Source organism: Sarcophilus harrisii, chromosome 1 (assembly GCF_902635505.1).
Source record: "Sarcophilus harrisii chromosome 1, mSarHar1.11, whole genome shotgun sequence".
In the NCBI taxonomy this organism is placed as follows: domain Eukaryota; kingdom Metazoa; phylum Chordata; class Mammalia; order Dasyuromorphia; family Dasyuridae; genus Sarcophilus; species Sarcophilus harrisii.
Window position 1 is genome coordinate 638,510,607 of NC_045426.1, and position 72,089 is coordinate 638,582,695.

General features: G+C 39.4%; 2 protein-coding genes across 3 annotated transcripts; both read right to left on the reverse strand.

The window, feature by feature from the left end:
• Positions 1 to 14,745: 14,745 nt before the first annotated feature.
• On the reverse strand, positions 14,746 to 21,726 carry LOC100914882 (ly-6/neurotoxin-like protein 1). 2 transcript variants are annotated; one of them, XR_004231118.1, is made up of 5 exons: positions 21,600 to 21,726; positions 18,761 to 18,875; positions 18,584 to 18,661; positions 18,218 to 18,319; positions 14,746 to 17,604 (listed from the first exon to the last, which is right to left on the reverse strand). XR_004231118.1 is itself a non-coding variant. In XM_031947296.1 (4 exons), exons 2-4 carry the CDS (start codon positions 18,810 to 18,812, stop codon positions 17,393 to 17,395), a joined length of 366 nt encoding a protein of 121 aa, XP_031803156.1. In that variant the 5' UTR covers positions 18,813 to 18,875; positions 21,600 to 21,712; the 3' UTR covers positions 14,746 to 17,392. The 2 variants fall into 2 exon arrangements, 1 of the variants encoding a protein (XP_031803156.1); XM_031947296.1 differs by lacking the exon at positions 18,584 to 18,661 and having other exon boundaries at positions 21,600 to 21,712.
• Positions 21,727 to 35,260: 13,534 nt separating this feature from the next.
• On the reverse strand, positions 35,261 to 46,829 carry LOC105749390 (lymphocyte antigen 6E-like). Its single transcript, XM_012541859.2, has 3 exons — positions 46,519 to 46,829; positions 42,564 to 42,662; positions 35,261 to 35,553 (listed from the first exon to the last, which is right to left on the reverse strand). The coding sequence occupies exons 1-3, from the start codon at positions 46,571 to 46,573 to the stop codon at positions 35,321 to 35,323; spliced, it is 387 nt and encodes a 128-aa protein (XP_012397313.1). The 5' UTR covers positions 46,574 to 46,829; the 3' UTR covers positions 35,261 to 35,320.
• Positions 46,830 to 72,089: the final 25,260 nt, after the last annotated feature.

A 72,089-nucleotide genomic window follows, 5' to 3' on the forward strand; every position in this document is an offset into this window, starting at 1 on the left:
TGACTCATAGTGAGAGCCTAATAATTGCTTTTTAAAATTAATTAATTCATATATATACTGTTGGACTAACTCAAGGGACTACCAGTCAAGCTGCATGTCATAGTGTAAACAGTTGGCAATCTTTGGTTGCTTAGTTTCTTCAGTAGGATTGTCAGAGTGATTTCTTTCAAGTGGGTACAGAACTGTTTGAATAGCTCTTTTAGTATTCTGGAGCTTGATGTAGTCTCCAGTGTCACTTAAAAGCAGAAATATTTGGAAGACCTTTCCACATAGAGAGAACCTATCCTCCAACTAGAAACTGAGCAGGATGTTCTCTAAAGAGCATGTTAAGTGAGAATATGCAGAGGTATGCGTCTTCCAGTTTTATACCACAATCAATATAATGATAATTAGGCTGAGTAAATATATTTATCCTTCACTGCAGATAGATAGATGTATCATCAAACATTAGGAAGTGAATTCATACTTAGGTTTTCCTTGGGATCCCATCTGGTTCAATGAATAACTCAGAGCCCAAGGGTTCAAGTAAACAATACATTTAATAAAAATATATATTCAAATAATCTTGGGGGAAAAACCTATTCCTTTAAGTAAACAAAATCAGTCCAAAGGATGAAAAAGAATAAAAGAATAAAAGACTTCTGGTAAGGGAATTAAAAGCATTTGGTAAGATGGTTTCCCGGGGTCTTAGGAACTCCCCATCAAAATCCCCATAAAAATCTATTTTTGTGCTCTTCTTGCCCAAAGGACCAGTTATTGTACTGCAGATTAACCTCCCCAGGGCAAAGTTAACCCACCTCATTCAGGTGTGTAGCAAAACTTTCTTGCACAAAACAGTTCCAGTCAGTGTGTGTAGCCAGGTGAGGGAGGAGGGAGAGATTAATTTGTTTTCCCACTTCCAATAGTGTCCTGGTCCACAACACATTGTGTCTGGAAGATCTAGATGTGAAATAACAATCATATTCAAACTCTCACTCACACAAAGGCTTGCAAACAGATGGTCCTAACAGCTACATAATACAGTGAATAGAGGGCCTGCAGTTAGGAATATCTGAATTAAAATCCAGCTTCAAATACTTATTATGTGACTCTGGTTAAGTCACTTAAACTCAGTTTTCTCATATTTAAAATGAGTATGATAACAGCACCTCCCTCACAAGGATGTTGCAAAGATCAAATGAGATAATAAATGTAAAAAGTCACTGAATCTATTCCTTTCCCTGCTTGGAATCAACATAGTGATTGCTTAAAGAATGCTTCTTTCATTCTGTCACTTGCAGATAGCTATTATGTTCATTCCTTCTGAATGATGGAGGCAGTGTATAGTGACCCAGTAATACATATAGCATGTATTGTAGAGAGGGTGAAATGAGGCAGCATGTAAGCAAGACTTTGCAGGCCTTGAAGCACTAAATAAATATCACAATTTTAATTTTGTTTTCTTTCCTAAACATTCATTTCAAGTGAAAACCTAATTTCCAGTCCTCTCACTATCTTGGACTCCTGCCTCTGGGCACCTTTGTCAATGTCATTCCTAAAATTGGATCTACGGGCTGGTATGTAAAACTGCTAGGAGAATGTGTTTTGATTTCCATGTACACAACTGATTCCTGACTGTATCAGGAAGAGAAACATCCTCAAGGCCTAAGACAAGGTCCTGACTTTCCATGTCTCCTGGCAGGGATAGTCTTTCAGAGAATATGAAAAAGTGCCATGGCCAAGAACTTGTCTCTAAAACTGCTGGGATCCAGCGTGGGTCTGCTAGCATGCTTTTGTGCTTTTAGCATCTCCTAGTTGAATAGCCAGACTATTCAAGTATGTTCTAGTGGGAGTAATTAATAAATGAACCTCATGTTGGTTTTTCCACTGCATGGACTCTTAAATAACCATTCATCATAACTGACAAACACAGGAAAAATATTTGGAAATCATTCAGTCACTTCCTGATCTATTCAGCGAATTGTTGAAGAGTTCACACACACAAACATAAATGTGAATATGTGAACTTACAGGGGCATGTACTCACACACACTCAGAAAATAATGAAAAAATAATAACTCCCTGTTTTAGAATATTTTAAGATATATCAACAATCTGGTCAGGAAGGCAATGCAAAGATTACTATTTTTTTGAATGGAATGGGGAAAATCAGGAAAATGGATGGATTAGAAAAATGAGAATCAGAGACAGGATATTTCTAACCTAGAAATCACACAGCTTGTAAGTGGAAGACTTTGAATGTGAGTCAAGGTCTTCTGACACCAAATCTAGTCTTCATTTTGCCATAAAAGTTGATGACCTGTAAAATGAGTTGTTGTTTGTCCTTCATTATCGAAGAGGACCATGACATCAGGGAGGCAATGCCATGATATGACCTTAAAAACACTTAGAATAACTTACTCATTTTGCAGATGAGTGAAGTGAGGTCCAGAATGGGAAAGGGACTTATGAAGTATCAGAATTATAGACTCTGAGAATTGGGTGGTGCTCTCAAAGGGCACCACTCCTTGATTTTTTTCCCCTGAATCACTATCCATCTTCCCTATCAACCCCAAAGTTCTGTCTTGGACTCTCTGTATTGGCTATATACTCATTTTTTGATGATTTCATACACCTCAAATATTTAATTATTATTTTTCTGCCAGTGCTTCTCAAACTTACATATCTAGCTCTAATTCCTCTCCTTAATGCTAGTTCCACATTGGCAGGACCATTCCACCTAGATGTCCTACTATCATATGAAACTCAACATGTCCAAAGTAGAACTTGTATTTCCCCTTTAGTCATGCTTCATTCAAACTTGCCTCTCCCACCCTGTTGATGATTCAGTCATCCAGGCTTACCATTGAGTCTCAACCTACATTCTTCTTTCTCTCCCATTTTCTATCCAAGGGAATATATTTTATCTAAATCGTATGTCATCACCAACAGTATATAGAACACAGTGCTAGTTTCTAGCACTTACTGTGTCAGTTACCCAATCTCATCATCCCTGCAACATCTTGTTTTTAATATTTTTTTGTTTAAAGCAATTTTTAGTGATACTTGTATGTTTTTTTTTACCTTTTTTCATATGAGTCTTGTTGGGAAAGAAAAATCATAACAAAAGGGAAAACCATGAAAAAGAAAAAAAAAGTGGAAATACTATGTATTGATCCACATTTAGTCTCCATAGGTCTTTCTCTGGATGCAGATGGCTTTTCTATCCAAAGTTTATTTGGATAGCCTTGGATCACTGAATTGCTAAGAAGAACCAAGTCTTTCATAGTTGATCATCACATAGTCTTATGGTACAATGTTTTCCTGGTTCTGCTTGCTTCACTCAGCATCTGTTCATGTAAATCTTTTCAGGATTTTCTGAAATCAGCCTCTTATAACCTTTTTTGTAGAACAATAATATTCCATTACTTTCATATACCATAACTTATTCATCCATTCCCTAATTGATCGGCATCTATTCATTTTCCAGTTGTTTGCCACCACAAAAAGAGCTCCTGCAACATCTCTTACATCTATGCCATCCTTTCCACTTGACTGGCTACAACCATAATTTGATTCTTCATTACTATTCTTCTATTCAATTACAGATTGAAATAGTCTGTAAGGTTTTTTAAAAAATCTAATTTGCATTGACTTCTTTGCTTTTATACAATATTTATTAGCACACTGCCTGCTTTATGCTGGGGGATACAAAGACAAATTGAAGGAGTTTTTTCCCTTTAGTAGCTTACTTTTATAGGGGAACCAATATGTTTCCTCTTTGCCTTTTTGGGCAACCCATTCCATGGTTATATGATTCTGTTGGGAAATTCTTCTTTATATCTAATGGAAATCTATTTGACTTTTATCTAGGCTACCTCTACCTTCCAAGGCACTGCCAATGCCAGCATCTTTTCCTGTTTGATTTCAAGCCCAGGAATGCCTGTGTTCTTTATTTCAGCCTGTTTTGGCAAAAGTCAAAAGTTGGCAGAAAAATTAATTTTAGGAAAAATAATTCTGACAACTCATTTTTCCCCTTATGGCACAGCACTCTCACATGTGATAACTCATTTGATCCTCACTCAAAATAACCCCAAGAAGTAGGGGAAGGGAAAATAAGCATTTGTAGAGTGCCAGGTATTACAAGAGTGTCTACTACATGCCAGGAATTGTACTAAGAGTTTTACAAATATTACCTCATTTGATCCTCACATCAACTCCGCAAAGTAGGTATTATTATTATCCCCATTTTACAATTAAGAAAACTGAGTCCCCATTTTACAATTAAGAAAACTGAGTCAATCAAAGTTCAGGTGACTTGCCCAGGGTCACACAGCTAGTATCTGAGAATGGATATAAACTCAAATCTTCTTGACTTTAAGTCCAGCTTTCTATCTATTATGTCACCTACTTGACAGGTTGTACAAATCTCCATTTTGTAAATAAGTAAATAAAAGTAGTTTTGAATCTTGGATTAATGTTCAAAAAATTTAGATGAGAATTCCATGCCCAACATTTATCATTATCCCATTATTTTGGGCAAGACATCTGACTTAATTTCCCAACCTGTAAAATGACTTGTTTGTCTTTCATTCTCCAAAAGGACCCTGATTTGAGCGAGGGAACACTGTGCAAGATCACCTGCCTAATTTTCTCCTCTAGAGCCATCTGGTCTAGTGGTAAAATACATATCAGGATGACTGTAAATCTACTTCACAGGGTTGTTTCAAAGAACAAGTAAGGCATGTTAAGCACATAACCAGTAATAGAAACTGGTCTCTTGATTTTCTTGACTGAGGCAATCTAGAGGGTTTTTTTTTCTTTTACTATAGCAGTAGGGTATCTTGTAGCATAAGAATCTGCTTAAAAAGCTCACTTGCTTTGAGAACTACAGTGAAGAATCCTGGCTTTTTGCCTTGAGCAAACTGATGATATATATGTCTCTTGTAAAGTTCTTGAGTAGGTCCTCAAAAGCTTCTGGCCAAAATTCTGTTCTGAATGGACTACAAAGCTACCTTTGAGTTCTATGAACTGGGGAATATTTTTAAAAAATAAAAAAAATATATATAAAAATTAAAATTTTTCTTAAACATCTATTTTCTTTCTTCCCCTCTCTCTAATGCCCCCTCCCAACTTGAAAAAAAAACCCAAAAACCTTATGACAAATATGCATAGAAAAACAGAATACATTATTTTTGTTGACCCTCTAGGAGAATATAATTTACCTGAATAGTGTATCCTCTCCAGGACCTAATACTGTGTTCTGTACAGTATTTATGTTCAATATATTTTTGTTAAATTCAGTCAGTATTTTCATCTGATTTCCTTATGAGACTGGGTCATGCTTTGTTTACCATAGTATGATTATTACTTTGGACAAGAAATGATTTTGATATGATTTCATTTTCTGACAGCAGTGGCATGAGTGTGTGTTCCCAATGGTATTAGAATGATTCAGAATATCTGACCTTGACCAGATGAAATTAGATTGAACTGGTTTCCCCACTTTAATTACTTCTCTGTCAGCTGAGTGTAGGATTTAATACCAAACATGTTTCATTGCTTTCTTTGTTGTATTTCCAAATTTGCGTTTTTTTAAAAATGATTATTACTCTAAAAAATGTGCAAAAGTTGTAGTTTTTAAGAACTTGTGTCATTGAATATTAGAGATCTTGCAGACACTATTAGTATGGAGAAGTCATGTATTTCATTCAACCCCACAGTGAAATGAAATCATTTGCACCAATGTGCAAATGTGTGGTTGAAAATAAACAAACCAAAAACCCAGATCTGACAAAAGACAGTCTAATTTATCTATAACAAACATAGACCATTAGAGGAATATGGTAGTGGAAGGGTTTTTATTGATTCTTCAGTGTGACACAGGCTTCAGAAAGTCAAAAGTACAATGAGAAGACTAGCACAAAAAAAAAAAAAGCAACCAACCGAGCTGCTAAACATGAAGAAAAAAATTTATTGCCATGGTCAAAATAATGCAAAGGTTGTAGTACTGGGGACTGAAAAATAAATTTTACTGATAAAATTTACTTTTTCATTAGGTTACACCAAAATTCTTGTTCAGAAAAATCCAGGTGACACTGTTGGATCTGGGTATTCTTATTAGGTTGTAAAATATGCACTCAACAATCTTTTGGGATTTTTTTTTGCTTCAGATAGTCCTGAAAGTCTAGTCCCCATTAAAGGAATGATAAACTTTGATAAATATATTGATATAACAAGAAACATTTGAGAATTATAGAAAATCTCACATGGAGATGAACTACTGCAGCATGATCTCACAGCATGCTACATGACATGGAAGATTAAGAAATTTATCTGAAAGATAGAAACAAACTTGCTTTAATGGCCTGTGGGAACTTACTGAATTCATGTCATGAGTTATCACTGAAGTTAGACTTGAAGAAAATGAATTATTTTTTAAAAGTATGCTGAGTAGCCAAAGTGATAAAAGTATGGTTTCAGGGTGAAGAATTAAGGAATATACATATACATACATATATATTTTTTTCATATATATATATATATATATATACATATATATTTTTTATAAACTCAAGGACAAGTCATGTAAAAGAAGTGATAGCAAAATAAAGACATATTGTATAGTAAATATTTTATTCAAAAAGTTGTAAGGTTTATGTTATGTTAGTGTCATTATTTTACTTTTTCTTGAGTATTTTGCAAACTATTTTAGGTAGGACATTTGGGTACCCACAAACATGTACAGTGGGTTCCCCAGACAAGGCAACTCAAACTGAAATTATTTTGTAGGTACACATCCACTCAAAACCATGACTTTTACAGTTACTACTCAGATAGACATATGATACAATTCAAAGCAGTGGTCTTTAGTGAAATAACATTGCTAAAAATCATTTTCCCCATAAAGGTGGGATACATTCTTTATTCTCCCATAAATATACACACTCTCAGGGGCATATATACAGGAAACCGTGTTTAGCCATGTTTAACTAAGTGAAAGAGCAATTCATGCCTGTACTACTACAGAGTAATGTGTCTTTCCAAGCACAATTTCACAAAGTGGGAGATTGGGGATCTTCTTTTGACTCTCAAGCATGAGATTTCCTCTACAATCCTTAGAAGAGATGCTACCTTTTCCTCATATAAGAAAGAATGGTTTTACCCATTTTTTTATTTTAAAGCTCAGAAGTTTGTTTTTTCTTCAGTTCTTTTAGGAAAATTCAAAGTCCCACCACACCAAGTCATTACACTAGAGAAAACACCATCATTCTGTTGCTTTATCTCATAAAGTGATCTGTTTCTTCGAATCTTGGTTAAAATGGGTATTTCCTCTCTAGCAGGAGATTTCCTGCCCTAGTTATCAAACTTTTTAGACACAGAAAGCTACTGAGTGTCTTCAGGCTTGAATATGTTGTATTTAGTTTTAAATCTATCTCCTGGGCACTGGGCAATATTTTTCCTGATGATTGTTTGGAAGCTTCTGAAAATTCCTCTAAGTCCCTGTTAAACTGTTTCCAGTCAATATCTATTTTAAGGCTGCCATTCAAGAAACCTGGGAAGGACTTTTTCTATTTGCCTCTCTGACTTCTTTCTATTCCCATTCTCCATCCCCAATCCCAGTTTCTCCTCCTTTAAATTCTTGCTTTCCCATGCAAACAAATGCAGGAAAAAATTTTGGTTTTCTGGCTGAACAACCCAAATATTTAATTTTTCATATGCATATGCAATAGATAATAACGTTGCTTTACTTCTAAACTTTGTGTAATCTATATGGTTGAATAAATGAATAAATGAGTGATAAAACTTTTATTAAGTGATTACTATGTGCTAGGCACTGTGCCAAGTTCTGGGGGTACAAATAACAACATCATACTTGCCTTAAGCAGCTTAAATTGGAGTGGGGGAAGACATAAAGGGGAGCTAAAAGGGGGGAACTAGAAAAAAGGGAGGGGTAAGCACATGGCAACATGGTTTAGAAATGATTGAGAAGAAGTGATGTGGAGGGTCTCATTCAAGCAAAATAAAGCAAAAAAACTAATTTTACCCTGGCGTCCAACAACATAGTCCAAGGTTCCAATAGGAGGGATGTAAGGAGAATGAGGAAGATGACTGAGGGAACTCTATGACTCAGTGAATAGTGTGCTGAATCTGGAGTCAAGAAGACCTGATTTTAAATGTGATCTCAGATACTCACCACCTGTGATGTTGGACAATTCATTTAACCACTCTTTGTATATAGAATTACAAAGAAAATCAGAGGTTAGCAAAAAGGAAGATTAATTTTTTTCCCTATCCAAGTTTACGGATCCTCTGAAATCTATTTACAGATGCCAAGACCCCAGATTGAGAAGCCCTGCCCTGGAATGAGAGGAGAAATCCAAATGTTGGCTGATGCATGCTGCTGTGATGTGATAAGAACAAAGATTGGCAGATACAGAGAAGCAGTGATGGCTCCTAGAGAGCCCCTGGGGACCTGGATTGGAGGTGATGTTTGAGCTAAAAATAGAGGACCCATCTGCTGCAGCGTCTGAATGCTAGAGGGCTCAGAGTAATCACTCTGGGCATATGGACAGTGCTGAGAACCTTCATGCTGAATTCTTAACTACTAAAGTAGAAGAGGGGGAAAGGTTTCTGGATAAATAGAGGAGGTAGCCATGGTATTTCAGGTGAGTGATTGTGCAGTGATTTCAAAGTGCATAAATCAAGCCATGGTTTGGTGCTCAGGTGACCTTTGTTGATGAACTATTATATTAGAATGCTGTCTGGAAACCAGGGGAGTCTTCCAGTTCCTGGCTACTCAGAAAACTAATTAAGAAGGAAGAAGAAAAATGAGTTACTAATGAGAATGGTGCAGTGAAAAGAAGACTAGAATTGGATTGAGAATCTGAGGATCTGAATTCAAATACTACATTTTACTAGCTGTGTTCAACTCTTTAAGCCTCAGTTTCCTGATTTGTAAAATCAGAAGGTTGGACTAGGTGACCTTTAAGGACCCTATAAGTCACTTCAGCTATTTGGGTCTCTGTTTCCCTATCTGTAAAATAATGTGATTAGACTAGATGACTTCTAAATCTATGTACTTAGAGACTTGGAGAAATACTAATTAACCAGGTAGGTCAAGGTTATGTGGTTGCACCCTTTTTTCTTGGGTTCAATTCTCTTTTCTTTATACCCTCTCTCATTGACCTCATCAATTCCCATGCGGTCAGTTAGTAGCATTTTATGGGTGACCCCACATCTGTCCCTTATCTTTTTCCTGTCCTACATCACCAGCCACCTGTTGGTTATCTCTACCTATGCATCAAATAGGTATTTTTAATTTAATAGTTTCAAAATGGGCTGTTTTATCTTTCTCTTTAAACCTATTACTTCTCCTAACTTTGTAATTTCTGTTGAAGTTATTACTGTTCTTCTAATTGCATAAATTATAACCTAGAAATTATTCTTGGCTTTCACTCTTCCTTATTCATCATATAAATTATAAATCTTATAAATTCCATCTTTACTGAAGGCCCATGAACTCTAATTCAGGCTCTCACCACCTTTTGTTTGGACTATTTCAATGGCTTTTTAATGGATCTCTTGGTTTACCATATCTTCTCTTTCCAGTCATTCCTTTTTATAGCTGCCAAACTGATATTCCTAAAGAAGAAAATGTAGCTTCCAAGGGTAAAACACAAATTTCTCCATTATTTAAAATCCTTCACCATCTGGTTCTACTCTATTTATCCAGACACGTTTCACATTTTCCCAGCCAGACTGGCCTATTTACTTTTGCCAGCACACAATATTCCAGGCTTGTTATTGTTGTTATTTGTCCTTTGTTCTTGAAAAGGACCATAACATCATGTAGATAATATATTCAAAGGAATTGGATTTAAGTGAGGCAGAGCTGTACAAAGTCACCAGCCTCACTTTATCTTCCAGGGCTAAGATCAGGTTAACTGGAGAAGGCTCTAGATACACAGTAAGTTGGATTATGACACAGAGGACTCAGAAGAAAAACTCGGGACCCTGAGGGAGGCAATGGGAAGAGAGCCGATTTGATAATCAGATAGTCTGGGCAACTAGGTTGTTCAGTTAGGAGGGAACTAGGTATCTTAATAGATAGAGCACATGACCCTTAAAGGTCAAGAAGACGAGTTCAAATTGAGAGAAATAATCATTTCTCTTTCATATTAGTAGTCAATTATTAAAATTTGGAGGGGGGAATCACAGTTTTTTTTTTCCTTGAACCATTTCCTTGTCTAATCTCTCAAGAGCAGGATTAATGAAACATAGAATTAACATTTTTCTCATGGTGGGTGTTGCTACTCAATCTAACTAGATCAGACTTGTAATATAAAGTGAAACTCCCTTCTACTCAGGCTTGGGTGAGGAACTCTTTATTTAGATTGCCCAAGTCTGGGGGTAACAGAAGTAAATGACTTAATCAAAGTTAATTAAAATAGCTCTAATTTCACTGTAATACTCATTCTCTTCTTACTTATTAACCAATCAGAGTTGATTACCACCCTCCGGAACACTCACCTTTCTAAGAGAATATAAATTGTGAGCTAACCACAGTGATATTTTTTGGCATTTCAAGAATGTCACTGACTTTCACTAAAAATGCTGGCATTATTAATAAAATGATTAATCATCCTGAAATTATGTCTCTCAAACTTTTTAAATGTCACAAAATCCAGCCTCAGATATTGTATGATCCACAAGTTGCTTAACTACAATATATAAATGCCTCTGTTCTTGAGAGCCCCTCAGTAGTCTCCCCTATAGATATGTCATTGAGAAGAATCAAAAGCAGAAAGTCAGATAGAAGGTTCAGAAATGATAACCTAGAAAAGACAACTTCATCTGATCCATGGAGGCTGTGGGAATAACAATCTTATCAAGCCTTCAGAATCCCACAATGTATTTTTGATGGCTTTTGCTGCTTCATGGAAGGCTTTTTTGCTACACTGGTATTGACACTGGGTTCACAGCATAATAATGGTAAAAGCTTCATAAAAATTTGTTGATTGGCTGACAGATAGACTGAATCACTTATTCTTTGTGTGAGTTTGGGCAAATCACTTAATTCTTCCAGGGCTTCACTTTAGGCATTCATAAAATAAGAGGTTTGGTCAGGAGTCCACTTTTATATGTTTGTATGCTATGGATTCTTATGGTAGTCTGAGGACCCTATGTATGGACTTCTCAGAATACGATTTTTAAATGCATGAAATAAATCACAAATGGTTACAAATGGAACTGACTGAAATATAATTATTAAAATAGTTTAAAAAAATACATACTTTATGAAACCTATTTATGAATTCCTTAAGGCTCCAGGAGCTCCCAGTTAAGAGCATTGGAGTATATCATCGCTGAAATCTCTTTTAGTTCTGAATCAATGTTCTTAAAATGGAGGACTGGGCAGTGGTATCCCTACCCCTGAAGCAAGCCCAGTGTGCTCTATCTGCTTTCAAACCTCACAAGGAGGCTTGGTGATCCTGCTCTTGAATAATTGTAACAGAAAGCTCCTCTGCTCTTTCCTGACTTCAGAGCATAAGCAGATTTTCCAATAACTTACTCTGTCCTTTTTCATAGTCTTCTGGGCCCAAAAAGACTCCAAAGGGGAGAATAAGCTCCATTTCCTTCTCTGGCCATGATCAAGGGAAGGCATGTTATAAACTAGGTGGATAAAGAGGCCTGAAATCTTTTAAAGTTCCTGCCTAGACTAGTATCAGTCCCCCCCTTTTTTTTGCTTCTTTAAAGTTGAGATTTCCTGCTTATTAGTAAAGGAGCATAAAACTAGGCTTCAGCCTTGGGGGTTTAGAAATGTTGGGAGCCACTGGATGTCCAGACCTAGAATCCATCCCTGATTTTGCAGACAACTGAGCCCACATAGAGTAAGGTCCCAAGTTCTACACTACACTGAGTCGCAGTGAATATAGCCAAAAGAGACAACAATACCTCATCTATTGGCTCCTTTGCATTCAGAAGTTAACTTGTGGTGGGTGCTGGTTGAGATAATTTTTACTTTCACGGCCTGAAGTACTCTAGGGGTCATTTGTCCCCCACCGGAATATTCAGATTTCTCTTCTTGCTGTATTTCCTCAGTAAATATCATCCCCTTGGAAAATCTAAATTATGTCAATGGCTAAGTAAAATTGAGGTGTTAGCCCCTAAATGGTATTAATGAGAAAAGACACTAATTATAAAGTGGGGAGATCTCACTGGAATAAGGGCTCTAGGGCTGATGACATTAGAATTTTCTTAATACCTCAGGGTACTCCTAGAATTTTAAAATTCAGCTGGGATCTCTCCAGGAACGGATTCTTCAGTGAGAGTGGGAGTTGGGATAAGGATTCCAAGTTTCTAAAACTATGATCTTATTACTTCATCCCTTTTCTGATTATTTACCTTTTAATTCTACTTAATTAAGTATCTTTTGCTTTAAGATTCTTGTACTTTTTGTAAAGCTGAGGTTTGGACTGAGATTCTAGTCACTGTTGACCTAAAACAGAACCCAGGAAGTATCAAAAGGTTCCAGAATTATGTGGGGTCTATGGGAGCCCTACATACATATGGGTAGACACACATATATGGATATATAGACATATGTATATATCTATCCATGTATATGGACATGTGCCTATATGCATTCATACAGAGATTTTTGGTTTGAGTAAGGCTTTTCTGAATATTGGGTCAGATTAGTTACTCATCCTAGCACAGACACACTTCTTGAGAACTGATCTCTCAGTCTGCAGACCTTCCATTTGTAGTCTCCCCACCATTCTTCTTCTTCTATTGGAGGTACCTCCCTTTTTCTTGGTTGAAATTTAACAGCCAAGTTATAATGTAACTCTTATAATGAGAGACAAATTGAGGCAAATAACCACGCGACAAGTTTTTTTTTTTCCGGAGTTATTGTTTATTGTGTGTTGTTGTAGTGACATTGTAGAACCGGGTTGTGTAGACTGTAGAGTTGTGGATGTGAGTTAAGTTTTAAATTGTCATCATACATTACACACCTGAAGAACAGAGCTGAATAGTCAGTCACCGGGGCTATTCAGGTGTTCAAAATCCGACACATAACAACAGGACTGGACATTTCGAGGACTATTGTTTTTGTTTTTTGTTATTTTTTTTTGTTTTTTTTTGTTATTTTTTTGGGGGGGTATTTATTTGGATGATTGTGATTGTATTGCAAAGACTTTACAGCCTGTCTAGGGCACTTGGAGGGGTTGTTGAGTCCTGGCTAAGGTATATTGGAATGGAGAAGGGATAACTGTTATCTATTACATGAACTTCCTGAAACTGGGAAATTCCAATATCACTAAAAAGACAAGTGTTACTGGGGTTACTTTGGAACTAGTTATTACCTCCCCCCCTCCCCTCCAGGAAATACTAAATAAGGATAAAGCCAACATGGTGAGAGGGTAAGCTGAGAATCACAGAGAAACTCTCCAGAAGAGGGAAACGCCATCCTCAGCAGCCCCCAACCTAGTGGCAATAATTCTGGGGAATGCAGGTTGTCCACCTGCCATTACTGTTATATCAGGGGACCAACTTTCCACCGGGTTTTATAGACTGTAGAGTTGTGAATGTGAGTTGTTGTTGTTGCTGTTGTTGTTGTTGTTGTTGCTGTTGTTGTTTTTAACTACACTCCCCCAAAATGCAGAGTTCCAAGGTTATGGTTTGTGGTGCTTGCAGAGTGTGGATAATTTGGAGGTGCAGAGAATTCACAGGAACTCGATGTCCAGTCCCTCAATTCCCTCCATTGGGAGGGAAATGCAGCCTCTAACTTTGTGCTCTATTTGTGCTCCATAAGCGGATGATTGGAAGAGCACTACCTGTTGAGCACATAAACAACTTCAGACTGACCCAAGTGCCTGAGGGGAAACTTTTTTGTTGCACCCCTATTGTTGCACCTATCAGGGCAGTCTTTCAATAACTTGGAGCTGATATGCCTGTGAGAAATAAAGAGAGAGAGAGTGTGTGTGGGAGAAAGAGGTAAGGGGAAGGAGAGAGGGAAAAGACATAAAGGGAGGAAGATAGAGGGAAAGGGGAAGGAAATAGGAAGGGAGCATAGAGATGGGAAGAGAGTGAGGAAAAGAGAGGAAAAGGCAGAAAAAGTGAGAGGAAAGAGGAAGGGGAAGAGAGGAGGAAGGAGAAAGAAAATGGGAAAGATAGGGAGGGAAGGAGGGAGGTGAAAGAGGAGGGAGAGAGAGAGAGAGAGAGAAAGAGAGAGAGAGAGAGAGAGAGAGAGAGAGAGAGAGAGAAAGAAGAAAAAGGAGAAGAAGAAGAAAAAGAAGGAGAAGAAGAAGAAGAAGAAGAAGAAGAAGAAGAAGAAGAAGAAGAAGAAGAAGAAGAAGAAGAAGAAGAAGAAGAAGAAGAAGAAGAAGAAGAAGAAGAAGAGAAAGAAACAGACAGATCAGAAATTACCCAAACTGGTGTCACTTGGCCTCAGGGACGGGAAACTGAGGCAGAAAGGAGGCTGCTACTGTACAAGCAGACCTCAAAGTGAGTCCAGATGGGCCTAAACAAACAAGCAGGACGGCATCCTCCTGGAAGGTCAGGAGACCGGAGGTTTAGGCAGCCTGCTGTAGAAACACCTTCGAGAACAGCCAAAGAGCCGGTGGGGCTGTCTCTTCACTTTGACTGTGGACCAAAACAAACATATCTGTGCTGGATTCGCCCGAGAGCAAAATCCAGACTTTGAGCAGAAGCTGAATTCCAGTGCACCAGTACCAAGCAACAAAAATATCTTTGAGGTTTTTTTTTTTTTTTTAGACCCCAAAGATCCTAACCTCAGCCCTCCAAGCCTTTCCTGGGCCCTGTCCCCTTAAACATCAGAAAGAGAAAGTGTGGAAGGTGGTGGATCGGTAACACTTCTCTCGTAGATGTAAGAGGTTCAGGACCACAGGTCAAGGCAAGCCATCCTGGCAACAGCCCAGAAGGAAGGCCTCTGAAGAGGCCCTCCCCCCCACCCCTTCACTTCTGGGCTGTATTCCTCCATCTCCCTTTCCATCGGCCAACATTGACTCATGCTTACTGGGTGCACGGAAGGAAGGAATTCAGCACAGGTTTATCAGGAAACTATGGGCCGCCAGACTGATGTCCGACGGGAACCACAGCAGCAGAAGTGGGCTTGCACCCACAGGAGTTAGGCCAGCCCATTACAGAGGCAAATGCGGCAGAGAGCGGTGAACAGGAGCTTCCAGGTGGGAGCAGCTATGTGGGAGAGGGGCAGCAGCATGGCAAGCCAGAGAGCTGTCAGGTGGGCTGGCCACAGGACTGTGAAGATCACAGCTACAGAAACAGGCAGATGCAGGCCAGGGGAACAAGAGCGTTCCTGCACAGAGGCACACAAGAAGCACCAGAAGAAGCTGTGGGTTGGCATTGGGACTCTGCTAAGGCAACACACTAAAACCGCCTGCTGCCCACAGGGGAGACTGTTGAACTCCCTGGCAACCAGGAGGACAGAAATTTTGGAGAATCGGGGAAGTAGGATCCCCTTTCTCCAACCGTTGTAGATGGGCAGTTGGTTGCAAAATCTGGATGAAGAGGAACTGTGTCAGGTAGACTTAAAATAGGAAGGGAAAGCAGCCACATGGAGGGAGCTGGCAGTGCAGACTTGGAAGGGCAGAACAGATGTGGAGGGGCGGAGGTTAGGGAGTAGGGGCACAGACTTGGAAAAGGGAGGTAGCTACTATATGATGAGAGATCAGAAGGTACTGAAGCATAGCAGTTCAGGAGCTACAGAAATGAGCAGATGGGAAAAGCAAACAGTGGGGCTGTGAGAGCTGTGGGGAACACAGGCGGCTACATAGCCTGGCCGGACCACTGTGGGACGGACGATTCCAGAGTTGTGGTGGGAGACCAGCTTTCGTTCAGCCCTTAGACATTCATTCTACTTATCTCGCCCCACTGAGGACTGGAAGGAAAGAAACCCAAGAGGCGGATGACTTCAAACCCAAAGGTTCACTGGGGTTCCTTGGGTTTGAAGTGAAAGTGGGTTAGCTGGGGGGAGGAGGAAAGGGGGGTTAAAAGCACAGAATATGGCAATCTTTTTGTGCATGAGTACAGACAACATTTCTACCCTGTTATTTACCTTCCTATTCTGCTGTAATGAAGTGTGTGTGTGTGTGTTTGTATATTTGAATGGTCATGTATATTTTCTTTGGTGTGGCATAGAAATGTAATGGCGGGGGCTCAAGCTTGAGGTTTGGGGATAAGTGACTCAAAATAGCACAGGGGACCACAGATGTAACAAGAGGATCCAGAGTTGTGTGGGAACCCATGGGGACCCAGTGTTACACACAACCTTACTTTGTGACCATTAGCAAGTCACCTCTCCTCCCTGTGCCTCAACTTCCTTATCTGTAAAATGAGAGGATTGGACTAGATGGTCTCTAAGGGATCTTCCAGCTCTCACGTTCGGCAAATCTGTCTGTGAGGACCTTCCTGGGGCAGCTCAGGAAAAGCTACCCTCCATCTCAACCTTCCGTGGTATGCGTCAGTCTTTGGGAGGGCCTTACCTTCATGTGGACCCAACCTCTTCCCATTCCTCTGGAAGAGCCAACTGAAATAAGGGGTTAACTATGACAATCCATCTCAGACCAGGGGCTTCCTGGGGATGGGGGCATTCTCCCCCTTTGACAGGTTCTCCATATCTCCCACTCCCTCCCCAGCAGCAGCACTCTATTACTTCCACCCCCCACCCCCAAACCCCCATCAGAACTCAACAGGTAACAAAAAACCGTACTTGTCCAACCCCTGTGTTTGTGCCTCCCCCCCCTCCATACCCCACCCTAGATTGGTCTTCCCCCAACACTCATCCCTGCAGAAGGAGTCCGGTGTGGATGGCAGATCCATAAACATTTCAGGTGTCAGGTCCCACATTAGTCAATCAAGTTCAAAGTCAGACATTTTGAAAAGTGGATGGGGTCAAGGAGCAGAAGTATGAAGAGTTCCAAGATGGTCAGCGTAAAAATAAAACTAGTCCATGAAGAAGGGTACAGGGAAATCCAAGAATCCAGGAGCCTCTTCTCCTTCTGCCTCCCAACTTTGGGCTCCAACAGATTCCCCCGACTCCAAAGACAGGCAGAGAAGAAGCCTATGGATTAGCTAGAAAGAAGGACCACTCCCATCCCCTGGAGGGATGGGAAGGATTGACTCCCAGGCCCTTTACAGAAGTGGGAAGATCTGGATTTGAAAGCACCTGGGGAGGTTCTGACATCCCATGAGTGCTGGGGGTTAGGGACAGAAGAGATGGTCCTGGGAAGAGGTCATGGAAGGGGCTCGATGTGTGGGGCAGGGGCCAGGGACAGTTATGAAGTCGCCATGTTCTCCTCATCTCTCACAGAGCCAAGTTGATCTGGGGCTTCTGGGAAAAGGGAAGGGGTCCAGTTAGCCTGGGTCAGAGGCTGGGGGGCAGCAGCCCCCAGAGCGTGCTGAGGATTGTGGTGAGGGCCAGAGCTGAGGAGGCCTGGGCCCCAAGGCTAGCCCCATTGCAGTAGTCATACTGGCAGCAGGACGTGGTGGCAGCATTCTTGGTGTAGCCATCGTACAGGGTCTCAAAGCAGGTGGGGACACAGGACTTGCTGACTGTTACCCTGGTTGGAGTGATATCTGAACACCACAGGGAAGGGAGGGAAGAGAAAAAAAAAAGAAACAGGCTCAGGATTCCAGGAGTGGGCAGCCTTTGCTCTGAGCACTTCCCAGGTATACCCCCAAAGTGGGAGCCCCAGTCTTCCCTAAGACTACTTCTATGAGAACAGGGCTGATTTTCCTATTCTGTTGTCTCCTCCAGACTGTGATTGGCAGGACCCCCACATATTATGAAGCTGCAGGGCAGACACAGCCTGACAAACCCTTCTTCCCTTTATTCAACCCATAAAAGATGGGCTTCAAGAATTTGATGAGGGAATAAAAGGTAGGAGTCACATCTCCATCATCATCTGAAGGTGGAAAAATTACAATTACTAGATGGTAGAAAGAAACTAAATGGAGTTCTTGAAGGCTAGTCTTGTTTTGTTTCTTAACCCCTGCCTTTGCCACCATTTCTCAAGGTATGATAACATCCTTCCACTCCTTTTGTCAGGATTGTAGTTTCTTATCTGTAAAATGAGGGTGTTTAATGAGATAATCACTAAGATCTCTCTCAGGTCTGACTTGAACCCTGCTGTTGCAACCTTTTGAAATTGTGGTCCTAATTTTGAAAGGAACTGAAGAGATTACTTACAGGTCCGGGTGGTCATACAGTAGTTGACATAATCGGGGCACCTCATGGTCTTGAAGCAGTTGTACCCTTTGTGTTCACAAACATAGCATTCCAGGGCATGGGCTGTGTATAGAGGAAATTCAAAGGTTCATTCAATAGGTTCATTCAAAGGTTAACAGGGCCTCCCCCCCCCCAACCCACACTCTCTATCTCTAGCTAAGGGCCAGACTTTGGAAATGAGGGAGATGCCTTCTGGGTGGGTGCATTCCCAAGGGACTGGACTCAAGGGCTCAGGCCACAAGCTGTTGATCCCACCAGGACACATTTACCTCTATCTCTTTTGCTAATATCTCACGTGGTTGACATCACAAATCTCACACAACCTACCCCTTCCTCCCCACCTCTGGCATATCAGACCCTTCGTTTCTGCTATGGTCCCAGATATTCCTTCCTAGAATAGGATTGCTGGAATGAGGTGAGGAGAAGCATTAGAATTCCAACCTTTCTGGGCACCTCCCCCATCCCACCTCAACCCCTAGAGGTCAAACTGTTTGTCTTCCTTACTCAGTGGCTGGGCCATGATAGTCATGAGAAGCAGGACTGGAAAGAACTTCATGGTTGAAAGCTGGGGGAAGGGCTGCTAAATTGAAGCAGGAAGCTGCAGGCAGGATTCTTCAGCCTGGGGAGAAAGTTAAAGGGAAAGGAGGGGGAGAGAGAAACACAGGGAGGAAGGAGTGAAGGAAAGGCTCCAAGTCTCATATCCTTGCTCCTGTTCAATTCTGCTCAAAGTATTCCCTGTCTCACCTGCTACCTTTCTCTCTTCTGTCTACCCATCCCCCTCAATTCAATTCATTTGATTCAATTGGAAAGGACACTGTATTTGGAGTCATAAAACAGCCATTCAAATGCTAGCTTTATTGGTTCCTAGCTTAGTGAATTTGGGCAAGTCATAATTTCTTTTTGGCTACTGTTTCGTCATCTGTAAAAAAAAAAGGTTATTATTTATACATCACCTTATAGTTTGCAAAGTGCTTTAAAGATATTACCTCATTGGATCCTCACAATAGCGATGTGAGCTAGATGCTATTTTATCCTAATTTTACAGATAAGGAAACTGAGGCTCAGTGATATTAAATGACAGTCTCCTTTAGGACTGATCTTGTCTTTAGCCAGAATCTATCCTTGCAGTATCCACCTAGTGGCCTTCGTCCGCAAGAAGCAAGACACTTCAATTACTTGAAGGAGGAGCATCCTCCCTCCCTCTCTCCCTCCCTTGTCAGGTCTTTTCTTCTGAAGGTTAAACATGCGCATCTTTCAAAAGGTGCGCATGGCTTCCAGTTCTCTCTTCATTAAGAGTCTGGGCCACACCCATGTGACGTAACCAACCAGGATCCTGGTTGGCCAGTGCTTTCCGCAACCTAGGCTGGGAGCTCCCAGATGGCCCCTCCTTTCAGCTCCCTCTGCCGCAGTCCCCCTCCCACCTGAGCTCTGCGTAACTGCTCAGAGGGGGGGGGGAGGGAGGAGGGAGATGTCACTTAACGGCAGACGGAGGGGGCTGTGACTCAGCTTATTGTCTCTGCTTGGGATTGACATCCTCCTCCCGCCCCTCCCCCTTCCTGGATGCTCACACCTGATTACATCATATTGTCTAACCCCCAGTCCGCAGCCCGTCTCGCCCATTCTTATAGCGCAGCGGGCTGGTAAGGGTTAAGAGGCTGGGCGGAGATATTGGTCCCTAACTGTTCTCTAGTCTTCCTGTCAGTCGCCATCCCTGAGCCATCGCTGCGGTCCCTGCGGGACCAGATTCCCGCCCCCACCTCGCCACACCCTCTTCTCTAACTAATGAGCTCTCTGATACTGACTAGCTTTGTGAACGCCATCAGCGAGCCCTGCACCCCAACCCCACGTGGGGCATCGAAGAATCCTGGGTGGTCTTTGGGAAAGTAAGAAAGTGACCGCAACCTTGAGGAAGGAAGGTCATTAGCCTGCCCCTGGAGCGGGGATGTCTGTGGCTCGCTAGGGTTCAGTAACTGTTCATAGGATTTTCCTTTTTGTTCACATAACCGCAACACCACCGCAACACCACTGCGCCACCGCAGCGCCACCGCAGCCCCACCGCAGCGCCACCACTGCGCCACCGCAGCGCCACCCCTGCGCCAAAACTGCGTCAACACTGCACCAACATTGCGTCAACACTGCGGTCCCGGTGATTCAGCATTCTGCGGCACCAGAACCCCGCCCCGCCCCGCCCCGCCCCTTTTCCGCAGTAACCTGTTAGCACTGCGACAATTCAATGACCATCCTCAACCGCAAGACAATGAATCTTTGTGACCTTTTTCCCATCCGCAAAATGAAAACAACACTTGCATTAACCATTTCAGAGCAGTATTTTGAGAACGATCTTTGTAAACATAAAAGTACCATAGAAATGCGACGCACTGATAATATCGTTAATTTTCATGTAACGATCATTTTGCGCACATGACTTTGTGACACCTTGTTTCTATCCCTGCCCGAGCGAAAGCATCCTTCTCTAAGACACAGCTAACGCTAACCCCGTTTTTGGCAACGAGAATCGAAGGGAAAGAATCTGATCACCAATATGCCTTCCGAGGGCTCATTAACTCTTAATCGGGTCTCTCTTTTTGTCCCCATCAGCCGCGCCACCACTGCGCCAACATTACATCAACACTGCGGTCCCTGTGATTCAGCATTCTGCGGCACCAGAACCCCGCCCCGCCCCGCCCCGCCCTCTGCCGCATTCCCCCGCCCCCAAATGAAAAGGGGGCTCTAAAAAAGCGCTAGGAGTGGGGGGGAGAGCGAGGCATGTATTTCCTCAGCTGTAAAACGAGGATTATATTAACTCCCTCCCGAGGCTGCTATGAGGTCCAAGTGAGCAAATCTATGAAAAGCGTTTTGCAAGACCTCAAAGCGTTTTATAAATTGTCAGCAACTGTGTGAATGATAACTAGCATAATAGGAATGATTATCACACAGCACAGAGTGAGGACAAAGTGGAGTCCCGGGCATAGAATAGGAGACGGGGAACAATTTGGGGAGTGGGACGAGCCCCGTAAGGATGCAGAGATTGAGGGGGAAAGATTGGAGAGGAAAGGAAGATGCTGGAGAGGAGAAAAGGGGAGAAAATTTGGTAGAGGAGCATGAAATCCTGGGAGAGTGGGAGATCGGGGAAGGACTGAATAAGAAAGACAAGATCGCGTGGGAACGTTAGGAGTTTCTGTAGAAACCTCCAGTCTATCCCAGCAGGTAAAAGAGCCCAGGACTCCCTTTCTTTGCCTTCGCTCCCTTTCCCTGAAGAGCCCCTTAAAAATCCGTCTATACTAACTGGGAGGGTACACGAGAGACTCTTTCGAGCCTCTCGGCTTTCCCATAAAGCACTCACGTCCAGGTCCATCCGGCTCCATCCGGGTCCTTCCGAGTCTGTCCAGGTCCGTCGGGGTCCATCGAGGTCCAAGTCCGCAGCTGCAGCCGCAGCGGCGGCTGCGGCGCAAGTGATCCGAGAGGGGTGCACCGCTGCCTTTTAGACCCGCTTAGGCTCCGCCCCCTCTCCAGACCCCCTCTGGCTCCTCCCCTCGCTCCCTTACTGCAGAGCCCCCTCCTTTGCTCCAACCCCACCTCCACTGCAGAATTTTGTCTCCTGGCCTAGAATCCTACCCCAAATTCGAGTCCTTAACTCAGAATATTGCCAGGACCTCTCTCCCCCTACCCACTCACCCAGCCCCATCATCGCCCCTTCCCCAAATTTAACTTTTAATCCATGGGAGACCCAGATGTCAGACTGTCACCCCAGGCTGGACCCCGGCCTCTGCAGTCCTTTCTGGGCTCCGCCCCAGACCTCCTTCTCCCTCCCTCAGATGCAGACTGCAGTCATTCCCTCCCCCCATTTCCCCCATCCATGTCCGCAGTCTCCCCACCTTCTTCAAAACCTCTGCAAAATCTGCCTCACCACCTCCCTGCAGAGTTCTCCTCACCCCTCCCAACCTGTTTCCCTATTCTTACATAATCTCTGCGGCAAATTCTTCACTGCGCCATCACCATCCCTACTTTTGTTCAAGAACTTTTACATCCTGACCCCAGCCAAGAACCTGTCCCCTGTCCCCAATCCCAAACCGGTCCAAGCCCCCCACCACACTCCCAGCTCTGTGCCACCCCTCCAGTTTACCCTCCTCAATATACCCCCCAGCCTTCGGCCCTCCAGAACTGATCCTAGAATGCCACACCTTTGTCTCTGATCAGTTTGTCCCTAAGACTGTGGCTGAGAGTGAGAGACTGTGAGACAGTTACAGAAACATAGAAGAAAACATCCATGGATGTACTGACAATCCCAGAGACAGAATTATCTTCAGTCACACAGATCCACACATCCAGAAATCCCTGTAGGGAAAAGAGATTGTTTTTTTACCTCCAAGGTACAGAAGAAAAAGGGAAGGATTGTTGTGAGAAAAGCTCTGTAAACCTGTATGATCTATTAAAATGTGAGTTTTTATTTACAATTATCTGTTATGTCAACCCCTCCTCTCTATTCAAATGTCAGTCCTTTATTGCTTATTATCTCTTATATGGATTATTGTGATGATTTCCTAAATGTCCTCCTTTCTAGTCTTTCCCTTATCAAATCCCTGCTTCCAGATTCATTTCACCAGACTATTCTCATTTCAATATAAATATATAAATTTGTTTACTGGACATATTTCTTTTCCTGAACTAAGGCTCTTCCCAATCTGGAATCTGTCCCCTCTCTTCTCACCTTTACAATTTAGTCTTCCTTTAGTTTAGTCTTCAGCTACACACTATGTATATGAATCTCTGATTCTTACATTTTCTTTTACATCTGAAATCGATTCACTCCTGTTCCCCACTCCACCCAATTAATCCTTTGAAATCTTGTCCACATCTTCCCTTCCTTGATTGTTCTCTTTGGATTTCTTTCTAATATGAACTCCTAAAACCCTGAACCTGATCTATTTCAACGATCTTTTTCACATCCTACATTTAATTGTCATCATCCAGATTTTCACAAAGGAAAAGAGGGAAGAGTCCTTAAAGTATAGACTGCAGAGGTAGCTCTGATTTCCTAATAATCTCCTAAAAATATCTTATTAAAAGGAGGGTTTGTGGACATTCAGAAAGGGAAGTACAGATTAATATAGTGATTTAATCAAGACTAGACTCTGCTACCCTAACCTCATTTCCTTTGTCCATAGGATCGAATGAAATGTGAATTAAGGGAATGCCATAAATGTGGATCTCTGCAAAGGATTTGACAAAGTCTCTTGTGCTTTTGTGATGAGTGAGATGAAGATAAAGGGATTAGATACATTTGGGAAGATTCAGAACTAGTTAGATGCCTGGACCCAGACACTAGATGAGTGACTCCATTGGGTAAGTCTCTTGTATCTGCTTGATTCAATTTCTTCATCTGTGAAACAGGAATAACAATAGCATCTACCATCCAGGATTTTTGTGAGGATCAAACGACATAAAATTTGTAAAGTGCTTAGCATAGTGCCTGGCATGTAGTAAATAAATACTATATAAATCTTAACCATGATGATGGTGATTAATCAACTGAAATCACCTTAGAGGGAGGTATCTAGCCGAGTATCTCAGGGATCTGTCCTTGGTCCTATGCTGGGTTTTTGTTTGTTTCTTTGTTTCTTTCTTTATTTTTAAATTAAAGACTTGGATGAAAACCTAAAGGGTATGCTTATCAAACTTGAGGACAATTCCAGAGCTCACTTGGATTGGATGATGGAACAGGAATCTAAAAAAAAATCTCCATAGGCTAGTGCAAGGGACCAAATCTTATATGATGAACTTTATTAATAGAGTACAATATAACTTCAGGACCAGGGAGGTATGGCTAAACCTCATTTTCATTTTTTGACTGGATTGTTGCCTTCTAGCTCAGGAGGAGATTTTTGGTCCTTGGCTGCTGGATCAGATCACTAAGGAAAAGCATCTTCAAGATGGTTTCTGGATGTCATAGACAAAGGGACTGATCATGAAAGTCAATGGTCATGCCGTTTATTACCATTTATATGCTATAAGATTGTACCAGTGCAAAGTATACTGGTTTGCCCTTTACTTATAGCTCCCAATTTGACTGAACAGCAATAGAAGGTCAAACAATAGCTTGCCAGAAATCTTCTTCAGTAAATTCATTGCCTGCCAGAAAAGAGTATTAGAAAAGCACAAATTGGTAGGTGATTTAAGGAAGAACAACCTGATAGAAAATTTCTAGAGAGGAAACTCATGGTGGTTTAGATTATTTCAGTGATATGGAGATATTCTGTAAGATATAGTCATGGAAATTCTATAGATATGATTTACTAGATTTTTGTAAATCATTTTACAGACTTCCATGGTGAAAAGGAGACAAAAGTAATACAGTTATATGCATTTGAAAATAGCTGAATGGTTACCCCCCAAATGTTGCCATTTTAATGAATTGAGGTCTTTGAAGGAGGGTTCTAGTGGAGTACTTTTAAGTAACTGTGCCTAGGCTTGTTCCTCCAGACATTTTTTATCACTGATTAGACAAAGCAAGATATAGTCTATTCATCAATTTTATAAATAACATAAAACTGACATTCAGGATTCAAAAAGAAAATCAAAACAGTCTAAAATCTTCTGGAATATTCAAAATTCAAAGAAGATCTCAAGAGGTTAGAATGTTACAGAATGTATTTTGGATAAAGAATCTCAGATTTGGGTTCTATGTTAAAGCTAGCCATAACATGATTGCTCCAATTCATTCCATTTCTGATTTGTAGCTTCTATGATCTCTTTCTTCATGTTTATGTAAAAGGGTTTGTCATTTAAGAGATACATGTATTATTGGTAATTGGAAGTGCTAGGCTGCTTTTGTGGCTATCTGTGAATTGACTGGGCTGTCTTCAAAGAAGTCACATGCAAAATCCCAAGGGCAAACTATAAACTACTTGATTAAAGGAACCATTATTTTCTTGATGAACAGCAGATCTTGAGATTATTCATTTCTCAGTGGCCACATAATTTTGGTATAAATTAGATTACTTAAGTCATTACAGATTGTTTATTTTCTTGTATATCTATTCAATTTTTTGATTCTGGGTATTTTTGCTTTAAATCCCTAAAGCTGAGCTTTCAATGCCTTTAAAGCCTAAGAAGGCTTTAAGTTGCAGAAAGATTGCTGTTTTGTTCTATCGGAGAAAATGTCTTCCTCCTAATATGATAAAATTTCAGGTCCAGACTACCTCCATCTCTCCCCAAATATTACTACTAAAAATATCTTTTCTTGTTTTAAAAAATTCAGACTTCATAGCTAAAGTGCAAGTCTTTTGTAGCATCCTAGTTCTTGGAATTGTAAATAACAGATTTCAACATCCTCTAATTAGGAAGCCTTGAGCAAAGGAAGGACAAATGACTGTTCTAATCCTGCCCTTGCCATCCCATTTAATCAATCTCTGTCTCAGAATTTCTGGGAATCAGCAAATTGAGAGAACATTGTGTGATTGATGGGGATGAAAAGGAAGAGCAGAGGAGCTTCTTTGATACTGCCATTACCAAAAACCATTTTGGGATTTATATTGTATAGCTGTCCAGACGCCATTTGAAAAATAGACTAGAAAAACCACAGCACTCCCTTCCAGTTCCCTTAAGACTTTCCACTGGCTGTAAAAAGAAGATACTTCAGTAAATATCATTAAGTTGTATATATTTTGTGTCTTGCTGTCTTCTAGCGACTGGCTCATAACAAATTCACTATTTTGAGAGTATTCACTGCTAAGTGTTTGGGAAATTCTGATTTCTTCTCCCACCCTGAAAAATCCCATCAACTCTATTCAGAGTCAGAAAAGCAAACTTCACAAGTACAAGAATAATTCCCCCCCCCCCAGTGAACAAAGTCCATCTTTTATCCTTTCCAACCTCACTTCTCCCTATAAGGAAAGAAAGAAAAAGAAAAACAAATATGTATTATAACAAAAACATATAATCAAGTAAAACAAATTCCTGCATTGGTCATGGCAAAAACTATTAGGTATTGTAGTGGGCTGCAATCTCCTTATTAGTCAATATGGTGATCTGGTAGCCTAAATGGCATAATGGATAGAGTTATGAACTTGGAGTTAGGAAGATCTAAGCTCCAGTTTTTTTAACTGTAAAATGGAGAGAGTAATAATACCTACCTCCCAGGTTTGCTGTGAGGACCAAATGAGATTATATTTACAAAGTTCATTCAATAGTAGAGAGATTGGAGATATAGATGTTGAAGTCATTTACACAGAGGTAGTAAATGAAATCATTGGAATGAATGATATTGTCAGAACAGAAAGTGTGAGCACTCATATACAAGATAGATGTAGAGGATGAAGAGGAGAAAGAAAGAGAGAGACAGTGAGAAAGAGAAACAGACAGAGATAGAGATAAAGACATATACAGAGAAAGATAAAGAGATTGAGAAAGAGAGGGACAAAGAGACAGAGACTGAGAATATGTTAAGAGCAGAGCCTAAAGGGATACTAGGAGAAAAGGAAAAATAATGAAGGATCTTTTTGAGAGACAGAAGGATGTTTTGGAGAGTAGAATGTCTTGAAAGCCAAAGAAGAAAATGGTATTTAAAAGGAGGGAGTAGTCAACAGAACTGGTATAAAGACAGCAAGAGATATCTTTAATAGAATTTGTCCAGATAAGGCTGACTGTTAAGCCCACTAAGTTACCTAACCTAATTTTGAGTCCTAGCTTTAGCTAAGTTTTCAGCTCTGCATAATTTTTATCTCAGAGTCCCATACCCAAACATCTGTCTCTGCTCAAGTTTGAAACAAAGATGGCCCTTGTCCTCAAATAAGCTTTATCCTTCTACCCTACATTATAGGCTGGGAAGTGGAAAAAAAAAAGTTTTTGTTGATGGTGACATAATTAGATGGATTCAGAATTGTTTGGATGATGGGACTTAAAGAACAACGACTAATTTTTGGTATATAATGGACTCTAACAAAGCGCTCTTGGGCATCTCTCCTGGGTCCTCTACTGTTTAATATTGTTAACAACAACTTGGATAAAGATGGCACTCTCTTATAAAACCTATAAATAGTATAAAGCAGGGAGTGTAATTAATATATTGAATGACAGAGCTAAGACACCTCTCCCCCTCTCAATCTTGACTGGTTAGACTATTGGACTGAATCTAGGAAGATGAAATCTAATGGGCATAATTATAAAGTGTTACACTTAGGAGACTTGATTTCACAAGTACAAGAAGATAGGGGAAATATGTTTAAATGAGAGTTTGTCAGAAGCCAATTGTGGAGGTGAAGGCTGACATTCTAAGCACTGAGACCAGACAGTGATTAGGAAATAGATTGTTATAGGCTAGGTCAGTGTCTCTGGGTTGCAGATTTTAAAGAGGAGAGAGTATGAAAGTCTGGTAGGTGGGAAGGGATCAGGTACTGAAGGATGTTAAAATACATAAAGAGGGTTTTCTATTGGTTAGAGCACTAAACTTGGAAGCAGGAAGATTCATTCTCATGAGTTCAAATCCAACCTCGGATGCTTGCTAACTGCATGACCATGGGTAAGGTCACTTGACTCTGAGTGCCTCAGTTTCCTCATTTGTTAAATGAGCCCGGGGAGGAAATGGCAAGTCACTCCATTTATCAAAGGATAAGAAAACCCCAAATGGGGCCATAAAGTGACTGAAAATGTTATATTTGATCCTGAAGGTAATAGATGAGGACTAAATAAAAGGCCAACATGTAGGAAAATGACCACAGGTGACGGCTGCCAGGTAGCCCCCAAGGTCAGACCCCGCCAGGATTCCTAGCTATGGGTGTCCAGCATTGTCAAAAAACTTTATTCTGGCAGCCTGGAACAGAGGGGCAAGGGGGCTGAGCGGGTGCTATGGCAACCGCAGCAGAAGCCCTGCGCTCTGGATCGGAACCCAGCAAGTTCTCCGAGAGTCCGGGCCCTGCTCCTGGAAGCTGGGGAGTCTCTGTACCTCCCCAGGTGAAACGGGCGCGGGGCGCAATGCCGGCTTTTTAAAGGCTGTATTCCCTCGATGGCCAGCAGAGGGTAGCGTCTGCCCCGCAGTGTTCTTGGTCTCTGCCGTTTGGGGAGTCTGCAAGTCTCAGACAACCTAATGTCCCCACATCGCCACGAGGGGGAGCACAGAAGGTGTTCTATGGACAAGGTGACCTAAAAGCATCCCTTCTGTGTTAAATAAATGGAAGCAGTTTTAACTCTGCTCCTTTACCCTCACACTCACATATAGGCAACACAGCAATGAAACAGGCACAGCAGCACAGAGACATGATACAGACACACTATGTACATGTAGGATGCACTTGTAAAATATAAGTATATCAGGTATTTATCAGTCCTGTGACCTCCAACAGACCTTAATCTTTCCCAGCCTCAATTTCCCCATCTGTAAAATGGGGGAAATAATAGCAAAAAATATATATAGTTGTGAAAATCCAATGAGATCATACTTGTACACAGCTCAGTGGCTGGCACATAGTAGGTACTTAAATGCTTGTTTCCTTCCCTCTGCTCATCCTCAGTTTCCTCATCTTAAAAATTTGGGGAAATTATGGCACTTATAAAAAAAGGGGATGAAAAAAGAGAGGAATATTCCACCCTGTTCCAATAGTCTCCGATGTGAATCAGCTGGCGTTCCCAACTTTCAGCTCCATCTAAACAGAGAATGTCAGAGCTGGAAAGGCCTTTGAACATAGAATGTTGAGAGATAAAAAGACCCTTCAGAATATGAAATGTAAGAACTGGAAGGGACTTAGGACATAGAATGGTAAAAAGAGACCTTAGAACATGGAATGTGAGAGGTGGAAGGGGCGTTAGAACATAGAATGTTAAGAGATAAAAAGACACCTTAGAATATGAAAGGTCAGTGTTGGGAGAGACTTTAGAACACAGAATATCAGAACTAGAAAGGACCTTAAAACATAGGACAGGAAGAGATAAAAGAGACTTTAGAGCACAGAATGTCAGAGTTATGGGGAGCTTAGAACATTTAATATTAGAAATGAAAAGGACTTTAGAAATGAGTCCAACTTTTTAATTTTACAGAGAGAGAAACTTAGCTGTAAAAAAGGTCATTCCTTGCTCAAGGTCACATCATAGTGAGCTGGTGGCCAAACCCTATATTAGATTCTAGCCTTCTTGTTTCCAAGTCCAGGACTCTTTCTACCTTACTTTATATTCTTAATTAATTGATGATTTTGAGAATTCAATTCAATTCAACAAACACTGTTTAATAAGCATCTGATATGTTAAGAGCAGTGTTCCAAGTGTGAGAATTTTTGAGAGCTGGAGGAGACATTCAACGCTATGGTGTCTAATTTCTAAGAATTTAGGTTCCTAGTTAAATCCATGCCTGGGGCCTAGAATGATATAGCTACCTTGTCTCCCACTATTTCTTTAAAAATTGTCCCTTGAGACTTTTGGAATTGATAACAAATAGACTGTTTCTTTATTTTGTTATGAATTTAGGAGATTTTTCTCCTTTTCTATTCCAAAGGAGGAAGGAGATGGTCTGGGTAAATTTCTCTGTCATATTGTTAGCCATGTGGCATTGATCCCTTAGGGATATTCATGTAATGATGCACTCTCCTCACAATAGTTCTGTAAGATAGTGCAAAGGTGATCACTACTATTTGATGGAGGAGAAAACTGGGCCTCAGAGAGGAAAGATGATCAATACAGGGCCCCACAGCTGGTTCATTTCAAAATTGAGGATTTGAACTCAGATATTCATCCTCCAAATTCATTCTTTCTCCATCTTTGTAAGTACATAGAGCAGCTTAGGATAACACTACTAGTAAGTATATGAAGTCAGATTTAAATTCAGGAAGATAAGTCTTCCTGATTCCAGTCCAAGAGACAGTATAGTGAGTATATCCTTATAAAACCCATTTCTTCCTTATAAAACCCATTTCTTCCTTCAAGGTTCAGCTTGGGAAGCTCTTCTGAGAAGCCTCTTCTGATCTCTGCACCTCCCCCCTCAGTTGCTATTATTCTTTTTCTCTTTAAATTATCTTGTCCTTCCTCAAATTTATTTCTGCTGAATCTCCTTGCCCATCTTGAAGAGAATATAAGATCCCTGAGGATAGGGACTATTTTGTTTTCATTTTTGTATCACTAGCATCAAGTCTAGTGTCTGGCATATGGTAAACCCTTAATAAACGATTACTGAATTTAATTGAGTAATTATAAATTAGAGAAGCCTCAGCTTCTCTTCCTTCCTCTTTTCTTCCTTTCTATAAATTCCCACTTTTCAGGGATCATTTCTTCATCCCATATTTCATTTCTTCAAGAATTCATAATTTTGTAGATGTTTTCCCTACAAAATATAAGAATATCTCTTCCTGAGTTCATATTCCAGATATCATCTGCTCTATAACTTAATAGATAATTGTCAAAAATTACTGTGGGGAAAATTAATCACTCTATGGGCTTACTATGATGTTGTTTGGATTTAACTAGGCTAATCCTCTAACAACAGGTATGTATACAAATTCATCATCAGACCCATACTTAAAGCTTTTACAACTTGGCAGATTGTGCCAGAGCTTATATTCTGCTGGCATTGTTCGTGAGAAAGCAGGGACACCTGGGAACCACAGGGAAGTGGGAAAAGGATTCCCATAGAGCTTGTACATCCAAGAAAAGGACAAGTTAAAGTTCATAACTTCCTCCTCTTGTGAAATTATGTGATGTGAGTCAATCCTGGAAGTCAGAACAAATGATTGTAGAAATTTTGAGATCTTAGGAAATGAGAGGTGTTACTTGTTCGGTGAAAGTGTGGTATTATGCCTTAGGGGGCAAAGGACATATTTTTCCCCTTACTGTTGTCTTTAATTTTAGATCCTGATTTTAGACTCAGAGATTGAAAGTGACCTTTCTAAAGCCATTGTGAACTCAGCTAAGAGTAAAATTTTCCATCGAATCAAGGGATTTATGAATCATGCTATAACAGAGAAAGAGACAGAGAAATAGACCGATGTACAAATGGGCTAATGACAATGGTAGAAAGAAAAATGATTATAAGTGATTTCAAACTCTATCAGGAGGTTAGCATCCTTATCCATATAAAATGAAGCTTCTCTCTGATCACTAGTGCATTTCCCACCCCTCCACTCAAGAAACTAAGAGATTAATGAAGTACCTCCTTTTATTCTTTATAGCCTTCCATAAAAATGCATTTTAAAATTCTACATTTCTTTTATGCTGCTTATTTGATGCTTGCAATTGTACTTTAATGCTGGTTTTCTCTAAAGATAAAATGATTCTTAATTGCTCCCAAGTCATATCTGTTTTTCATTTCATGCCAAAAGGATAATAGGAGATGTCAGTAGAATTGAATTGAATGCAAGAATTCAAACAGTTTAGAGATCCTCATCTTTGGACATTTGTTGGGATTTCTCAAACTTGAGGCTTGTTCAGCTATGATGATTTACACTGATAACTTGTAGTCTTAAGTTTCTCCAAAAAGCAGCAAGATTCCTATGTGTACTGAAGACCATTGCCCCTAGGCTAAAAGCCCCCTGTGAATTCTCTAATTATTTATGTTGCCATACTACTTCAACTAAGGAAACCCAGGCAAAACATTTAGCCATCCATGAAAGAAAACACTGATGAGTTCAGGATAGTGATCAAAAGGAAAGTTATATTAAAACCTGACTCTTTTGTTGGAGATAGTTATTGCCTAGAAGGATCAGCTCTGTCTCTTTTTTTCAGGGGGAGGGAGTAAACCCCTGCTCAGTGATTAAATAGCAATCTCAGTTAAAAAAAAATGTATCTATTGTATTTTCTTGATCTGCTCAATTACTCTGAGATTATTCTGGTCATCTTTTGTGACTATACTTTCTCTCACAGATATTTACTGATCATTCCTTTAATGAGATTTTTTTCCAGAAATTGAAATAAAGTTCAATGGTCTGTTATTTGAAGATTTTTCTTTTTTTCTTTTTGAAAACTGGAACAACATTAACTTTTTCTATTCTTGAAGTATCTCTCCTGTTTGCCGTGGCCTTTCAAAATTGACTGACATTGACATCACAATCACAACCAATAATTTCTTCAGTTTCTTAAGATACAATTCACCAGGATTTAAGGATTTGAAATTCATCCAGGGCAATTCAATCCCTTTTCCTATCTCCCTACTTGGACTAGACAAAACTATTAGCCATTTTTGTTTCCTCTGTTGTAGTCTGGCTATTATCTTCCCTGGTGGAGAAAATAGAAGCTAAATAACAGTTGAATAATTTTGTCCTCTCTCTCTGTCCTTGATTATCACTACTTTATGCCCTTTAGTAGAAGTTTCAGCTGTTTGTTGGTTTTCTTTCCTCCCTCTCCCAACATAACTTTAAGAACTACTCTTTTTGTTTTTCTGAGATTTTAGACCTCTGAGACTGTTCATAACTGTATCATGCTTTTGTATCCTTTGTCATTTGCCCCTGATTTATCTGCTACACATATTTTTTAAAAGTTGGTTGGGGAGCTCCCTTCTATTTACATAAGTCTTTAGACAACTACCCCTTGTCATCACCATTGTAATTGTTTCTCTTTTGTGTTCAGACTTTTATCAAAAGCTCCTAAGGAGTTTTAAATCCTGGAATTGTGCTACATCTCTCTCTGAGCTCTTTGAATTCTTCTGTCCTAAAATCTAGGATATATGCTAGAATGTGACCAGCTTTCCTTTCCTACATCACAAATTCTAAGATGATATGGTTACTTCTTTCTAAAGTTCCTTTTAATTTCATCTTGGTATTCAGTTCTTCCTTGTTCATGAAAATCAGATCCCAGAATAGCAATTCCTCTGGTTCCTTCATTTTTTGTAGAGAGAGGATTCTTTATCAATAAGAGGATGTATAAGACTTTTTTGAGAGAGAGAGAGGGAGAAGGAGAAGGAAAGGGGGAGGAAGGGAAAGAGATTGGAAAGGAGAGAGTGAGGGAGAGAGTGAAAGAGAGAGGCTCTAGTAGATATTTGAATAATTTAAATTCCATATCAATAGCGAATCATGCTCCTCTGTCATATTTTTGAAATGTTTCCCCAATTCTTTATCAATTTCCTTTTTTTTGTACAGGCGAGATGTCAGATGATCTGATGACAATATCACATTAGTCCCAGTGTTCTGATGACAATATCACTCTGGTACTTGGCTCCATTGATCCTCACCTTAACATTTTTCATCATACTTCCACATTTCAGTTATTGATCTTAATACACAATACCTCTTTTCCTAACTTGTTCCTTTTGAAAAAGGCATATTTTCATAATGAGGATCTGATGCATGCTTAGAATGTCTCAGATGGCATGTCTACATGGAAGACAGTTGGGAGACCAAGAAGAGACAGAACCATGAAGATGTGTAAGGCATGTGTCTTAGAGAGGCAGACTTTGGAGCCTGAGTAGATATTCTGTAACTGGTTCAGGTTACTAATTATGTATGGGAAAGGAGGCCTTTTAATTAGCTGTGTGACATTCAAAGAGATTTATTAGCTTTAACTAGTCTTTCTTTATCTTGGTGCTATTAGGGGAACTCAGTGAGCAATGAAGAGTGGATGGAACCTGTAACCTGGTAAGTGCAAAAGGTTCAGAGCATTCCATTCCAGAATAAGGTCTTAGAATTCCATCATTCCAAAATTCAGATTTTTCAGCTAGCATTGTATCAACGCCTCCAAGTTAGAGAGGGAGTAGTACCATCATCAGCATCCCAGATTTCCAGACACTAGGTTGGTAGCCAATCAAGCTTGATGCCCTTATTAATAGCTCAATTTTGTGCTCATGGGTTGGAAGTAGGAAGTAGGAATTTAAGGTTCAGGTCTTTTTTTCAGTCTGACTCATTCTGTGACTTGGACTTGGACACATTTCTTCTCATTTTGGGCCCCAGATTGTTAATCTAAAAATGGCAATAAATTGAGGGTAGAGGATATTAGATGACTTTTAGGTTCTCTTTAAGATTGAATATTCGATGATTCGAATTCAGGAGTCCAGATCTAAACTGTGGACCACAGATGCTGATATTAGGGGTAGGATGCAAGAACAAGGTAATGGGGGAGGCCTTAAGAGATTACACATATGTATTCTTACTCTGAATTCAATATTTGGTCATAAACTCAATCCTTCCTAACTGTAGCCCTACATTGAGACCATAGACCATTTTAATCCTCATTACAGGCTAAGGCTAAATCCAGGACTCTCTGCCCTATATTCTTTGATTCAAAAGGCACACAAAGGGCATTTTAATCATTTATTATTTTTCCTCTCACAACATCCCTGTGAGGGAAGTAGATACATCAGGGTGGGCTCTCTGATTGAGGCAATGGAGTACTCTTCACCCTAATCACAGCTCCTCAGCTTCTTTCCCTCCTATTTCCATTTAGGGAAAATTAATGCCTGAGATAATTCTACCCTCCCCCCACCCATTGTTGCTTATAGGATAGGTTTGAGGAAATCATATACTCTTCATCTCAGTTCTCTACCCCATCTCTAAACCACATGATTATATGATGGATGATCCATTTAAAGAGGGTTTAAAAGCTGCTTCTTTTAGTGAAGCCTTCTTTAATTGGGTCATTCACCCTGACTGGCACTGAGGGGGTTATATTGAGCTTCCCAAGGATTAAAGGGGGGAAAGGGACTCAATGTTAAGTAGGACAGAGTAGAAAAGAAGAAGGAAGTGATTGTTTAATTAAAACATTAAAATTTCACAGTTCCCCCATGACCTCTTCCCTTCCCCTCCCAATTATGGCTGTACCACCCCTAACAGAAAAAAAATAATTTTCCCTATCCTCAGGGGACAGAAAAACAGCAGGGAAAAGATTAGCATCCCAGATAAGAAAGGGAAGAGAAAAGGAGAAAGAGAAATAGTAATACTGGGAATTGGCCAGATTCATACCCAAGGAATGAGACTACAGGACAGAGTTCCTCCTTCTGGATACCCTGAAGGAACTAGAAGAAGGAACAAAAGCCTATCCTGTGGATCTTTTTTCTTGGGAGGAAATCTGCCCCTTGGTATTGGAAATCCTGTCCTGATTGAAGAGATCTTGGGAACAGAAAACTTTAGGGACAGTGGAAGGGTAGGGACAAGAAAAATCTCCTCACCAGCCAGCGTGGAGGAGCACCCACAGGAGGCTGGCCGAGAGACCCACCCACAGAACCCCTTGGCTGATGGCTAGGCTAGTGGAAGCATTTGTCTCCACCTTCCCATTGCATCTATTTGCCTGGCAGCAGGCAACAGAGATGGCGTGTCCATCGGTTGAAATGGTGCTGTTCGGGCAAGTTGGGGCGCAGGACTTCATCACCAGGATATGGTTGGGGTTGATTGAGTTGACTGGAATTGGGAGAGAAGAAAGAAAAGATACAGGTGAGGTTGGACAAAACACTCTGGAGTCTGCTGTTTAAAAAACTGATATTTATCCTTGTCCCAGCACACTCCACCAAGACTTTTTTAAACCTATCCATGGCCCTATACACATTTTCTAAATTGAATTTATTGACTCTAGAGGTTTCCCTGATTAGCTCCATCTGACTGATGCTTCTTTATTCTGTTTCTCCAAATCATTACAACAGCAGAGTTTCTTAAGACAGAAGTATCTTCTATGGTCATTCAGTTCAACTCAGAATTCTTTGCAAAAAGTGGTTATCAACTACCACTTGGAGACTTACCATAGTAGGGACTCGTGATTTTCTTGGATAACTCATGCCATTTCGGATTAGCTGCGAGAATGGATTTACTGGTAAATGTTTATCAACTGGCTCTCTGGGGGTGGGAGTGAGGGGAATGTTCACAGGACATACTTTTAAGTTAAATATGCAGAAATTTTTGCCATCCCTTTCTTATATCATATCTAGAAATCAACAAAACAATAAAGCAAGCCTTGATTTGTGGCACTTTCCATTTCCACAGTGTAAATGTTCACACTGAAAAGACAAGATTTGGCCAGTTTGAGTTGTTCCCAGCACAACCATGGACAGCTCCTTTATTTAGGAAGTGTTTTCTTACACTAAACCTAAATATTATTCTCTTGCAATAGAAGCTGATACTTGTTAGAAAGTAGTCTTTCTTGGTTAGAACTACAAATATGTGGAATCAAATGAGACTTGAAATAAGGAAGCTATTGGTCAAGCTTGGGATCTATTATGTATAAGGAGATTTCCATTGTTAGAATAGGAATCAAGTTAGAAACAACTTAATCCTGTAAAATCCAGCAAATATTTTTAAGTGCTTACAATGTGTTAGGTATTCTGGTAGGTGATGAGCACACAAAGATGAAGAAGTGTTTGAGTTCAAGGAATTTGTGTTCTATTATATGGTCATTTTAATTTGTATATACATCTATTTGCACGTCAATGTAGAGTGTGGCAGGGAAGGAAGAAAGGCCAAATCAGTCTAATGTGGTGATATTATAGGAAAGAACATTCAGACACCAAAGAATCTGTGTTTGAATCTCTTATTTGCCTCTACAACCTGAAAGAAGTCACTTTGGCTTCCTGGGTCTAATTTTTCTCACCTTCAATTGAGAAATTTCAACTACCCCGCCCAATTCTTAATCCTATAACTAAGAATTAGGGAAATTGAGGTACAAATCCTGCCTCAGACATTTTGTGATCCTGGAGTGATATAGTCACTCAATCTCTCTCTTAGTCTTAGTTTCATCATCTATAAAATGGGGATAATAATCTATCTACTTACCTCTGAGGGTTGTTGTATCAAACTTGTAATAATATGTTGCATATTAATATTTGTAAATATATTTGTAATAATAATTTGTAAATAGATAATATTTGTAAAGTGCTTTGCAAACTTTAAAGTGTTAAATAAATTTTGTATAATAATAATAATAATAACAGTTATAATCAGTTAAACAGTTATAATCACAGGGTCAGTGAGAGGATTAATTGAGTTAATATATGGGGAGTGTTTTGAAAATCTTAAAGTGGTTTATAAATTGCTATTATTATCATTATTAGTTTGTTAGGAAATCACTGATATTTCAAACCTAGAGAAATAAAAGTTAACATAGATAGTAAATTCCTACTATCAGAGGAATCAGAGAAAAGAATATGTCTACATCTGCAAATAGACCAATCACCTTTTCTTTTCTTGTTTGCTATGAGGTGAAATCAGATGTAAGGGGGTTTGATTCTACAAGGCAGAGAGACCTTTCCAATCTCTCTAAAAATCAAGCACATCCCTTTCTCATTAGCCAAAAAGCAAAACTGTAGGAAGATAATCTTTTAGGCTTTGACAAAGACTGCCCTTTTAAAAGTTAGTGAATAGCTACTTTTAAGATTAAGGAATTCTTAACCTGATTATGAGTTTAATTTTTTTTGATAACTATTTCAATGCAATTGGAAAGCCAACTTATTGTGTTTTGTGAATTTAAATTTTTAAAAAAGAGGATCATAAAAAATAAAATGATCAGTTCTGCTAACACAATATTTTTAATTGTTTTTGCATAAACAAATTCATTGAAAATAAGAGTAAAGGGGAACAATTAAGTGAGGTGGGTGGAGGAGAGTCTTTACAGCAATTCCTGCATAAATCTACTTTGGTCATAATGTATAAGTTTTGTATGTATAATATGTTGCTCTTTGCTAATATTTTATTTGATTAAGATCTCATTTCCAATATATATAATAAATAGATTCAAATATATTTTTAAGAAGGGGTCTTAAGTTTTACCAGATTGCTCAAGGGAGCCATGATACATAAAAATTAAGGGGCTCTTCTTGACCCTCTTGCCTCCAAGGACTTTTTTCAAGAACCTACTCAGAGATAGTAGGTCATGAACGTTGTATTTCCAACTCTCAAGAGTCCATTTTCAAGGCCATTCAGTTATCCATTTGGACATCAGAAGATATGGGCAAACAGAGCCAAAACCCAGGGTGCTAATGAACATACTGAGTCAGCAAGCCTGGTGAGTTTTATGAACCACAAAGTTTTGTGGATCTCTAATTACTCCTACCGTTCTACAGGAGAAAGATCATGGCATCTAGATGTAGAAGACTTGGGTTCAAGGCTTTGTTATGATACTATCCTGTGAAATCTTAGGTAGATCAAGTTTCTAACCTTTCACTTTCAGTTATCCCCTCTGTAAAAAGATGGAGTTGGATTATATATCCAATAATATCGACAAGCAAAATAGTGGTGAGAGCTCTGGTCTTGGAGGTAGAAGTCTTTGGCTGCGTCCTTGATTTGATACTATTTGTAAGATCACGGGCAAGTCATTTAAACTGTTTTCTGTCTGATATTTTCTTATTGACTGAGTGATTTTGGGAAATTCCTTTCCCCACTCACAAGCTGTAGTTTTCTATTGATAGTCCCTAAGATTTCATGCAGCATTGACATTTTACATTTTTTTGTGATTACAAATCAACTTTCAGAGACGTTTCCTTTGGGATTTCTCTTTCAGTTTCCTCCCTTTCTCTTCTACCCTGAGAATCAAAGATGATTCTTCTGAGATATAAATGAAATACTATATCCATACTGAATGCCATCATTCTAGAGGGATGGTGTCCATGTTCTTCCCAACCCACTCTGTTGGGCAGAGATGGCATCTTAGCTAAACTATGTAGCTCTGAGCCCCCTTAGCTCCAAGCATAGGATCTTTTTGATAAATCTTTGTTGAATGAATGAATTTGAAAACATTCTATAAGATCCTTTACTCTTTCTAGATTATGAGTTTCTAAAGATTTGCTCAGACTATCAATGGAGCCATTCAGAAAAAAAACATAGTGAAGTGGGGGTAATTTTCTTGTTATTAAAATAACTGGTCACAAGGTCACAAACTTGGGAGTTAAAAGGGATTTTAAAAGCTACCCTTCAAAAATAAGTGACTTTTAAAAAGGAGCCAGTAAAAAGAGCTGGGAGGATTCACATCCAGGGTTCTTTCCAATACATTTTGTGACCTTTCATGTAGTTCTCTATCCCTCTATCAAGCTATGATTTTTGGAATTTGGAGGAGCCCCAGAGTGTAATTCCCTCACACATTTCCAGCTTGGGGTTATCAGAGCAACATCTGGGTTATTCTGCTGCATTAAGTCTTGTTCGCCAGGAATTCAAGGTAATGACAGCCTTCTAGGTCCAGGACCTGGCATCTATCATTTGTGGATTTTGAAGCTTCTTTTGGCCTGTCATTAATCAGGCATGGGAGGGTGTGTGTGTGTGTGTGTGTGTGTGTGTGTGTGTATGTATTATCTGCCCATCATTTCTAGGTTCATATGTCCTGCTGGGTTAGTCCTGGGGCAGGAGTTATTCCCAGCTCTCATGAGTAATAAAAGATATAGAGATGGTGAGTCACCCACTTTGGGGACCCAGCATCTAGAGGCCTAAATTGGCAAGATAGTTGAGGTCATCAATCTTTATTGATGTCCACTTCCTGACACTGTTGACTTAAAAGCTCAGAGTATAACAGATTTCAAGAACCTCAGGATATTGCAACAGATGAAGCCCTGAATTTATAAAACAGGCTAAAATTAGGAAGTGGAAAGTTTAGGAGTAGAGGACCCTTTTTCCATTTAAAACAACAAACATTTATTAAATAAGCACCCAAGTTCCAGTCTCTCTGCTTTTTCCCCCAAAGATACAAAAAACAAAAAGAGAGCACCTTCCTGCCTTCAAGAGGCTTACAATCTATAGGTAGAGAGAGAAGATGCAGACAGAGAAGTGATAAGTACAAAGTAGGGATCCAGGAAAAAGAACTATGAGATATTCCAGGAGAGAAAGATCATTTCTACCCAAAGAGAAAGTGGGAGTTAGGATTTTAGGAGATAGTCCCTGAGCTAATTTCAACAGATACCCTTTCTCCCCAGGATCATTGGAATTCAGAATCCTGTAATATTAGAGCTCCAGGACATTTATATGACTTAGAATGTCAGGGCTGAAATAGATCTTAGACATCATCCAGTTTAACTCCTTCTTTTCACACATAGGGAAATTGAGGTGTAGAGAAGGAAGTAAAAATCCTATTCTTCTGACTTTCCACTACAGTATTTCCACTACACCAAGCTATTTTACTTATTCTAGGATGTAAATGGCTTAATGTGAGCTCTCTCTGGGAGTCTGGTGTTTCAGTGGGGAATTAATCTCGAACCAATGGAATTAATCTCTAATGGTAGAATTGCAAGCCCTATGACAGTAAAGGGAGGGAGAAAATTTGAAATGGGGTGAGATACTTCTAGAGGGTCTTAACCTCTCCTCCATTTAAATAGCACCTTTTCCAGATGAGGTTCAATGGATAAAATTCCACAGGAATCTAATTGCTTATGATTCCCCCTGCAGACACTTAGGATAAATGTTCCTTGCCTCAAGGAAATTATTTGTTGTTCAATCATTTCAGTCATGTTGGACTCTGTGACCCCATTTGGGGTTTTCTTGGCAGAGATACTGAAGGAATTTGCCATTTTCTTCTCCAGATCATTTTACAGACGAGGAAATTGAGGCAAATAGAATTGCCCAGAGTCACACACCTCATAAGTGTCTGAGAGTGCATTTGAATTCAGGTCTTTCTGACTCTGATCTAATTGCTCTAACCACTGGTACCCCTACCTAGGGCAGCTAGGCAAATAGGCTTTTAATTATTTTATTCCCCCCCCCTCCATATAACTTGCTCATACATATTTCTTTGCTTAATATCTGCCCTACTAGATTATGAGCTCATTAAGAACTCTTTTGCCTCATTTTGTATCTTCAGGACTTAGATCAGTGTCTGGTAGACATTTAATACGTTTATTGAAGGACTGACTGTCTGACCTACTTACTAGAGTTGTGAGGAAAACTTTTCATGAACCCTTGGGGATTATACAATGAGGGCTAACATCAATAAAAATGTCATTCATGTCCCATTTTAATCTACAGACTTTGCTTAATCTCTACCCCTACCCCTCACCCTGGGTCTCATCTCAATATAGGATAGCACCTCTTTTAGGAAAAGAGGGAAGAATCTGGCCAAAGATGGCCACATTGGGGTTATTGAGTCCTATGAGAAAACTCCTCCTCCGGGGAGTCTCGATGATGGTTACCTTATTTGTACCTGATTTCCTTCCATACTCTGTAATCTCTAGCAGGGTATATTTAATTTTTACTAGGTTAGTTAGTGATATAATCAGGGAGAACAACAACAACAACAATAACAATAATAACAACTAACATTATTTATGTAATGCTTTGAAGTTAGCAAGGAGTTTTACATACCTTATCTTATTTGAGTCTTGTAATCCCTGTATGTGAATTTCTCCACAGGTATTATTATCCCCTTTTACAAATGAGGAAACTGAGGCTCAGAGTAGTGACTTGGCTGTGATCACATAGAGTCAGAGGCAGAATTTGACCCTAAGACTTCCTTATTCCAAATGCTGCGTTCTCTGTGCATCTTTCCAAATATCAAATATGTTGTGTGACTTGGAAGAGCCAGAGCACAATGTGGTAGAATGGAAAAGTTTGGGAGGTCAGGAAGACACAGGTGTGTCTGCAAAGCTTGACACTTACTTGCTGTGAAGCCGTGGGCACCTCACCTAGCCTCAGTTACCACCAATTAAATGGGGATAATAATGATTGCCTTGGTTCCTTTCCCAGTTCAAACGAGGTAAGGATTATAATGGCAAAGCTTGAAGGGCTATGGGAATGTTGGCCATTGCTGTAGAATCCCAGGACTTTTTTTATTTGTCTCATCTGTCCTTCGAGGCTGGGACTAACAGAGGGGACCAATATTGCTCAGACCAGAAAATCCCCAAGGACAGGACCTCAGTGGAATTATAAAATCTTTTCTTGACTTTTGATATTCCTAATATTATATAGGACTCTGTCCCATTAGCCCCTCATTCAGCAGACATGAACTCTTCCCTAGCCAAGCATAAAGCACAGCCAGGAAGTCTAGGACTTTTCATTCTTTTCTTGAGATTTCTCCATTGCAAGGTCACAGCAGTTATGTACCTGATGGGTGCAATGGGTACAAGGCAGGGTCTGAGTGCAAATCCAACCTCAGACTCTCACTAGCCTTCTGATCCTGGGGAATCACTGAACTTTACCCCCAGCTCCAGCTTTCTCATCTGTGAAGTCTTCCTGCGAGGGTTATTGGGAGGATGAAACGGGGTAAGATTTTAGAAGTTCTATATAAACCTTAAAGCCTCCTCCAAATGCTGTTGTGATGATGAGCGGGTCGGGTTGCCCACGAGGAAGGCAGATTTCTGCCCTTTCTTGGGTGGGAGGAGGAGACGGGTCCCGTATGGCCGCCTCATGGGGCGTTAGCCAGGTGCGACTTCCTAGCCCACGTCCCACCTGGGGGAAGGGGAAGGCGGGAGATGGGGTCCAGGGAAAGGGCGGGCTGTGGGAATACTCACTTGCCCGGGTAATAAGACAGTACTTGTCTGTTGGGGAGCATTCGACGGGAGCCCGGCAGCTTTCAGGCCCGCAGCACACGTGGCATTCTAGGGAGTGAGCTGGGAGAGGAAAGGAATGATAAGGAAGGTCAAAGAGGGGATGGAGATCTGCAGTGGGAGCGGTCAGGCTTTCCTGGCAGGATTGCAGGTGGAGCGTCTGGTACGGGGGAAGGGGGGGCTGTCACCGTGGTGGGGGGCCCCATGCAGGATAAACTGGCCTGACCTGCTGTCCTGTGTCTGTGAGGATCAGAAAAGGAATAAAAACAGAGCGAGAGGGAGAAGTCCAAGGTCATAGAGGCTTAGAATCTTAGAGCTGAAGAAACGGAAGATCACAATAAACTTGTGTGTGGAAACATAAGGAACTTATCACGATATACACATACACATACAAACACACACGTGTACACAGTCCAACACAATATAACATACATGTACACATGCATGCAACACACACGGCACATACAGCTGCACCCATGACATGCAGTGGCATAAATACATGCAGAGATATGAGTGTATACACAAACATATATGTAGTCACATATACACAAACATGTACACAGGCACATATACATATATAAATACACAGATAAACATATAGCACATATATACACAAACATATACATATTGTTAAAATCTGCCTCCTGGAGACTTTTTTTCTTTCTCCTTTGGGGATCATACAGAGCAAGTTTGCTGTCCCCATGACATCCCCTCAAATATCTGCAGACCTTAATCATGTCCCCTCTTTCTATTCATTTTTGCTTTCCTAACATAAAGTTCTGAGACAGGAGGGACCTTTACAGCGGTAGTTGAATAACTCCATTTTGCAGAAAAGGAAACTGAGGCTGTGAGCGGTAGAGGGACTTGCCTGAAGCCACAGAATGAGTCTGAGTCTCAAGCCCTTTTTTTCTGATTAAAGAACTAATGGTCTTTTCATTTCATCACACTGAAAACTGAAGCCCACAAAAAGGGACATATGTGCAAGGGGAAGAGGTAGAAATAAAAATATAGAATTTTTCTCGTGCGGCATGATAAATGTGGAAATAAGTTTAGAAGAATTGCACATGTTTAATCTATATTGGATTAATGGTTATCTGGGGGGAAGGGGAAAGGAAGGGAGAAAAATTTGGAACACAAGGTTTGACAAGGGTGAATGCTGAAAACTATCTTTGCAGTGTTTTGAAAATATAAAGTTATTATTAAAAATAAAATAACTGGCAAAAAAAGAAATAATAATATTATTAATTCACATGTCCAATGCTTTGAAGTTTGTAAAGTTTTTCTTTTTCTTATTGCAATCCTAAAGTTGGGAATGGAATCATCACTAGAGACATTTGACAAATGGGGGAACTGACACTCAGTGATAGTGATTTGTCCAACATCACAGAGCTAATCAGTGGCAAAACTAGGATTTTAATTCAGGCCTTCCACCTCCACATTCAGGCCTCTTTTCACCCCATTTCTATTGATAACACCAGGGAGATTATAAGAATGACATATCTCCTATCATTTTGAGGAGGGAGTGGGTAGGTAGTATTCCAGAAAGTATTCTAATTCTAATTGCTCTTCATTCATTCAAAAATATTTATTGAGCATGGACCATATGCCAGACTTTGAGCTTGGCACATTAGGGTGGGCAGAGAGGAATAAGAAAATCCCCTATATCCTTGAAGCTTACATTCTCAAATGAATTCTGGTATAGACACAGGTCACTTCAGTACCAGATAGGACATGAAAGGGCCATAGGAGAGGAACAGAAATTGAGGGGCAGCTATTCTCGAGAGAGGGATGGGAGAATTTGTGCATGAGTAAATCAAGGAAGATTTCATGAAGAGAAATAGCATTTTAGATGAATAGTCACTGAGATGAGTGGAATGACATTTACCTTAAGTCAATTTGTTTAAGGGTTTATAAAACAAACCCAAATCAATGGCAAAGGGGGTGTCAAAATCCCAAGCAACCTGAGACCTCTCAACATCTCAGATGTTTCTCTGCAGTCTCTCTCCTCTTACCTGGAAGTTCCCACCCAGGCTTTCCCCAGGATAATGCTTCCCTAATCCAGAATTAATATCCTGCTCCAAACAATAATAACAATAAAAGCAACTAACCACTTATTTCATTAGGGAAATACACCTTAGCTAGCTGTTAGGAGGTGAGTCCCCATCAAAGAGTGAATGACTGATACAGTCTGATTATGACTCATAACAGTGTGCTACTATTGGAAATGGAACTGTCTCAGATTGGGAACCATCCTACAGAGCTTTCAGCTCAATCCAGAATTAATATCCTGCTCCAAATAATAATAATAATAATAATAATAATAATAGCAACTAACCATTCATTTCATTAGGGAAATACACCTTAGCTAGCTATTAGGAGGTGAATCCCCATCAAAGTGTGAATGACTGATACAGTCTGATCATGACTCATACGTGTGCTACCATTGTAGATGAAACTGTCTCAGACTGGGAACCATCCTACAGAGCTGGTTCAAAAGGGATTCACCTGGGACAAGTGACCATCCCACTTGGGTCCTTATCCTAACTTCAACAATGGGGAGGATAATTATCCAGGCACTAGCTTCTACAAGGGCTACTGTAAGGTCGAATGAGCTTCTCTAGGTCCAAGCCAAAGTGCTTTGCTGCAGAATAAATGCAATCCAGCACTCGTTTATTAAATGCCTGCTGTATACAGTTCGATGGTCATTTATGGGGAGCCCTAACTAGGTGCTACTTGAGGTGCCCAATAATAATAGCTCCTATTTCTATAGCACTTTAAGGTTTGCAAAGTATTTTGCTGGTAATAACCATGTGAGGTAGCGAGCTTGAGTGCTATGAATCCCATTTTATAGGTGGGGAAATGAAAGTTCAGAGAATGGGACTAACCTGTCCAGATAATAAGTTTCAGAGTCAATGATGAACTCAGATCCTGCAAACTCAAGGATGTGACCACGACTTTGCATAATATTTCTCCCAGAGGGGTTTGCTTTTTAAAAAGGTAGCTGATTAACTCAAAGAAAAAAATCTCTGAAAGTGCAATTTTAGGGGACTTGTCTTTAGGTGAAGGTGGCCTTTTACAGAACCCTTCAATTATTTAATCAATTAATCATGTCCAATTCTTCATGACCCCATTGGAGTTTTCTTGGCAAACATACTGGAGTGGTTTGCTATTTCCTTCTCCAGCTTATTTTTACAGATGAGGAAACTGAGGCAAATAGAGTTAAGTGACTTTCCCAAGGTCACACAACTAGTGTCTTATTTGGATTTACACTCAGGTCCTCCTGACGACAGGCCCAATGCTCTATCCACTGTCTTGGAACCCATCAGATTATACCATAAAACAATCTAGGATAGAAATCATGCAATTATTAAGAGCTTTGCAAATAAATATAGGAGACCTATTCTGTCTGTACTGTCCTTTACAACCTGCATGTTCTTGAGCATCATGTCCCCTGTCTGGTTTATCCAGCTCAAAATCCTGTGATCCTATAAGCTGAGTTCAAATTCTGTCTTTGTTACTTCCTAGCTTGAGGAAGTTACTTTTCCATCTTTGAGATTCAGTGTTTCTGTCTGTAAAATGAAAATAAAAAATACTCAAACTCCTTACATCAGAAAACTGTTATGGAGAAATGCTATAGAAATGTGAACTACTATTACCTTTTAAAGGGGGCACAAAATATGATTTTTTAAGAACCAGAAAGATACGGATTTAATTTCAGTTAGTGCCACATAAAGAGGAATTGCTCCAAACGAATAGAAACCCACTTTGTCTCTAACCCCAGACACAGAAAGACTTCCAGTGCATGTTACAGAAATATAATACGGATTCCCCAAATATCCTACCCCTAAATCTATCCCCTCCTTCCCACGACCTTCACCACCACCAGAGAAAGCCTGGGCAGGTAGGGAGTCAGTCTTACCAAAATTCACACACAATGTAGCCAAGAGAAGCAAGGCAGCAAGACACAGCTTCATCGTGGGGGGACTTCTCACCAGGGCTGGAGACTGGAGGAGCCCGCCTGGTAGGTGCCTTTATATGGCCTTGGCCAGCAGGGAGGGCTTCTGGGCTTCCTGAGCCCTGCTAATTGAGCTAGCCAATTAGCCCGGGAAAAAAACAGCAGCCTGAGTCACTAGCTGGAGCCTGCCCGTCCCTCACTCCGGGGCCCTTTCTTTTCCTCCTCTGTGAAATGGGCTCACTCTTAAATTCCTTAGGGGTCCTTAAGATCCTAGGACTTAAAACTGGATTAGAAATTATCCAATCTGTTTCCTCTTTTGACAGATGTGGAAATCAAGGCCCACAAAAGCTGCCTAAGATCAAAAAGGAAATAAATGGCAGAATTGGAATTCAGTACCATCCTGGTCTCCCTCCCCTCATTTCCAAATCCTGAAGACTTTTAGGATCATGACTCTAGAGGCTATTTCTGGACCAACATCTTCATTTTACAGAAGAAAGCTGGGCTCCAAGAACATAAGCAATTTACTGGAAATCCCACAGGCAGTAAGCTTCACAGGCAGAATTTTAACTCAGTTTCCTGTATCTCAAAGCCAGAGATCTTTTTACGGAATCTCTTCCTAATTGCACGTTCTTCCTTGGCTAAAGATAACTTTCTGCCCTTTGACCCTTCTCTTTCTCCCATCCCAGACTTTTAGATTGCCCGCCATTTACCCTGGATATATCCTGAATATACAAAACTTTGGTGTGTTGTCTCTCCCATTAGAACAGGAGCTCCTTCCTATGTGTATAAAAGTGTTTGTGGCAGCCCTGTTTCTAGTGACTAGAAGCTGGAAACTGAGTGGGTGCCCATGAATTAGAGAATGGCTGAATAAATTGTGGTATATGAAGGTTATGGAATATTTTTGTTCTGTAAGAAATGACCAGCAGGATGATTTCAGAAAGGCCTGGAGAGACTTACATATACTGCTGAGTGAAATGAGTAGAACCAGGAGATCATTATACATGGCAACAACAAGATTATATGATGATCAATTCTGATGGATGTGGCTCTCTTCAACAATGAAATGATTCAGGCCATTTCAAATGGTCTTGTGATAGAAAGAGCCATTTGCACCCAGGGAGAGAACTGTAGGGATCACAACATAGTATTTTCACTTCTTTGTTGTTGTTTGCTTGCATTTTGTTTTTTTTCCCATTTTTTTCCCTTTCTGACCTCATTTTTCTTGTGCAGTGTGATATTTATGGAAGTGTGTATACAATGTTTAATATTTATTGGATTACTTGCCATCTAGGGGAAAAGGCTGGCATAAGGGAAGGACAAAATTTGGAACACAAAGTTTTACAAAGGTGAATTCTGAAAATTATGCATATGTTTTGAAAATAAAAAGCTTTAATAAAAATAAATGCTCAATGCTTAAAAATAAAATAGAATTAAAAAGAAACATAATAATAAAAAAAAGAACAGGAACTCCTTGATATTTGACTCTGTTTTTGCCTTTACTTGTACCCCTGGTACTTAATCAGTACCTGGCACATAATCACTTAATAAATGCTTGTTAACTCTTGTCTGGGGATTTTCATTACTGATTTGAAAATGAAAAAAAAAACCATCAAATTGGAAGGTAAAGTAGCAAGAACCTTGAAAATAGCTTAAAATACTACTTGAAAATTTGCTGCCCCTTTTCATCTGGGAAAGAAGTAGTGGAAATGAAATGGGCTTGGAAGTACTCTCTTATGTAGATCAGAAGCATTTTTAGGTGGCACAGAATGCCAGATAAGGACCACAGGAAATACCCAGCTAACAGCTTCCAATTCTTTTCATTTAGAAAATGTCAATAGGAAGATAATTGTCATTTAACAGGCAGACATTTATTGACCTTCCACTGGATGCTTTACATAAGTGATCTCATTTGAGTTACTCAATCTGGTAAGTTAAGTATTACAGATGTGATTAACTCCATTTTACAAAAAAGGGAAATTGAGGTTCCAAAAAGGTGACTTGTCCAGATTCACATAGCCTGAGAGTACCAAAGACTTGATTTAAATGCAAATCTTTCTGACTCCAACTTCAGTGTATGGCCACTTTGCACATTACCAAGACTCACTGACCCATAATTATCTCCCCACAAGGTCTTTGCTCAATATACTTCTAATTTCACAGCTGTTCTTCAATGACAATTTACCTTTTGATATCAGGAGTAAGCTCCCTGTCACTGAACATACTCAGAATTTTGATGCAAAAGATAGTCCTGTGGGATGATGGGATCTTACACAAAGTTAGAAGAAATCTCAATAATATTTATCCAAATTCCTAATTTTACGTATGAAGAACTGTGGCCTAGAGAAATTAAGTAATTTATTGAAGATTACAGTTGGTGGTTTGAGTAGCTGTCAGTTTTGGGACCCAGATCCTCTGACTCCTAATCCAGATCTCCCTTCAGCAGAGCATTGTATTTATATACAAGGATGTAAGCTTCAACATTAACTGTATGAACTTGGGGCTTCTTCTTTTCTCATCTTTAAAATGAGGCAGTCAGAATAGAAGTCCTCTGCTGGGTAATTCTGGAACTCTTGGTAAAGGCAGAGGAGATTTGTGGGTTAGACTGAAAGTAAAGAGATTTATTAATATCTGTTCTCACTGATGGTAAATTCAGATTCCTGGAATACAGATTTCATTTTTCCAGGTCTACTTAAAGACTGTTATCCTTCCTTTGCTTTCTAAGAAGAATATGCCTTGAGTCATAGAAGAACTGGATTTCAGTGAGGTAGAATTGCACAAAGTCATTGCTCTCACTCTTTTTTCCAGTCACCAAAGGCTAGTGGCAGGACAAAAATCAGGATGGCCAGTAATAAGCTAGGATGCAGTGGAAGATCTTGGTATCTTCAGACATTGGAAAAAAGTCTTCTCATCACCCATCCTTCTCATCCTTGAGGTAAACATCCCCCAAACCCACTGACAGGCTTAAGGTCTTTCAGTTACCCTCAACTTGATTTCATCTGCCTATCAAGATGGTTTATTAGAGAGAGGTCACTGCTTCTGGGAGACACATGTACCAGTTGAGTGACAGGTGGTTTCCAAAGGTGAATGAAAGGTTCAGAAAAGGGCTCGGCAAGGACTCACACCAGAAGTGCTGGTCCTCTGTGAACACCCTATTAGAGTACACATCCAATCAGAGTTAACTTGGTATAGAAAAATAAAACATTTCACGGGAAAGGGATGAACAGAGAAAGAAAGGGATGAATCAAGGAGGAAAAAAAGGAACTATTTGGAATGAAAATGGCTGAATTTATTATTAGAATAACATGTTCCCTATTCTGGGGACTGAGACAAGGATAATAGAGCAAATATCTTTACAGCTAAGAAAGAAGTCCTTTTAAATAAAACTGCAGGATCTCTTATTGAAAGACTATGAGTAGTTGTTACGATAGTGACTGAGGCTGTCTGTTTTCCTAATTTTTGTCTGGGGTACTGTCCGGGGACCTAATATTAGGTTACCAGGGGATTGGGGGGATTTCTACTTTGTTAATCCAAGATATCATTAAATGATTATGATTCCTATTGCCCTTTTTGCCCTATTTCCAGGGTTTCTCTCAGGTATAAATCTATGACTCCTGGGACACCAAACTGAATCTATATCAAGAAGAATCCATAATTCAGAATAGTTTTCCCTGATGCAAAAACAAAGGGGAGGAGTAGATCCAGATATTGGTGACAGCCATAGGTCATCTGATCCTTGGCTCCATAAGTTCTGGGAGAGGGAAAGAACAGGAATGCCACATTAGTCTGAGGATGACCTCAGGGTGGCTGTGGGCTTCTCTCCACTCCCCACCTCAGCTCCCAACCCACCATGTTGATGCTGAGAAAAAGACCCATTTCCTTGGTGTTTGTTAGGTCTCCAGTCTAGATGATTCAGGAGGGTAGAGAGGATTGCTCCATAAAATAGAAGGCTGTACTTCATGATCTCCGAACCCCCTTCCAATTTATATATCATGATTCCTGCAGCCCTGACCAGTAAAATCCCTGTGTTTCTGAGAAGGTGGTCAGAACTGGAAGATACTTCAGTGGTCAAACTCGACTTGAAGATGAGAAAATGAGACTAAGCAAGGCAGGAAAGTAATAATCACTTCTCCTCCCTCCCCTACATTTAAGGAAACAGAAGTTAGAAGGAAAAGAATTCAGCAAAGCTCACAGAGAATCCAGGAGGAAACCAGAATATGATTCATGTCTTAGAAAACCCAATATCCTGTTTTCTTCAATGCATTGAGCTACCCCACATATAAAGTACATAATGATAACACAGTACTTTAAGGTTTGCAAAGTACTTTACAAATAATATTAATAATAATAATGTTTGCAAAACACTTTTACAAACAATGTTAATAATAATAATGTTTGGAGAGCACTTTACAAATAATAGCAATAACAAGGTTTACAAAACACTTTGTAAATAATATTAATAATGATAATAATGTTTGCAAAGCACTTTACAAACAACAATAATAAGATTTGCAAAGTACTTTACAAACAACAACAATAATAATAAGGTTTGCAAAGCACTTTACAAACAATATTAATAATAATCTTTGCATAGCACTTTTGCATACAATATTAATGTATGCAGAGCACTTTTCAAATAATATTAATAATGATAATAATAAGGTTTGCAAAGCATTTTACAAATAATATTAATGTGTCAGACAGTGTGCTAAGAGCTTTCCAAATAGGATCTCATTTGATCCTCACAAGAACTCTGAGAGAGAAGTGCCATTATTATCTCTATTTTACAGTTGAGGAAACTGAGTTAAGTGATTTGTCCAGAGTCACAGAAGATTAGACCTGAAGTCTCCAGGTCTAGCACTAAACTCAGTGTGTCCCCTAGCTGTCTCTAAGTACAAGGACTCTACTTAGGGACCATTGTCTGGGCATCTGAAGGAACATCTGAAGTTTAGATACACTGATGGTTCGCAGAAACAATTTTCCGCTGGATTTCTTATTATTTTAGGATCCTACTTCCAGCTCAGCTCCTGGTGCAATTTGTGCATGAGAATCACCACTAGCTGGACTAAGCAGGAATCCCTGGATTGTTCTATCTCCCTTGCACAAAACACCTGTCATTAGAAGAAGATTGAGGTGGAGGGAGAGAGCAATCAGCAATGTTGTGGACAGCCAGATATCCAAGTATATAGTTTGGGGCAGGAAATCATGGTGATATGAGGGCAATAGGGTGGGTACCCAGCTATAAAAAAGCCTTAGAATGTTAGGCAGCCCCTTATAATCTTTAATTAATCCTTGCAGACATCAATGCAGAAGGAGGCCCATATTAATTTAGTTTTATAGCTGATGAAGCTGACAAGTTTCATAAACACAGCCTAGAGGCTTGGAGGATGGACCAGGCAACTTCCCTAGGTCTCTTCCAATTCTAGTTTCTATAAGCATATGATGCAAAAATTCCACTACTATGAATCAAATTGCATGTTTCTAATTCTGATTATGCGATGCTGATTCCATGAATTTAGTTCTGTAAATATTCTCCTCTCCAATCCATCCTCTATTCAGCTGATCTTTCTAAAATAATCTATGTTACCACCTTTCTCAATAGTATTTTATTTTTTTTCAATTACATGTAAAATAATTTTCATCATTCATTTTTGTAAAATTCTGAGTTCCAAATTTTTTGCTCCTTCCCAAGACAGCAGGAAATCTGATATGTTATACATGTACAATCATTTTAAGCACATTTCATATTAGTCATGTTGTAAAAGAAAAATCAGACAAAAGAGAAGCATCATAGAAAAAAGGCAAACAAAAAAGGTTAAAATGCCACACTTTGATCCTCATTCAGTCTCCATAGTTCTCTCTCTCCATTTTCCATAAAATAGAAGGCTTGTCTTGGATCACAATTGCTGAGAAGAGCTAAGTCCTTCATAGTTTATCACACAGTGTTACTTTTGCTCTGTGCAATGTTCTCTTGTTTCTGCTTCTTTTATTCAGTCTCAGTTCATATGTCTTTCCAGTCTTTTTTGAAATCAGCCTGATCATTGTTTCTTATAGAACAATAATATTCCATTACATTCATATACCATCACTTATTTAGCCATTCCCCAAATGATGGGCACCCACTCGATTTCTAGTTCCTTGCCACTATAAAAAACTGCTACTAACGTTTTTGCACCTGTAGTTATCCCCTTTCTCAATAAATTCCAGTTGTTCCCTATCACCTCTAGGACCAAAAAACAAATCCTCTGTTTGACCTTCAAAGCCCTTCACAAACTGCTCCCTCTACCTTTCTTGTCTTCTTACATCTTAAAATCCCACTGCCCACATATTCTTTGACCCAATGACACTAGCCTCTCTTCCACAAACAGGACATTCCATCTTTTGGACAGGATTTTTTTTTTTGCTTACCTGGAATGCTCTTCCTCCTCATTTCTGCCTCCTGGCTTCTTTTAAATATCAATTAAAATTCCATCTTCTCTAGGAAATCTTGCTCAGTACCTCTTAATTCTAGTGTCTTCCCTCTTTTATTTCCTACTTATCTTATATATAACTTGTTTGTACATATTTATTTGTTTATTTTCTCCCTCAGTAGATTGTCCCTCCTTAAGGACAGGGACTATGTTTTTATCTTTCTTTGTATCAATGGTGCTTAATACAATTCCTGGCATATGGTAACCACTTAATAAATCTTTATTCAGTGCCAAACTGAATCTACTTCTCAGATTTTGAACTTACAGCACTAATTTTATGGTTCTGTTTTTTGTAAGTCTAGTGCTGATATTAGAGCAGTGATTCTAATTCCATGATTTATTTCTGCAATTCTTTTTTGCCATGGACTTGGTTGATTTCATATTTGTTGTTTAAATTCCATGATTCTGTGATATAGTTCTATGAGTTTCATGATAATTTTTGATCTCTGAATCCAATTCTATAATTCTGATCTGTGATGCTAATCTATAAACCTATGATTCTATTTCTATAATTGTGATTCTCTGATTTGAGTTCTCTGGTTCTGGCTTTATTAATCTAGTTCTGATTTTGAACTGCTGATTACACAATTAAATTCTAAGAGTTTGTTTCCATGACTACAATGATAGCTTTTATATTACTGATTCTGATTCTATGACTTTGGTTCTCTGATTCTGATTCTGAATCTAGTACTGATTTTGGATCTATGAGCCTGATTCCAGAATTCTAGTTATAATCTATCATTCTATATTCTTCAAAAGTACTTGACAGCAGAGTGATGGCTTAATAACACTTCCAAGCCCTGCAGATATTTGGTCGTTAGAATGTTTTATCTTTTTTACAGTTTAATTCTCAGTTAGAATACTTTGAGTGTAGGAACTTTGCAGGGAAAGAAGGCCTTAATGTTGCCCTGACCTGGTCACAGACCCAGTGAACACTACTACTGGCCTCAGAATGACCTTTAATTCCAGCCACAACCTAAATTCAAGCCTACTAACTAATCTCATCACAAAACCCTATGAAACAAACAGGGCAGAGATTATTATCCCATTTTACAGATGAGAAAATTGACGATATCTCTGACTAGTCTTCTAACTTCATATAATCATAAAAATTACAGAGCCAGAATCTGCTTCCAAATGTATGAGTTTGCATTTTGGAGATTTCATTAGAGATTGCTTACACAGGATCAGTCCTATTATACCTATATTATAAACAATTTTGCTTTATGACATAATACTATTCGCTTTTTTTGGTAATAACTAATTTTTTTGTCCCAGAAAAGTGAGTTTGAGTCATTAAGAGTAGGGGGAAAAACAAACCCAAACAATAAATGTGTTATAAGTGATATTATCTTCCCGTAGCATCAACAATAAATGTTTCTCAGCATATTGCAAAGAACAGATTAAAAGTTCTTCCCAGAATTTGCTTTGTTTTCTATACAACATCTAAATATGTCCTTCATTGTGCCAGCAAAATCAACAACATGCCTGTAGCTTTGAAGATGTATTTTCAATAAACATTGAAAATGAGAAAAAATTTAGCCACGTCTAAACTCTTTATTTTACAAAGAGTAAACAGAGGCACAGAGAACCAAGGTTGGTCACAAGACCAAAATTAAGAAATAAAGCCATGTCTTCTGCATCCAACGCTGATGCTCTTTTCACTGTCAGAACTGAGAATTCTGAGATTCTGAATGGACTGAGGGCATTTTGTGGTCTGATAGTCAGTTTTGGAGGTCGGTGCTTTGGGGAGAATGGGATGAATAAGACACAGCCCTTTCATGTCAGAAGGTCACAAATCTAGAGTATAAGGTCACACTTTTCTCTAGAATCTGGGTTACTTTAGGCTTGTTTCAAGCTCTCACTTGAGAGCTTGGGTGAAAGTTGTGGATCTACAAGACTCAGGTTTGATAGTGAATTTTGCTTCTTCCAGATTGTGTGACTTTAGACCAGTCATTTTATTTCTTGGATTTTCAGTGTCCTCATCTGTAAAATGGGAATAATAGCATTTATGGTAGAAGTGCTAGAGAACTGGAAGCTTCCTTTTTTTTTCCAGGGTTTCCCCTGAGGAGACCAGGTTGAAGCTTGGGATGTAGTAGTATGTCAGATTATCCTATGTGAAGGCAGAACTGAGTCTGAATCCTGAATCTTACTTATTATCTGTGTTCCAGGGCATTCCCACTAATCTTTATGGCCTCCTGTTTTCTCCTGGGTGATATTTAGTGATATCAGGGTGATATCAGTATCTAGGTGATACTGAAGGCCTTGATAAGGACCACTTGGCCCGAATCTCCACTAGGAACCTCTCTGGACTGGTCTTGGGCTCGAGACCCAGACCATGGGTCAGTTCCTAGAATGAACTGGCCGCTGGACTAGAGGTAGAGAGCTTCCTAACACAAGAATGTCTGCATGACCTCTGCTCCCACCCAAGGGTCCCTAGGCTATTCTTCTGCCCCAAGCTATTTCTACCCTATCATCCACTTTCAACTGGGCCAAGCTCTGACTTCCTTGTTCCTGGGAATCTCCAATATCTGGGAAAAACTGGGGCATCCATAGGGCTGGGTGATACTGCTACAAGAAGAAAACAGAGTGGAGTCCTGTCCAAGAATTACAAACTTCAGTCCCAGGCCCTCTGACAGGATGACCTCCTAGCAGTATATGAATGAATGAACCCAACAACTTCATGCTCACCAAATCTTAGCTTTGCAAGGGACTTCAGAGGTCATTTAATCTAATGCAATGTCCTTTCCAAGATCCCTGACCAGTGTCAGGGATATAGATCCTATTTCCATCCAAAGCTCATAATTATCAAGATCTTTTCTTTGCATATATTCTAAATCCTCCTCTTGGCAACCTCCACTTATTATGGGTATGAGGTTAAAGAACAAGTCTGCATCTGTCTTCCCTATAGCACCCTAAAATGCTTCGAAAAGCATTTTCTTCTCTCAAGTCTCCTGCTTTCTATGTTAAATATTCACCATTTTCTCAGCTAATATTCATATAGCATAGCCTCAAGTGTTCTCATCATGCTGGTGGACTTTCTTTTTTTAAAATTTTAATAGTTTTTTATTTACAAGTTATATGCATGGGTAATTTTACAGCATTGACAATTGTGGTGACTTTGACTGCAATGTCATTGGTCAATGTTCTTTCCAAAATAAATCTCCTCCAGATGTGATATAAGCAGGGCAGAAAATAGAAGGGATGTCATCTCCTTTCTAGATGTTACCCACTCTACTATAGCCCCAAATCCCTAATCCATACTTTCTATTACAGAGTTTCAGGGAATCTTGAGGTCACAGAGTTGTAAGAAATCTCAGAACTTTAACCCCCCCCCACTTAGTGAAGGAATCCCTTCTAAAACAACCTTGATATGGGGTTGACACTTTCCTTCAGGAAAGGGGAACTCCCTACTTCCCCAGAAAGTCCATTTTATCATTAGATATCTATAGTTGTTGGAAAGAGTTGTTGTTTTCCCTGAGTCTGAGCCAAAATCTTGCCTCCTTGTAATTTTTCCTCATTGGTCTATTCTCAATGTAAACAGGCATCCATGGGAAATGTGAAATCTTTGATTCTCAACATGCATTAAAATAACAACTATCTCTTTAGGCTGCAGTGAACTGTTTTTCATACTGTGATGAAAGCCATGTGGAATGCAGAGAAAAGAGCTCCAGGCTGGAAGTGGGGGTATCTCAGGAGACCTGAATTTTAGCCTAAGTTTGGCTCCCAGAAGTCATTTTTCCCTTCTCCCCTAAGAGTTTCAATTTCATCATATGAAAAGTGGGAGAATTGAACTGGATTGTCTCAAAGGCACAATCTAGCTCTAACAATCTATGTTCTAATATTCCTTCCACCTCTGATAGCTTTTGCATCTAAGGGTTTATAGGAGCTGGACAGGAAGCATCTAGACTAAGTGAAGGGAACTTTATCCCCTGCCTCCTAAGATGAATAGAACTGAGTTTTGTATAGCTGGCTCCTAATGGACATGAATAATGAATCCCCTGAAATAGCTGTATGTATTCAAATTCACATTATTTGAAGTTATAATTTAATAGAATATGGTAATTGGTTTCAGCTCAATGACTATATGCAGTGCTAATAATTCTAATAATATGACTGCTTCAAGGGATTCATTATTCACACTTATTAGAAGCTAGCTGTATTCATTCATCCTCTCTGGGATGACCATGCTCTTACCGTCTGTAGGCACATAATATTGCCAGTAGGAACAGAGCTTGTGTTGCTCTAAAAATGAGATTCTATTATTGTGAACAATTCTTTCTAAAAGGCAAGGATAGGGGAGAGAATGGAAAAAGTACATACTTAAAGCTGGTTTGTGGAGGTGGCAACAAAGTTCAGGAAAGGTAGCCAAATCACCAAAGAGAATGATGACTTCACTCTGAGGAAAAATCATAGGAGCTTCTTATTTGCACAGTTTTTACTAGATAATTAATCTCTAAAATCTTTTGCAGCTCATAATTCTCCAGGTCATATTTTATGAAGACAGAGCCATAACTAGGACAGGGTAGTTGGGACTTTGTTCCAAGCACTAACAATTAAGTGCCACATTTCCTCCCTAAATGCTCTGGAGACCTCTTTCCCCAGACTTTTGTTGGTCCCTCTTTCTGTAGATCTTGGAGTAGGGTATGGGGAGGAGAGCTCTGAGTTATGGGAGAGGGTCATAAGCAGGCAGAGTGGTTGAGGGAGCAAAGGAGGGCTGTTTATTTTTTGGCAGCACTAAAAGTCAAGCAACTATCTTTCCCAGAGTCCCTCATTATTATCCCACCTCCACCTCTCATCTTAACTGAAATTATCCAAAGTTCTGGGATTCTTAGTTACAGATCTGTAGGTCAGAGTCCTGGGTATGGAATCAAGAAGATTCAACTCAGGCTTCAGACATTTACCAACTGTATGACTCTGAGCAAATCATTTAACTTTGTCTGCCTCAGTTTCCTCATCTGTAAAATGAGCTGGAGAAGGAAATGGCAAATAACTCTGGTATCTTTGCCAAGAAAACCCCCAATGAGGTCATGAAGAGTCCAACACAACTAAGCGACACAATCTCCCAGTCTTAGGAAGAATAAGTATAAACTGGAATATGTTTAGCAGAATTGGTAGAATGTCATACAAGATTATGTCTGAAGGAGGTAAGGATCCTTAGACTGGAGAAAAAATATAAATGAGGAAGGGGAACAGAATAATTGCCTTCAAATACTTTCAGGATTGTCATGCTGAAGAGGGGCTAGACTTACTCTGTTTGGTCTTAGGGGACAGATCTGGGAACATTGGGATGCAAGAGAAAAATGAAGTTTCTGAGAACAGATGACCTGAGTTCAAATACCATCTTTGACATTTTTCATCTGTGTGACCTTAGGCAAATCCCTTAATCTCTCCAGTCTTAAGATCATCATTTGTCAAATGAAGGGTTGTACTAGATGACCTCATGTTCCCTTTCAGCCCTAGGTGCTCATCCTATGCTCCTACATTGCAAAAAATATTTAGGCTTGGAATAAAGAAAAACTTCCTACAATTAGCACTATCAAAAGGAGGCAGGTGCCATCTCTGCTAAGAGGAGTGGAGATTTTAAGCAGAGATGACCACTTGTCAGGTGTGTTTAGTGGGATTCTTGCTCAGGTAGCACTTGCTGGCCTTTGGGATTCTGCGGTTCTAATATTTTGTACTCTGTGTTCTCTTCCAGCTCTGACATTCTGTGGCTTGTGCTCTAAACTTCTCTGAATCTGTGTTTCTTTTTGCGTGAGGTTTTCCATATCTCAGAGAGGGAAAGGAAGGGTCTGGAGCCATTGCTACTTCCCCCTCTCCCCCTCCCCACTTGCCTCTGGTATTAAGTGACCTCAAGAGGAAGAATGTGACCTAACTGGAATATCCCACCATCACAGAAAGGGGGGAGGCATAATAATACATTATTAATTTAATTGAGTATCAGAAACACATTTTTATGAGGCTCCAACTATACCCCATCATCCCAGACATTATAATTAATATCTTGAATCCACTGAGGGACAACAATATATTGGAAAAGTAGGGGAGTTAGATTTTGCCCTTATCCAGGGATCCTGGGCTTTTATAGTTAACAAAATTCAATTTAGTAGCAATGTCAGAGAAGCTATGGCATCTGTCCATTCTTCAAGGCCCAGCTTAAAAGGCATGTCTTCAAGAAACCTTAAACTATATTTGTCCTTCCTTCCTTCCTTCTTTCCTTCTTTCCTTCTTTCCTTCCTTCCTTCCTTCCTCCCTCCCTCCTTCTTCTCTCCTTCCTCTCTTTCCTTCCCTCCCTCCTCCCCTTCCTTCCCTCCCTCCTTCCCTTCCTTCCCTCCCTCCTCCCCTTCCTTCCTTCCCTTCTCTTCTTCTTTTCCTCCTTCTTTCCTTCCTTCTTTCCTTCCTTCCTTCCTTTCTTCCTTCCTTTTTCCTCCATCCCTTCCTCCCTCCTTCCCTTTCTTCCTTCCTTCCTCCATCCTTTCTTCCCTGCTTTGCTTAATACTTTTCTCCAGTCCTGTGATATTCTTGCCCCAATGTAAAAACTCCCTTTACCAATTCGGGTAACATCTATAATCTGAGAGCATCACCAAGATATTTGAGAAGTTTATCAATGTGACTATGACCAGACAGTCAATATGTGTCAAGGAAGGATATGAGCCCAGATTTCCACAGAGTTTCTAGTATAGTTGAACATAGCTCTGATTCTATAAAAATGTCATGACCAGTACTGAAGCATTCAGGCTGCCCATCTACTATTATATATTTAATCCAGAACTTGTGTTATAGGATCATGTCTCTGTAGCTGGGAAGAGACCTTAGTGGTGATCTGATCCATTCTTTCTTTTTAGAGATGAGGAAACTGAATCTCAGTGATGTGCAATGATTACATTAAGTATCAGAGAAGCTTCTTTGATCTCAAGGTTCTTCCCACCATATTTGCTGCTTCCCTTGATATTTTTTATATCTTTTGAAATTCCTGATAATTAATTTTCTCTAATATTTTAGTTGTCCACATCTGCATACTATTTTATTGTGTTAATTCTTATTGACCCATCCACTAAGTATGGGATGCCTATGTGAGTCTTAAATCCACATCCTTAAGTAACTTTCTAACTCTCTAAGGTGCAGAATGTTTGTCAATATTCAGTAGTAGAAATTTCCTAAATGGGACATCCATGCAATCATATATCTAGACCAAAAAAAAGAAAGAAAAGAAGCTAATCCTTGGGCTCCTCATGTTTCATGAGAAAAAAAAATGCTTTTCAAACCTCAAAGTACCATTAAAATGTGAGTTATTTTTATTATTCAATCTCTGGGCTTTTAGAAGCTCACCAGGTTGTTGCTGTCTCCGAAGCTTCTTCCCGTAAGAACAGGAAAGAAGAGACCCTAGAGAGACAGAAGCCCGAGCAGGGCCATGTACTAGTGGGGAGATAAAGATCCGAGGTCTCTCTTCATCCTTCTCACTCAACCAAGAAGACTATTTAGAGCCTCTATCTCCACATCTAATTCTGGCTCATCAACCAATCAAAAGGTGACTCTTTGCTGTTTACTAAGGGGACCAGACACGGCCTTAGAATACTTGCATCTGCTCTAAAATACACACATGGGATTGCATCAAGCAGAGCCCACTTCCCCTAGACGAGGTTCTCAGTAGCTAGTTGTCCATCACAAATTTATATTTGTTCAATCAAAGGAAAGATCCCTCAGAACAAAAGAAATCTCAAAACACTGGAATCCCCTGGGAGCTGGAACCATCAAAAGACTGGAATTCTCAGAAGGTCAACAATGAAGATCAGGGTGGCCCCAGCTTGGCCAACTCCCAAATCAGTAAACAGAAGACCCCATTGATTTCTGTGTTTTATTTTTTCAAAAGTCTTGTTTCCTGTTGGGCATGCACCCATGTGGGGAACCCCACAGATCGGAGGTATCATTGTGGATGACTCTCATCGTCACTATTTTTTGTTATTATTACCATTGGGCAACTGCCAATTACTCTCTCTTGGAAGAGCTCAGTCTCCACCTCTGGCTTCTCCCTAGCCCTGGGGTTGGGGAGGCTCTTTCAGAAGGTAACTGGATGTTATTCCCTTAGGACATACCCAGGATTCTGTCTGGGGTCCCCTTTCTCAAAGGGGAGGGAGCCAGCCCAGACTCTAGTTGGAAAAGGCTTCCTGGGAACAGGCTTGATATTTTTTGTTGTTTATTCCCCTCTCTTTGATTTCACTTCACCTGGAACATCAGAATCACAGAGATATAAGGTGAAAAATCTAGAAGGGAACTCAGAATACACAATGGGACAGCTACAAATAACCTTAAAATATAGAAATGGGAGCCTAAGGGAGTCTACCTAAAGATAGACCATCCAATGTAAAGATATTCTAGAATCCAGAATAAATCAGAGGACACTAGAATTTTGTTGTTTTTGTTGTTGTTAAGTTGGGCCCAAGTATTTGTGAACCCATTTGGGGTTTTATTGGCAAGGACACTGGAATAGTTTGCCTTCTCCAGGTCATTTGACAGATAAAGAAACACACAGGGTTAAGTGGCTTGCCCAGGATCACAAGATAGTAAAGCCTGATGCCAGATTTGCACTTAGAGAGATGAGTCTTTCTTGTATTCTACCCACTGCTCCACTCAGCTGCCTCATATTAGAATATGGAATGTCAAAGCTAGAAAGGACATTAAAATACAAGCCACATAGTGTTTATTTTATTTTTTAAACATTCTAAAACATAAAATGTTAAAGATGGAAGTGTGCTAAGTTTGATTCAAATGTTTCTAACTGATTGAATGCACTGGGAGCCATTTTTTAAAAAGTTTGTGTTTGCTACAGCATCCTTCATCTCACACATGCTATATATGTGCTCCACAGTTCTGTCTTTCACACTCTTTCTTGATGACTTCATCAGTTCTTATGGATTTAATGATTATCTCTCTGGAGATGGCTTCCAGCTCTCTATCTATCTATTTGACAGATTTAACAATTATCTTTCTAGAGGTGACTCTTAGATTTCTCTCTCTCTCTCTCTCTCTCTCTCTCTCTGTCTCTCTGTCTCTCTGTCTCTCTGTCTCTCTCTCTCTCTGTCTCTCTGTCTCTGTCTCTCTGTCTCTGTCTCTCTGTCTGTGTGTGTCTCTCTCTCTCTTTCTCTCTCTCTCTGCATCTATCTGTCTATGTATTTATTTTTCTAGTACCTATCCATCCCTAGATCATACTACAATGTTTAATCAATGTTTATAAATAAAAGTAAATAAATAAGAATAAATCTGCACAGCATGGGAAGGGGAGCCTCTGCCCAGGGCAGCCACACTTCTGCACAGCATGGCTCTGCCTGGGGCAGTGGAACTTCCGCAGCATGTCCATGCTTCCCAGGGCAGAGACACTTCTGCCACTTGTCCACTCTTTGGCCGCTCTTTGCAGCCTGTTTGCAGGACAGCTATTGTCCATCTATCTATCCCTGTTCTGCAGAGGAAGCTGGTAACCTCCTTGCCCTGAAGGCAGACCCTAAGGGCTTTTTAAAAAATGAGTTAAAAAAGTCAAGCGAACTCTAACCGTTGATAGCTTCTATACAGAAAGTAAGCAGGTTTTCAACCCCAAGGAAACTAATAGCAGACAGTCTCCAGACAAAAAGGAGAATGTAACCTGGTCTCCACCACACAAGGGTCTCCTAGAAGAAATTTTAAAAATCTTAAAAGAGAGCTAGAAGAAAAATGGGGAAAGGAAAGAGAAACTCTGCAAGAGAAAACAGAAAAGGCATATAATTCACTAAAAGAAAAATTTGATAAAGTGGAAAAAGAAAACAACTTCTTGAAATGTGAATTGGAAAAGGTAAAGAACTCCAGGGAAAGTAAGATTTGTGAACTGGAAAAAGAAAATAACTCAACAAAAAAAAAATTAGTGAAATGGAAAAAAAAATTCTGTAGAGCAAAACAACTCATTTAAAAACACAATTGGACATATACAAAAAAAAAAGTTTTTAAAAAGCTAATGAAGAAAATAACTCATTAAAAATCAGAACTGAACAAATAGAAAGGAATAATTTGATGAAACATTAAGGATCAATCAAGCAAAACCAAAGAAATGAAAAAAATAGAAAAAAAATGTTAAATATCTACTTGGAAAAACAACAGACCTGGAAAATGGATCTAGGAGAGACAATCTGAGGATTATGATTTCCTGAAAATCATGATGAAAAAAGAGCCTAGACACTATTTTACAGGAAATTATCAAAGAGAACTGCCTAGATGTAATAGAATCAGAAAGTAAAATAGGCATTGAAAAAATTCATTGAACACCTTCTGAAAGAGACCACTTGAGAGTATAGGAATAAATGGATTTTCTTTAAAATAGTCAGTAGCATCTATTTAAAACCATCAGTAAGCATCATATGTAATGGGGATAAACTGGAACCATTCCCAATAATATCAGGAGTAAATAAGGTTGTCCACTATCACCATTACTATTCAGTATTGTCACAAATCTGTCACTGACAAATGTTTTTGATGTAAGGTAAGTCACTTTCATTTCTGAATCTTAGTTTCCTGACCAATAAACATGCATTTATTAAGAGGTTTTTCAGTTCTTCCCTAAACCAGTGAAATTACATGTTGGTTCTTCCCCTCCCTCCTCCTCCTCCTGCTCCTGCTCCTCCTCCTTTTCCTCCTCCTCCTCCTCTTTCTTCTCTTTCTCCTTCTTCTTCTTCTTTTTCTTCTTCTTCTTCTTCTTCTTCTTCTTCTTCTTCTTCTTCTTCTTCTTCTTCTCCTTTTCTCTTTCTCTTTCTTTGTTTCTCTCTCTTTCCTCCCTGCTCTTTTTGCTTCTCTTCTCTCTTTTCCCACCTCCTCTCTCTATCTCTCCCAGCTTTCCCCTTGCCATCTCTTTCCTCCCCCCATGCTATACATACATGTATATATACAATACAAATACATACATGTATATATACATATGTACATATATAAACACATATATACATAAATTTACACATATACATAAACACAAAGTATCCCCAAAATTTTAATTTCATTAAAACTTTTGGGATATCTTACGAGTATAAATATATATATACACACAGTTCTCTTTCTTTCTCTCTGTATATAAATATATGTATATATACACACAGAGCTATATATATATAATATGTATAGATATATATATAGAGAGAGATGTCTATATGTATTATGTATCTATATATATAAAAGTATATTTGCTTATCTAAACACAAATTGTTATATGCCTGTATTGCTTACTTCTTAAATATCTGGAAAATGTTTTATAAATTTTAGCTTCAACCCAAGTATGCATAGATAAATGTATATTATCTGTCTTAGTTATGTCCCATAAGTTAAGAAAGACCTTTGTCAAATGTGTGACTCAATAAATGTGAATTATTATTATGTCCCATTCTTTGTCTGTGGACTGCTCCATGCCTGAAGGAAGGCCAGGTGGCCCTGTGGGGGAGTTGCCCTGCTTTTCTGGGCCAGAGGGTCACAGAAGCTGATCCAGCCCTGCCCTCATTCCGTGTGGGCCACTGAGGTTGACTCTGTTGGATCACAAGGAAGGCTGAGCCCCTGAGCACTGGGCACTTAAATGCTGGTCTGGATGACTGTGGCTTTGCTTGGAATGACAGTGAGGGGCCATGGGGGAAGATCGCCCAACCTAATCTGCTGCTCTTTTGAACAAGGGACGGGCACATCTCCTTCTTTTGGTCCTCCTCCTACTTTGTGGGAAGCCCTGCCCAACGTGGGTGCTTGTTAAGGGCCTGAGTAATTCCCTAGCAGTTAGGAAAACCTGGCTCAGCCACATACTCACCGGGTGACCCTAACAGGGGGTGGGGTGAGCTCCCTTAGTCCCTGTGGGCCTTGGTTTCCACATATGTCAAATGAAGGGGTTGGACCTCGTTGATCCTGAAGTCTCTTCCAGAGCTAGAGGCTACAATCCTGTGATTCACAGATCTATAAATGACAGTCTCAAAATAAAATAAGAGCCTAAAGATAGTCTCATTTATAATAACTCTAGGTATTGTACAGGGGTCTATACTGGACTCTTTTCTCCTGGATGCTATTTTACTTGGTGATCTAATCGGCTCTCATGGATCTAATCATCATCTCCATGGGGATGGTTCCTGTATCTTGCCCTAAAGTCTCTACTGACCTCCAATCTCACATCGCAAACTGCCTTTTTCAATCCAAACTGGATCCCATAGACATCCTTAAGCTCAGTTTGTCCAGAACAGAGTTTGTTGTCTATCTCCCTAAGCTCTTCCCCACTCCTAAGTCCCCTATTGCCATACTAATTCCCCTTCAGGCTCAACATGTAGGAGTCATCTTGGACTTCTCACCTCCCATATCCAAGTTGTTTCTGAGTCCTGGTGATTTCATCTTCACATCTTCCAATATCTTCCCTTCTCTCCCTGTCACTGCCACCAATCTAGTTCAGAGTTCAGATCCCCATCACATCATGGAGGGACCTCTTCCTCCTCCTCCTCCTCTTCCTCCTCCTCCTCCTCCTCCTCCTCCTCCTCTTCCTCCTCCTCCTCCTCCTTCTTCTTTTCTCTTTCTCTTTCCTGCTGCAAGTCTCTCCCCACTCCAATCCAATTTTCATTCAGCCACTAAAGGGATTTTCCCAAAACACATCATCCCCATACTCAATAAACTCCAATAGCTTCTTATCACTTCTGGGCTCAGATACAAAATTCTCCACTTGTCATTCAATAACCTGGCCTCTGCCTACCTTTCCAGGTACTGCCCATCATGAACTCTTCAGTCCAGTGACATTGGTCTCCTGGATGTTCCATGACCTAGCTAATCTATTTCTTGGCTCTGAGCATTTTCTCTGATTGCCCCCATGCTCTTCTTCCTCATCCCTACCCTTCTCTGTCTTCCTTTAAGTCTCAATTAAAATCCTTTATTCTACAGAAATTTTTTCCAAACCCCTCTTAATTATCTCCTTCATTAGTTCCTACTTATCTTGTATATATCTTTTTTGTACACATGGGTACTTAGAAGGAAAGAAAAAGGAATAAGTCTTTATATAGTGCCTATTATGTGAGATAGGGATGTTCTGAAAACCCAGAGAAAAGAAAGCATCAATCAAGGAGAAGAGGGTGATCAGCAGTATCAAAATCTAAAAAGAGAATTGAGAAAAGAGACCATTAGATTTGAAAGTTTAAGAGATCATGGTCACTTTGGAGAAAGCCAGTGTGGTGGAATGTTGAAGTCAGAAGCCAGATTGTATAAAATTAATGTAATTATGATAAATAATAATTATATATAAATATATTATATTGATGTATTTATTTATATAAATAAATAAATGAAAATAAACTTAAATATATGAATTAAATATATGAAATAATAAAATTAATATAAATCATATAAAATTAAGAACTGAATGGAGAGAAAGGAGGTACCTATTACAAAGATTGTCTTTTCAAAGAATTAAGCTACAAAGGTCAGAAGAGATATAGGATGATAGTGGAGTTGGAAGGATCAAATGAGGGTTTTTTCAGGATGGGGGAAGATGTGGGCATATTTATAGGCAATAGGAAAGTAACCTGCACAAAGCAACCCATCATAAGTGATAAAGTGAAGACGATAGAAGGGGTAAATTGTTGGAGGAAACAAAAGGGAAATAAATGGCATGCTTGTACAGGTGAAAGAATTGGTCTTGGTCAGGAATAAGTCCACCTTTTCATGTTAGAAGAGTTGAAGGAGAAGATAATGGCAAAAGACCCCTGAGAAAGCTCACAGCAATTTACCTCAATCTTTTTAGGGAAGGTTGGGGAAGGGGAAGCCATGGCAAATTTGCTGGAAAAGCAGCTTACTTGACATTAGATACATAAAGTGAAGTACATATCGATTGGCAATTAGTTACCTACAATTAGGCAGCTAGTTGGTTCTGGATAGAATACCAGCCCTAAAGTCAGGAGGATCTGAGTTCAAATCTGATCTCAGTCACTTGACATTTCCTAGCTGTGACCCTGGGCAAATCACTTAACCTCAATTGCCTCAGAAAAAAGAAACAAATAAATAAAGATTTATCACAACTAAGATAGAAAATAAATAATTAGAAAGTAAAGATAAGCCTTCCATTTTTCTATTTATTCAGGAGCAAGAGCTAATATATATACACACATATATGTAATATTATATTCATATATACATTCATATATTTATGTCCTGATATGTAGACATAGATATAGTGCTCTGAGATTTACAAAGCACTTTACAAATGTAGTATAATTAAAATAGGGCTCATGAGGGCTGATATTTTCCTTTGCCTTGACCATTTAGTTGGAAATAACTTCTGATTGCTTCAGCCCACTGCAGAGCTATATGAGCAGACTCAGCAGGCAGTCCTGACCAGGAGCTTGCTCCAACAATATGCGTCATTAATTTCCATATTTGCAGCTTTGGCTGGGTCAGCCCAGTGCTGCAGATGCAGCTTTTGTCCCTTCCTGACACTACTTATTTCCAAGCCAAATCCCCAATGCCCTTGAGCATTAAAGTGAGGGAGCAGAGAAGAGAGAGATAGAGTGCATGAGATGGTCCAAAGAAATGGTCTTACTCATAGCTGAGGGACATGTCAGCTTTAGATGAAACAGGCTCAACATAGGATATTTTCCATGATCTTATTCAAAACTTTTGTTGGATACATTTTCCCATTTTTCATTTATTATAATATTTTGTATATTATTGGGGGAAAAAGATTTCTCTGGGTTGATTTTATCAAATAGACATATAATTTTATTGACTATATCAGAGACACCATTCAAGGATGCATTTTATTTTGTCTTTTTTTTACTTTTTTTGGGGGGGAGAGTTGGGGGATCAATAAACAGTAGATATCGTGGATCTCATCTTCTCTATACCTATTGGTCAGCTGGAAGACTCAAGATGTGGTCTGTTACAGAAATCATCTGTGGAAATTTCCTTTTGCTTTTTCATATTTTTTCCTCTTAGGAACTTTGTATTTCAAAGTTACTGGAAAGAATGTTAATGTGGAAACCATTATCATAAAGATCTCAAAAACCCAAGAAATTTAACATAAGAATAAATAGTGGTAGATGTAATCTTTTTTTTTAATTGTTTTATTTCTAATTTATGGAATAAAATAAGCATTTCCTTAACATAGTATAATAATAAAAAAAATGATTGCACATAAAACCGCAAATATTATGTACATCTTGTTATTCCTTTTAAAATATATGATAAAATTATCATATATGTTAATTTTTTCCTGTCTCCCCCTCCCCCTGGAGAAGGCTACCATTAGACACAAATATGTATATATATATATACATATATGTAAAATTATTCTATATATACTTCTATTTATTATTTCTTTCTCTGGATGCAAATAGTATCTTTCTTCTTATGTCCTTTATTGTCAATTTTTATTGCTACCAAGTCATTCTTAAAACAACATTGCTATTACTGTATATAATGTTCTCTTGGTTCTGATCATTTCACTCTTCATTATTTTGTGCAAGTCTTTCCATGTTTTTTCTAAGATCCTTGAGCTCATCATTTGTTATAGTGCAAGTAGGATTCCATCACAATCACATACCATAGTTTGTTCAATAATTTCCAAATTGATGGTCATTTCTGCAATTTTTATTTCTTTGCTATCACAAAGAGAGCTGCTATAAATATTTTAGAACATTTTGGTTTTCGTTCTTTTTCCCTAGTCATCTTTGGAAATAGAACAAATAGTGGTATTTCTGGGCTAAAGGATATAGGCAGTTTAATAATCAAATTGCTCTCTAGAATGGTTGGATCAGTTCACAATTCCACCAGCAATAAATTAGTGCCCCAGTTTTTTCACATTTCCTCCAACATTTGTCACTTTCTCTTTCAATTGTTTTAGCCAATCTGGTAGTTACACTTACCAGATATCTCAAGGTTATTTTAATTTATATTTCTCTAATGAAAAATGGTTTGGAGCATTTTTTCATATGGCTATAAATCATTTTTATTCTTTCATTGGAAAACTATTCACTCATAACTTTCGACTGTTTATCTACTGGGAAATGATTGATATTCTAATAAATGTGACAAAGTTCTTTATACATTTGAGATATGACATTTATTTGAAGATAATGAAGACATTATTTGAAGAACCTGGCTATAAATTTCCCCCCACTTTTCTGTGTTCTTTCTCATCTTGGCTACATTTGTTTTATTTGTACAAATCCTTTTTAATTTAATGTAATCAAAATTATCCATTTTACGTGTAACTTTATTCTCTATCTTTTGTTTATCCATAAATTGTTCACTTATCCATAAGTCTGATAATACTCTCCATGTCCTTTTAATTTTTCTTTTGTAAAATCTCTTTTTCTATCTGGGTCATATATCTATTTTGACCTTACTTGGTAAATGATTTTAAAATATAAAAATAAATTACCTTTTTTAAAACATTATTTAATTTATTTTTTGGCATGGATATCATCTTAACCATTTTATTTTTTGAAAGCAACTCCAAAACCTATACATCATGAAGGTTTCTTTGCAAACTTTCTTTGGAAAATCAGAAAGCACTGGAAATGATAAGAACTGAATTTTAATTTTTTTCCTTTTCTTTAACCCAATAAATTATTTCATTGACATGAGGAACTCCCAGTAAATAACTTCCCTCTACCAATACAGATTGTATGTAGCACAGCAGAATTAGATGACTTGATTCCCAGAATACAACATGGGGAGGGGGGCTTGAATTGAGGTCTTTAATTACAAATCCAGTTCTTTATCGAATGCTATTTCTGCAACACTGAAATATATCATACACACAAAGAATGAAATCGACTCTATCTGTAAAATAGAAAGGAAATGACTGCAGAATGACATAGGAATGATTTCAGAATTAACTAACTGGTTGTTTGCTTTTCTGTCGGATCATTGACTGGTTATACAAAAGACAAAAACCAACACCAAAACTGAAGAATCAATAAAGATGGGAACACGCTGCATGAAATTAAAATTGCTCCAGACCAGCTGAGGAAATAAACTGTTGTCTCTTAGGAAAAGTAGAAAACTGTAAAGTCGTGACTCCAGATCATTCTGATCAGATAAAATTCAGATCAATTCACATCATTAGTATTTCTCAGGAAAGTTTAACTGAAGTAAAACATTGGAGAGGTTGAATAAGGCCAGAGAATGCCTCAGCCAGTAAATGTTTGATCTTCCTGCCAGACTCAAAGTAATGGTAGCCAAGGGTAATGATGCAATTCATTTGCAAAATGTGCTGAAGAAGGAAAACAGAAAAAAGATTCTGAAAACTTGCTTGCTTTATCTATCAGATGACCTCACCTCCTACTTTGCTGAGAAAATGGAGGTCAATAATTTTCCACAATTTAAAACCCCTTTAGATCTTCAGCTCTTGTTCCCTCTTTCCTTCTAGTTTCTGAGGAAGAGATGGTCCTTCTCCTGGCCAAGGGCGAGCCCTCAACTCATGCCTTGAATCCCATCTCCCTTTTTTTTTCTTTAAAATGCATTCCTTCTCTTCCTCATCCCAAAACCTGTATTGAGAGGTGGGAGATTTCCTCTCCTCAAGAAGAGGCTGGATGAACTCTTGTCTTTTCTAGTGAGGTATGCTTTTTGAGTGTGCATTAGACTAAATGGCCACTGAGATCCCTTCCAAGTCCCAGAGTTTTTTCATAATTCCTTGTTTATTATCCTTCCATGCTGTTTAAAAACATGCCTAGGTCTGCCCCATATTTAGGAAATCTTCAATCAACTCAACCATCCCCTCCAGGTATTGCCTTCCCTTTACAGACAAACTCCCAGAAAAAATTGTTGACACTTGTCACCTTCATTTGTCTCCCCACTTTCTCACCCTAAATTCTTTAGAATGAGAAAGTAATTTAGCTTATAATCTAGCTTTTGACCCCACCACTTAACTGGAATTTTTCTTTCAGACGTTATTGATGATGTCTTAAGTGATTAATTCTTAGTACATTTTTCTGTTCTAATGCTGCTTGACTTTTCTGTAACTTTTGAAAATTGCTGACAGCTCTCCTAGTTTCTATTTTTTACTTTTTCTACTTTGTTGACAGCTTTTCCTTCTGTTTCTCCTTCCACACGTCTGTAACATCATCCACCTCCTGCCTTCTAAGAATGGTTGTCTCCCAAGTCTCTGATCTCTCTCTTCTCTCACTGCTTTATTGATCTCTTTGCTCCCCCAAAACTCTGCTATCACCCCTATGTAGACAACTCCCCAAAATTCATATCTACCCTTAATCTCATTTGGTTCTCAACAGCATCCTACCCACTTCTATCTAGCTATCCTTTTGACACCATAAAGTCAACATACGAGAAATCGAATTCATCCACCTTCCCGTCTTAACCTGACCCTTTTTAGATATTGAATGAAGGAAGCTAGGAGTTCTGCTGAAGAGAGCACTGGAATTAGAATCAGGAATACCTAAAATTTAGTTCTAGGCAAATCAGGACCTCTCTCAGTCAGTTTCCTCACTTGTAAAATGGAAATAATAGTATATACCAGAGTTGATGGAAGGAGCAAATGCAATTATGGTTAATGTGTTCTGCACACTTTAAAGTGCTATATAAATGTTAGCTATTATTAGCACTTTCCAGCTTGATGTGCTTTGGGGGGGCTCAGTGACTTTTTAAATCCACAGCTCTGAGCCCCCACCCAATGTCTCTGCCTGCCAGACCAGATAAAATGTGGAACCAGAGAAGAAACATTTACATAAAAAAGGATGAAAAAAGTATAACAAGTAATTGGACCTGATGAAAATGAGCAATTTGGGGTCCTAATTAATCTCTGTGGATCCTCAGCATGATAAGAAAAAGACAGATGAGTTCAAATTCATTATCCAGCTGAGAGAAATCAGTGTCAGAAACAGTTCCTGTATAATCATTTCTTTTTCATCACCACACAGTGTCAAGGAGAATTTTTTTGCCTCTCCAGAAATGGAGGCTCATTCAAGTCATTTCTGCATCCCTCCACATCTTGGTCATCTCCACTATCCCCACTCATGAGATACAGCCTGTTTCTCACAATCTATATTTATCCTTTTAGTTGGGTCTAGATATAGTTTCCTATATTTCTACCTG

What these genes read in the sequence shown, in the direction of transcription:
- LOC105749390 (XM_012541859.2), bottom strand. Translation starts at nt 46,573, where the DNA reads ATGAAGCTGTGTCTTGCTGCCTTGCTTCTCTTGGCTACATTGTGTGTG. An exon ending in TACATTGTGTGTGAATTTTG is followed by an intron (nt 42,663 to 46,518) that starts GTAAGACTGACT and finishes TTCCTCTCCCAG; the next exon opens with CTCACTCCCTAGAATGCCAC. An exon ending in CTGTCTTATTACCCGGGCAA is followed by an intron (nt 35,554 to 42,563) that starts GTGAGTATTCCC and finishes TCCCAATTCCAG; the next exon opens with TCAACTCAATCAACCCCAAC.
- LOC100914882 (XM_031947296.1), bottom strand. Translation starts at nt 18,812, where the DNA reads ATGAAGTTCTTTCCAGTCCTGCTTCTCATGACTATCATGGCCCAGCCA. An exon ending in TATCATGGCCCAGCCACTGA is followed by an intron (nt 18,320 to 18,760) that starts GTAAGGAAGACA and finishes CTCTATACACAG; the next exon opens with CCCATGCCCTGGAATGCTAT. An exon ending in CTGTATGACCACCCGGACCT is followed by an intron (nt 17,605 to 18,217) that starts GTAAGTAATCTC and finishes TGTGGTGTTCAG; the next exon opens with ATATCACTCCAACCAGGGTA.